We start from the raw sequence: 52265 nt of genomic DNA on the forward strand, positions 1-52265 counted from the left end.
GACATTGTTCCATTGTGTCCTAGCCTCCAGGGCCTCCCTCCTCCCTATGACTTCCTCTCACATCTTGATCCATGGCCCTCATCATGTCTCCTTTCAGCCTTCTCTTCTGAAGTCTAAACATGCCCAGCTCTCTTTAAGCCGCTCCTCATAGGGCTTGTTCTCCAGATCCGTGACCATTTGAGTCACCCTCCTCTGGACACATTCCAGCTTGTCAACATCTCTCTTGAATTGTGGTGCCCAGAATTGGACACAATATTCCAGGTGTGGTCTAACCAAAGCGGAATCGAGCATGGGGAGCAGGACTTCCCTGGATCTAGACACTATGCTCCTCTTGATGCAGGCCAACATCCCATTGGCTTTTTTTGCCACTACATCACATTGTTGGCTCATAAGGCATTGAAGGCATTGTTCCATTGCATCCTAGTCTCTGTTGTTCATTCTTTCATTCGTCTCCGACTCTTCGTGACCTCATGGACCAGCCCACGCCAGAGCTCCCTGTCGGCCGTCACCACCCCCAGCTCCCTCAAGGTCAGTCCAGTCACTTCAAGGTCTCTAGGGCAGTAGAAAACAAGCTTGCTCCCTCCTCCCTATGACTTCGCCTCATATCCAGCCTCTGTTTCAAAGCCTCCACCACACTCCGGGGCAGAGAGTTCCACTGCTGAACAACTCTCAGAGTCAGGAAGTTCTTCCTCATGTTCAGGTGGAATCTCCTTTCCTCTATTTTGAAGCCATTGTTCCATTGTGTCCTAGTCTCCAGGGAAACAGAAAACAAGCTTGCTCCCTCCTCCCTATGACTTCCCCTCACATATTTATACATGGCCCTCATCATGTCTCCTCTCAGCCTTCTCTTCTTCAGGCATTTTGGGTGAACTGCCTAATAATTTCACAAACCCCGATGACATCTAGGCATTTGATAATGCAACAATGTTAACAGTTCTAATCACAGAGGAGGAGGGTTTTTGGTGGGAGGATTCCACCAAATGATTTTAGTCGCTCTCCTCTGGACACATTCCAGCTTTGTCAACATCTCCCTTCAATTGTGGTGTCCAGAATTGGATGCAGTGTGATTCCAGGCAGAATAGAGCATGACTTCCCTGGTTCTGGACACTCGACTCCTATTGACGCAGGCCAAAATCTGTCTTCTCCTGCACAGAAACCCTGAGGGCACCTAGACGGTCCTAACAATGGGTTGTTGTAGATTTTTTCGGCCTCTATGGCCATGTTCTAGAGGCATTCTCTCCTGACATTTCGCCTGCATCTATGGCAAGCATCCTCAGAGGTAGTGAGGACTGTTGGAACTAGGAAAATTGGGTTTATATATCTGTGGAAAGACCAGAGTGGGACAAAGAACTCTTGTCTGCTGGAGCTGGGTGTGAATGTCTCAACTGACCACCTTGATTAGCATTTGATGGCCTGGCAGTGCCTGGAGCAATCTTTTGTTGAGAGGTGATTAATGTTCCTGATTGTTTCCTCTCTGTTGTTTTGCTGTTTTAATTTTAGAGTTTTTTTAATACTGGTAGCCAGATTTTGTTCATTTCCATGGTTTCCTCCATTCTGTTGAAATTGTCCACATACTTGTGGAATTCAATGGTTTCTCTGTGTAGCCTGACATGGTGGTTGTGAGAGTGGTCCTCACAATATTGCTGGACATAGGAGATTGGCTTTACATAATGTGATAGGCTTTATGGCTCCTAAACTATAGAATTAATGCAGTTTGAACTACCTTGGCTTTTTAAGTTGGCTTTTAAGATAATTTCAGGGGGTCCTGGGGTAATAATAATAATAATAATAATAATGAACAACTTTGGGTTGCTGTGAGTTTTCCAGGCTGCCTAGCCATGTTCCAGAAGCATTCTCTCCTGACCTTTCGCCCAGTTCTACGGCAGGCATCCTCAAAAGTTGTGAGGTCTGTCGGAAACTACAACTCCCATCATTCCATAGCTTTGAGCCAAGGCAGTTCCAAATGGGATCATAGAAGACCTAGAGCATGAAAGGACCCACAAAAGCCACCTTTCTGCCAGGCAGGAAGATACCATCTGATCCCTCCTAGCAGATGGCCATCCAGCCTCTGCTTAAAAACCTCCAGAGGGCAATCCAACACACTCCCAGGCAACAGCATATTCTAGCATGCATACATACATACAGTGGGGGGGGGGGAGTATTTAGTTAGATAGGAATTGTACAAGTTCTCCCACTTAAAAAGATGAGATATTGTCTCTCATAGTTGAGGTCTACCTAAGATGTCAATCACAGGCCTCTCTCATATTTTTAAGTGGGAGAACTTGTACAATTCCTATCTGACTAAATACTTTTTCCCCCACTGTACACACACACACATATCTAAAAGGTAAAGGTTTCCCTTTGCTGTTAAGTCCAGTCATGTCCGACTCTAGGGGTTGGTGTTCATCTCCATTTCTAAGTCGAAGAGCCAGCATTGTCCACAGTCACCTCCAAGGTCATGTGGCCAGCATGACTATCTGGAGGTCCTGTTACCTTCCCGCAGAAGTGGCATCTATTGATCTACTCACATCTGCATGTATACGAACCCACACAATATCTTTGTTCATCTGGAGAGGCCCTGCTCTTGATCCCGCCAGCATCGCAGGCGCGATTGGTGGGGATGAGAGGGCCTTTTCGGTGGTGGCCCCTCGACTCTGGAACTCACTCCCTAAGGACATCAGACAGGCCCCAACTCTGGCAGTTTTCAGGAGGAGTTTGAAGACGTGGTTGTTCCAGTGTGCCTTCCCGGATTAATGATCCCATAGCACTTTGTCCCGCTAAAGCACTTTACATTTTTTAGGTCTGCCCATATGTCTCTCCACAAACACCACTATCACCTGTTCGTCCATGTTCAGCACTATTTACAATTTTAATTTTACATTTGGCCTTCCCATAGTTTTAATTGTATGTTGTCTTATTGATAATGTTATATGTTTATGTTTTATTTTAATTGCTTATATTGTTGTGATTATTGCTTGTATTGTGTGTTCGGGCTCGGCCTCATGTAAGCTGCACTGAGTCCCTTGGGGAGATGGTAGTGTTGTTAAATAAAGTGTTGATATTATTATTATGTTTTCATACTGCTAGGTTGGCAGAAGCTGGGGCAACAGTGGGAGCTCACCCGCTCCCTGGATTCGGACCGTCGGCCTTTTGGTCAGCAAGTTCCACAACTCAGTGGTTTAACCAAAACCTTTGGATGGCATAGGGAAGGGTTTACATGCCTGTGGTGTTTGTTTTGCTATCTGTGCCCTTCAGCTTTCACTGCCTGAACATCAAACAAAAAGTGGGTGCTAGAAACAATATCATACAAAAGCTGACTGGCACAACCTGGAGATCACAGCCAGACACAGTGAAGACATCTCCCCTTTGCTACTCTGCTGCTGAGTACGCATGCCCAGAGTGGAACACATCTCACCACGCTAAAACAGTAGATGTGGCTCTTAATGAGACATGCCGCATTATCACGGGATGTCTGCGCCCTCCACCACTGGAGAAATTACACTGTCTAGCCCAGGGGTCCTCAACCTGGGGTCCCCAGATGTTTTTGGCCTACAACTCCCAGAAATCCCTGCCAGTTTACCAGCTGTTAGGATTTCTGGGAGTTGAAGGCCAAAAACATCTGAGGACCCCAGGTTGAGAATCACTGGTCTAGCTGGTATCGCACCACCTGACATCCGCCGGGAAGTAGCAGCCAATAGTGAAAGGACAAGACAGAGACATCTCCAGCTCATCCCGTTTGGATATCAGCCAGCACGTCAACGACTTAAATCAAGACATAGTTTTCTAAGATCTACAGAGGCACTCTCTGGAACACCTCAGCAAGCTAGAGTCCAAAAGTGGCAGGCTCAAACCCAGAACCTCAACCAATGGCTGATACCAAATGAGAGACTCCCCCCTGGGCACACAGAGGACTGAGCGACTTGGAAGGCGCTGAACAGAGTGCGCTCTGTCACCACGAGATGCAGAGCCAACCTCAAGAAATGGGGCTACAAAGTGGAATCCATGACATGCGAGTGCGGAGAAGAGCAAACCACTGACCACCTGCTGCAATGCAACCTGAGCCCTGCCACATGCACAATGGAGGACCTTCTTGCGGCAACACCAGAGGCAGGCTCGTAGCCAGGATTTCGATTCGGGGGGGGGGGGGGGGGGCTGAGTTTGTTTCGGGGGGGGGGGGGGCTGAGTCTGAAAGAGGGTCTACGCTAGCAAACCTTTTGTATCGTTACCCCAATACCCCCATGCATATGGGATATATTGAGTATGGTGATCAGATCATGATATGAATAAACATAACAGTTTAAATAATGCACCAGTAAGTCCTTTTCGCGAACCACCATGAGAATTTCGGAGGGGGCTGAAGCCCCTCAAGCCCCCCCCCCCCCCCCGGCTACATGCCTGACCAGAGGCACTCCAAGTGGCCAGATACTGGTCAAAGGATATTTAATCAACTACCAAGCTTGCAAACTTTGTGTTTTGTCTGTTTGTTTGTTTTGTTAAAAATGTAATACAACTGTCTGCTTGCTCCTGACACAATAATAAATACCTCCAAGGTTATGTGGCCAGCATGACTGCATGGAGCGCCGTTACCTTCCCACCAGAGCGGTCCCTATTGATCTACTCACATTTGCGTGTTTTCGAACTGCTAGGTTGGCAAAAGCTAGAGCTAACAGTGGGAGCTCATGCTGCTCCTCGGATTCGAACCTGCAACCCTTTGATCATCAAGTTCAGCAGCTCAACGGTTTAACCCACTGCATCTACAAACATTTGTAGATGTTTGTAACTCTGGGACTGCCTGCAATGTGACCTCCCTCCCCAATTTTAGGACAATGCATGCCGAAGGTCAAATGAAATAAAACTCTCCCACACATTAATTCTTGTCTGGAATGTTTCTCCCCCCATTCAAAACATTTTTAATTTGTAATCATCACGTAGCATCTGCCAACAACACACACACTCACAAAAGTATCACAGAAGGGAAAAGAAAAGGCATGGTGTTGGAAATGTCCGTCTGGAATTGTTATATTTTTAAGGGCAGGGAAAGGCTTCGTACCCCCATCCGCTTCAAGGGCCACTTTCGGAAACGAGGGCCCTTGGCACACAAAAAAACCCACAAACAAAACCCTTCTCCATCTTCAGGGTTTCGACTACAAGGCCAACGCTCACATTCTCTATGTTACGGAACTGGTATGGATCAGGACACACTCAAAGGGATGCGGCACCTTTGCCGAATGAAACAAGAGGCAACTAGGGAAAAAGGGGGGAAAAAACAACCGACACGAGTCAAAAGGACACACAAGTGGCTTCCGCATCTTCTCTCTCCGGCTGGCCCCACATTCTCCCGGGTGGCGTCGGGACGCAGCCGGGCTTCGCAGCAGCAACCAGGACAAGTCCCACAACGGAGCCGGCAGCCGCCTTCTCCTCCGCTTCCGTTTCCGCCCGTCCTTCCTGTCACATCTCATCGTCCAGGCCGTAATCCTCTTCCGGGAAGTCCCCCACCACCACGTGCTGTGGCTTCACAAAGGCCCCGTATTTTGGCTGGCACTCAAAGTACCGCTTTCCACCGACGCTGCCAAGAGGAAGGGAAATTGCAGTGAAACTCTCACACCATCAGGTTTCTGCAATATCTTTTGTGTTGAAAGGCACTTTTTCTCATTTTAAGATCTATTGCATTACGTTTAACTTTGCATAAAAGTATCATTTTCTCCATCTTTCTATATATATAAAAATGCTCTGCATAATGAGTACCTTAAAAACAAAAGAACCAATGAACGAAATCACACCAAATTTGGCAACAAAACATCTCACTACGCCATCACTCAAAAAATTATGATCTTGTCATTTGGGAATTGTAGTTGTTGGGATTTATAGTTCACCTACAATCAAAGAGCATTCTGAACTCCAACAATGATGGAATTGAACCAACCTTGGCACACAGGACTCCCATGACCAACAAAAATACTAGCAGCGTTTGGTGGGCATTGACCTTGAGTTTGGGAGTTGTAGTTCACCTACATCCAGAGGGCACTGTGGACTCAAATAATGATGGATCTGGACCAAACTTGGCACGAATATTATATATGCCCAAATATGAACACAGATGGGGTTTGGGGGAAATAGACCTTGGCATTTGGGAGCTGTAGTTACTGGGATTTATAGTTCACCTCCAATCAAATACCATTCTGAATGAACACCACGAATTACAGAATTGGGGCAAACTTCCCACACTGAACCCTCATGACCAACAGAAAACACTTAAGGCCATCCAATCTAACTCCCTTCACCAGGGCAAGAAAACGTAATCAAAGCCTTCCTGACAGAGAGCCATCCAGCCATAGATATAGATATATATGATTCACACACACACAGATAAAGTATCATAGATTTGAAAGGGACCCCTCAAGAAGGGCAATGATATGTTGCATGTTCCAGAGTAGGCAAACCAGACAATCTCTACGTCAACACTGTCAAAGAAACAGCAAGAAATACTGTTTACCCACAAGCAGAAAGACATTACATATATTAGAAACAAGCACTTTCTAATTACTTTATTTTCCAGATCACCAGACTGGGCCACAGCAACGCGTGGCAGGGGACCACTAGTATCTATATATGTTTAAGTCAAAAGTATGTTTGTTTGTAACACACCTAAGCTGTTGCAAGGTGAAATGGCTTTGTTATTATTATTTTTGTGTCTGGAGCGACTTGAGAAACTGCAAGTTGCGCCTGGAGTGAGAGAATTGGCCATCTGCAAGGATGCTGGATGCTTGACCATCCCTATGTGAGGCTTCCCTCGTGTCCCTGCATGAGGAGCTGGAGCTGACAGATGGAGCGATAAGCGCCCTCCCCAAATTCGAACCTCTGACCTGTTGGTCTTCAGTCCTGCTGGCACAAGGGTTTAACCCACTGCACCACCGGGGCCCCTAATGGCTTTGTAATGTCACTGGATTGGGTGTTGCTAGGTTAAGTTGGGGGTCCTTCCAGACAGGTCCCATACTCCAGGATATGACCACAGATTTTCTGTTTATCCCAGATTATCCGGCAGCAAGGACTCATATAATCCAGTTTAATGCAGAAAACCTGGGATCAGATCCTGGGATATAGGGCCTGTCTGGAAGGTCCCTCATATAGAAAGGTGATATGTATGGAAGTGAAGGGGAAAGAAAGAGAGGGAGAGAGGGGGAGAAAAAGAAGGGATAGAAAAGTGACACGTGTGTGTGAGGAGAAGGGAGGAAAGGAAGGAAGGAAGGGGAAGGAAAAAGGTGATGTGTGTATGAGGGGAAGAGAGGAAAGAAAGAAAGGAAGGAAGGAAGGAAGGAAGGAAGGAAGGAAGGAAGGAAGGAAAAAAAGGTGATGTGTGTATGAGGGGAAGAGAGGAAAGGAAAGGAGGGAGGGAAAAGAAAGGTGATGTGTTTATGAGGGGAAAATAGGAAAGGAAGAAAGACAGACAGAAAGAAAAGGAAGGTGACGTGGATGAGGGGAAGGGAGGAGACAGACAGGGAAGGAAGGAAGGAAGAGGAAGGAAAAAAGGTGATGTGTGTATGAGGGGAAGAGAGGAAAGGAAGGAAGGAAGGAAGGAAGGAAGGAAGGAAGGAAGGGAAAAGAAAGGTGATGTGTTTATGAGGGACAGACAGACAGAAAGAAAGAAAGAAAGGAAAGGTGACATGTATATGAGGGGAAGGGAGGAGAGAGAGAGACAGAGAAGAAAGAAAGAAAGAAAGAAAGAAAGAAAGAAAGAGGAAGGAAGGAAGGAAAGGAAAGGAAAAGAAAGGTGATGAGTGTATGAGGGGGAGAGAGGAAAGAAAGAAAGACAGAAAGACAGACAGAAAGAAAGAAAGAAAGAAAGAAAGGGAAGGTGACATGTGTATGAGGGGAAGGAAGGAGAGAGAGAGACAGAGAAGAAAGAAAAAGAAAAAGAAAAAGAAAGAAAGAGGAAGGAAGGAAGAAGGGAAAAGAAAGGTGATGAGTGTATGGGGGGAGAGAGGAAAGCAAGAAAGAAAGAAAGAAAGAAAGAAAAAGAAAGGGAAGGTGACGTGTATGAGGGGAAGGAAGGAGAGAGACAGACAGACAGAGAAGGAAGGAAGGAAGGAAAGGAAAAGAAAGGCGGTGAGTGTATGAGGGGAAGAGAGGAAATAAAGAAAGAAAAAGAAAGAAAGAGGGAGGAAGGAAGGAAGAAAGGAAAGGAAAAGAAGGGTGATGAGTGTATGAGGGGAAGAGAGGAAAGAAAGAAAGAAAGAAAGAAAGAAAGAAAGGTGATGTGCATATGAGAGGAAGAGAGGAAACAAACAAACAAACAAACAAATAAAGATGACCTGTATATGAGGGGAAGGGAGGGAAAGGAAGGAGGGAGCGTGACCTGTGTATGAGGGAAACAACAACAACACAACTTTATTCAAATCCCGCCCCATCTCCCTGTGAGAAATATGGAGCACGAAAGAAGAAAAGAGCCACAAGGACAGCCATATTACCATGGAAACATTGTGAGGTAGACCCTCTCAGACCTTGAGAAGGGAAAAAGAGGAGGGGGAGAAAATAAAAAAAAGTAGGGAAAGGAAGGGAGAAGGAAGGGAAGGGGGGAAGAAGAAAAATGAGGAAAGGAAAGAAGAGAAAGAAAAGGGGGAAAGGTATGAGGGGAGGTAAACAGAAAAAAGGAGCCCCCGGTGGCGGTGGGTTAAACCCCTGTGCCGCAGACCAACAGGTTGCATGTTCGAATCTGGGGAGAGCATGGATGAGCTCCCACTATCAGCTCCAGCTCCTCATGTGGGGACATGAGAGAAGCCTCCCACAAAGACAATAAAACATCAAAAACATCCAGGCGTCCCCTGGTCAATTTCCTCACACCAGAAGCGACTTGCAGTTTCTCAAGTTGCTCCTGACACGACAAAAAAAAAAAAACCCAGAAAAAAGAGATGAAAGTTGGGGGGGGGGGGGGGTCAGTGGCCCTTGCGATACCCAAGCAAAGCCAGGTATATACTCCAGTTTAAAATCTAATACAAAGTAATGTATACAGAATTTGATAGATTAATAGTAGCTACAGTGTGTGCTTTAAAAGTGGTGGGAGAAAGAAAATCATTTTTGTCTTCCCTCATCCTCCATTGCGCCAAGCAGACTAAGGCCCATGTACACATTAAGAAAAAAACACTCTCTAAATACCAATAATGCCAGTGAAGATAATGCCATAGCAAATTATATTGGAAGTATTTATGCTTTTATCTGCATGCGCTAGCATGGAATGAATCCAGAATTTTTTAATGTAGTGACTTTGCGTGATTCGCTTTCATCAGCTGTGGACTCATTTTTGTCCCTGTATCTAAACCCTTCAAAACCTGGGCCACCATTTAAAAGGCCGTGTTTTGTTTATCTCAAGCTTGCAACAGAGTGGACTGGGGGAGACAGAAAGCGTTGCCACTTGAAGGGAAAAGCCTTACCTGCCGTCATGCTTCCCCAAAGGCTCGTCATACTTGATGCCGATCCAGTAACCAGGTTTGAACTCAGTTAAACCTATGGAGAGAATAAAAGGGAGGGAGATATAAAGGTGCACCAGACTAATGGTTTCCAGATTTTGTTCCTCCAGAACAGGCATGGGCAAACTTCAGCCCTCCCGGTGTTTTGGACTTCAACTCTCCAACACACCTGGAAGAAGGACGAAGTTTGCCCATGTCAGGATTAAGCCCAATGAATTAATGGTAAAATCTGGTAATGAATGTTGCCAAAATGGGGCTTAGAAACGTCAACAACCCTTCTTTCCCTTGAAGCAACTGCCTCATCGGAGGCAGGCATTCTTTATTTTGTTTTCATGCATTTTGTTGTACTATTCATGCCGTGAGACACCTGAATCCGCTGGAGAGAGGGCCGGGTTATAAATACTTTATTATTATTATTATTATTATTATTGAGAAACAACAAGATGAGTCCACAGCTGGCAAGATCACTCTGCTGGCTGTTGTATTGGATCACACATCGGACACTTCCCAAGTGTCTAGGACTTTGTGATGTATCAGCGAATAATGCGTGCAGATCCCAGTAAGGTGGCCTTCTGCAGCTGGCCGATGGTAATTTTGTCAGCACCGATTGGGTTTAAGTACAGGCCAAGGTCTTTAGGCACTGCACCCAATGTGCCGATCACTACTAGGTCCACCTTGAATGGCTTGTGCCAGAGTCTTTGCAGTCTGATCTTTAAATCCTTATATCATGTTAGCTTTTCCTGTTGTTTATCTGCAATCCTGCTGTCACCTGGGATTGTGACATCAACGATCCATACTTTGTTTTTTAACACGATCGTGAGGTCAGGAGTGTTATGCTCTAGAACTCTGTCTGTCTGAATTTGGAAGTCCCAGAGGAGTTTGGCATGTTCATTCTCTGTAACTTTTTCCGGCTTGTGATCCCACCAGTTCTTTGTCACAGGCAGATGGTGTTTGTGGCACAAGTTCCAATTCCAGAGCAACGGTATTATGCCTCTGCTTGTAGTCTGTCTGCGTGATCTTCTTGCAGCAGCTGAGGATGGGATCTATTGTTTCATCTGCTTCCTTGCAGAGTCTACATTTGGGATCTGTTGTCGACTTTTCAATTCTGGCTTTGATGGCTTGTTCTTGGGCTGCCAGAATCAGGCCCTCCGTCTCATTATTATTATTATTATTATTATTATTATTATTTTCTCTTTACTCACCAACATACATCACGGTCCCCCGTTTGTTGGGCTGCCCTGATGACCGCACCTCACACCTCGCCCCCACGGATATCGCCTCCGCCAAGGCCTTCTCCTCCGCCAGCTTCTGCTCTTGCTCAGCCTCCTTCTTCAGCATCTCTTCCCGATTGTACTGCCCCAGCTTGCTGCGTTTCATGAAGGAGCGAGCAGTGTCTGTGGGAAAAGAAATAAGGTTGGTCCTGACTTTCATTATGAAGTATGTGTCTGCAGATGCTTTCTTACAAACCCATTCTTTGCAAAGTATTTTAAAGATAACTCAATACAGCACACAGTCTACAGCAACCATAGAAATAAGCCATCTCATTCTTTCTATGAAGGGATAATCAATGTCTCAGACCTTCCTGGGAAATCACACGATTTATATCCTCAGGAGGCTATTTCTGAAATAACGTTGCAACCACATTTCCATGCCAATAATCCCCATCTGTCCTCACCTGTTCTTTTGTCATAATCGGCATCGGCCAGCTCAAACTTCTCCACCCTTGACAAGTCTTCATATTCCCCAATGTTCGCACCACTCCTGTCGATAACCTACAAATCCAAACAGAATAGTTACCTCACATTACTGGCATATAATTTTTAAGAAGGTATTAGTTAGCCTGTTGTCACACTCCTGGCAAAAGATCCCTTCTTTCCATGGTTACTTTAGTAACAATAAATACAAGTATGGTCCTCTGTTTGGCTTTTTCTAAAAGGATGTATTTATATACATTTTTTTACCCATCCCATATCTCTGCTGGTTTCTAGAGCTGCCAGCCAGTATTCCAAGAAACTCCTCAGCCCTAGAAGTTAATGTTGTTCTGCTACTCCCCTAGAGAAAAGCAGCACTCACGTGAATCCTGCACCCGTCATCAACGGGGTAAGACCCCAGCAAGGCCTCGTCGCTGTCCAGTTTCATCACAAACTTGTCGTCTGCAGTGTAAAGCTCGAGGTCCATGCATGATGCCGGGCTGCCCACAACCAGTTCCAACTTACACTGTTGGGAAAGATGGAGTCTGTTATTTATTTATTTATTTACGACATTTATATGTGGCCCTTCTCACCCCAAAGGGGACTCAGAGTGGCTTACAACTTAAAGATCTTCCGGGGAGGCCCTCCTTTCACTCCCACCACCGTCACAAGCACGGTTGGTGGGGACAAGAGAGAGGGCCCTCTCGGTGGTGGCCCCCCGCCTCTGGAACACCCTTTCTGGAGAAATAAGACAGGCCCCATCCCTCCCCTCCTTTTGTAAGAGCCTGAAGACCTGGTGGTTTAAACAAACCTTTGAGAACGACTAGTTCTAGCTCTGCCCCAGATACTGTTGAAATTGGCCATATCTTTTTCTACCAATTACCTAGCCCGCTTTCTTCTATTAGGCCCTGGAAATGTACAGCCATAAACTCTTGCATGTCTTCAAACTGCTAGGTTGGTAGAAGCTGGGGCTCACGCTGCTCCCCATATTCGAACCTGCGACCTTTTGGTCAACAAGTTCAGCAGCTCAGTGCTTTTAACCCACGGCACCATTTTGGGCTATCTACTCTTTTATCTGAGACTAGCCGTCCCATGCCACGTGTTGCTGTGGCCCAGTCTGTGTGTTTTATGTGTGTATATTTTGTGTATATATGTGTTTCTTTGTGTATAAATGTGTGTGTGTGTGTGTGTGTGGGTTTGCAAATGTGTTGTATTTTTTCGTTTTTGGCTTTTTGTGTTTTTCAGTGTTTTTATGAGTGGCGGTCACTTATTGTATTGTGTCAATTCGTCCAGTGGTTTTTGAGTTATGTTAATCCCACAAACGAACATTACACTTTTATTTATATCCTAGCCATTCCCTGCCATGGGTTGCTGTGGCCCTGTGTATATGAGTTTTGTGTGTGTATGTATGTGTATATATGTGGTTTTGCACATATGTTGTAATGTAATTTTTTTTTTTGCTTTTTAAGTCTCTTCTGCTATGTTTTTTAGTGTTTTCATGAGTGATGGTCACTCATTGGCCTGATAGGTGTCTTGTGTCCTGCTTCTTGGCAAGGGGTTGGACTGGATGGCCCATGAGGTCTCTTCCAACTATTTGATTCTATGATTCTATGTGTCGAAATTTGGTGTCAATTCGTTCAGTGGTTTTTGAGTTATGTTAATCCCACAAACGAACATTACATTTTTATTTATATAGATGTACTGTACTGTACTGCCTGCAACAATAAAAGCAATCCTTTAACCTTTTTAATCCTTGCCAGAGCATCCTGCGTATTTTCTCTCCTGTTTCCTATCATAAGCACATATATAGCACTGGCATTGCTGCACTCTGTTATCAAATATTCCTACACCAAATGCCTTAAATCCAATGTGGCTGTGTAATGTGGTGCTTCCACTATAGTTGCCAACCTACGTGGCAACTGAACCCAAAGGTGGGTGCATCCGCTGCTATTGTGTACCTTCACACTGTTATAGAGACCATACCAGGGATTGTTTTGGCAAGATTTGCTCAGAGTGGATTTTGCCTTTGCCTTCCTCTGAGGCTGACAAAAGCATGATTTGCACCAAGGTCACTTAGTGGGTTTCCATCGCTCAGTGGGTATTCAAACCCAGTCCAGTATTCAATGGCTACAACAAGCTATTGTCTAATTTAGACATGAGGGCCAACTTTGGCTCTCCTGGTGTTTTGGACTTCAACTCCCACAATTCCTAACGGCCTACTGGCTGTTAGGAATTGTGGGAGTTGAAGTCCAAAATACCAGGAGAGCCAAAGTTGGCCCATTCCTGTTGTAGTTGTTGCTGCCACACTGGATGGGATAGCATTGGTCCAGCTATGCCATAATATGCTTGACAAAATGGCTCTGTAGGGGACTCAGTCCCCAAATTGTTGGCTGGAGCTCTGCATCGCGACAGCAACCAGCCAATCACTTCTGTGATGCAGTCTGTAAAGCTCACAGATGTTCAAAAGAGGTTATGCGGGACCAATAACGAAGGTGAAAGAGGTACATGAGCCAGGCGAGTGTTGTCAGCAAACCTCCAAATGTCATGCTAGTTTCACGCTGCCAGTATTGCAGAGAGGGGGGTGGTGAAGTGCTGAAACAAAAGCCAGCCTTTGGCACAGGGCCACATGCTGCATTTGCAACCGGGAGGAGGAGGAGAGGGGGCCGCAGAGCATCAGGGCCGCTTGGCTGGCGCACCTAGCCAAGCACTGTCCACCAGCTGCCAAGCCGCAGTTAATCCCAGTTTGGATGTGTGTGGAAGACAAAAGGATCTGCTGTTGACAGAGTGCTGGCTGATGGATGGGCAGCTCAAAATGGAGATTTTCCCAGACCGAACGATGCACTGTCAAGCATTTGATGAAAATGTATTATAAACAGACAAGGTGGGAAGACAGAGAAACAAGTTTGGAACTTGAAGCAAGCAGGGGATGGGTGGTTGGATGGCGCCAAAGAGCAGCTTTGTATGTGAAAGGAGATATCGAATCAAAGGACGCCACAAAGAGGGGAACTGTGTGTGTGCTGCATCCATGCAAAAATATGCATGACGCAGAGCATGGCATCCAGTTCAAAATCAAGCTGGGAAAGACAAACCCTGGCTGTCTAGCAGTACCCAAAAGCAAAATGTTCCTACACGGAATTTCATTATTTCCCCCACCACATTAGTGGCATGGAAATCTATCCGCACAGACATTCAGAAAGCAAAAGAAGCCAATGCTCTGCAATATCAAAGATGCTGCAGTCAATGGGCACACAAAACACATTGTTTGCAGTTTGGTCCTTGCTGCAAAGCAGCAAAGGGCCATACCAGTATCCGCAGGGCATACATTTACTTTCTCCATTAGAGGACACTCCCTTAGGATCCTGAAAGGGCCACAAAACACTACAGCAATCAATTTGTATATCCTTGGTACCTCAAGCTCAAACAATCTCTGGGTGGAATGAACGATGCATGTCTCTAAACTTAGGAAATTTAATTTATAACAATAACAACAAATTAATACAACCAGAAAATAAACAACAAACAAAAAAGAACCGCCAACTAAGCATCACAACTTTTGACCTGAAGTCGAAAATCTGAACCACACTTTACATCACTGCAATCTATAAGAAAAAGAAAGGAAACAATACTTATGGCCTTTTAGTTGCAATAAAACAAGTTAGGATACAGGGGCCAAAACTTCATTTTTGTTGGCTGGTTATAACCCCATTCTGACAACACAAGTTGCCCTTTATTTGTTTAAAGCTGCTAAAAGGAGGTCGGAGTACATAGATCAGATTGGGGTGCAGTGTAGGGGAGACGAGGATAGTTGATGCATATATCTATGGCTACCTGTATATTTGTATTTTATTTTAAGAGGGCTAGATGCATGTTGTGTCTGCACTGTTTGTTTTTGATAAGGCCAATTGGCTAATCAATAAAAATTGCTGTGATTGTTGTTGTGACTTTAAATTCAGCTCTGTCCATAAAATGAGCATACTATATTAAAGAGAAGAAATCCCAAATGTCCACTGAGGAGAAGGTGGGCTGCATAAAGCTTCAGTTAGTTATTGATAAAACAAAGAGACCAAACTGCAGAAACATGGCTTTTTAAAATTCCCTTCTAGTCATTCCCCTGCATCCATTTTTTCTACAAGGAACAGAAAGCAAGCTCTTTCAATGTTTTCCATATCCTTGTGTATTTCCAACCATGCAGGTGCTCTTATGCACATGCTCTCTGTGCATAATATTTACATCAAACCCTTCAAAGATGATTAATATTAACAATGCAGATCTCAGTCTCCTCCAAATCAGTAAGTCACTGGGATCATTGCAATGTTACAGTCCATTGGGCACCAGCCCATCCCTGAAGTGAATACTTATTTGGTGATTCTGTAGTCACAGCTATATATGAAGCATCGAAAGGAAGAAATAACGGGTGCCATCAATGAGGTGTGAACAGTTAAATCAATTGTAAAATACACCAACCAAGCCTCTAGACATGTGGTTCCCCAGATGTTTTGGCCTTCAACTCCCAGAAATCCTAACAGCTGGTAAACTGGATGGGATTTCTGGGAGTTGTAGGCCAAAACACCTGGGGTCCCACAGGTTGCGAACCAATGTTGCAAAGACATGTATCAGTCCTCAATGCAGGCAGACAACAACCAGGGGCATCCTAACAAATGTCAGGGACTCTCATTCATGAGGACTCTCTTTCAAAATGGGGCAATACTGCAGCTGTGGAAAGTTTCCCAAGATATTTCGCCTTCCCTGCCAAAGACAGTAGATGCTGCACCAAATTATAACTACCATTGAGCCATCGCAGTGAATGTGGTGTCAAACTGCATCAATCCTACAGTGTAGACACACCAGGTTTATCAGGAAGAGGACCAAGGTTGAGAGAAAGCTTTTGGTCCAGGTCTGACCACTCTCTTGCATTGCAATCCAAACCCACCAAAAGTAGGAGGAAGCCATATCTCCCCCTACAAGGGAAGAGGAAAGATTCAAACCCAGTCTTGGAAATGGAACTTTGATTTACTTCTGTCACAATTTACGATCTATAAACTGGAAAGGGGAGAAGTCATGGTTATGGATGAGAGGAAGGCAATTTATTTTTAAAAGCATGGTTCCCCTTTACTTTGATATAACTTTAATTTGAGGAGAAGGGGATGAGAATGGGGAAGCAAATTTACTTTTAAAAAGGGGGATCCTTTTTACTTAGTTATGACACCTAGTTTTGGGGGGTTGAGGATATGAGTGTAGAAGTCAATTACAAAATGGGAGTACCTTTTTATTCATAACTTATTATTGCTAATTTTGAGGGGGGAAAGGGGTCTGGAAAAGGGGACGATTGAATAAGGGAATATGATAGAAGAAGCAGTCTTTTTTTTAAAGGACCCCTTAATTATAAACCACAACCCCAGATTTTTTCAGTGAAGAGGGTTTGAGTGAGGAAGGCAAATCATTTTTAATTAGTAAAGTTCTACTTACTTCATAAATTACACCTAATTTGGGGGCAAAGGAAGCAAGTGTGAGTTGAAAAGGTAATTTTCTTTTTATACATTTGAAAGAAAAGAGTTCTTAAGAGTGAGCCAATGGGGTGCTGTAAGGGACTTGATTATTTTAATAGTTTATAAATGTATTTTAAAGGATTTTAATTGAATTATAACATTTATATGTTGTGGGTTTTAAATAGAACAGTTTTTCTAATGTTGTGAGCCGCTTTATGTCTCAATTGAGATAGTAATATTATTAATAGTAATAGCAATAGGAATAATAGGGGTGTCCCTTATAAATAATAGTAGCAACAGCAATAAGAGTGCCCCCTTCATAAATAAAAATAATAGCAATAGTGATAGTGATAGTAATACACCCCCCTTTATAAATAATAATGGTAATAATCATAATAGTGATAGGAATAATAGGTCCCCCTTTGTAAATAATAATAGCCTGTTTTATTATTAATAATAATAACAACAGAGTCCTCCTTTATAAATGATAGGCCCCTGCTTTATAAATAAATAATAGTAATAAAAAGGACCCCTTTAGAAATAATAACAATAAAAGAGGTCCCCTTTATAAATAAGAAGTAATAATAATAATAATAATAATAAGGGCCTCTTTCTAAATAGCAATAACAGTGGTCTCCCTTTATAAATGATAATAGGTCCCCTCTTATTATTATAATTAATAATAATAATAATCACGGGCACCCTTTACAAATAATAATAATGCCCCCTCTATTATTATTATTATTATGAAGAAGGAGGAGGAGGAGGATCACTTTTATAAATAAATAATATCCCCTTTATCAATAATAAGCATAATAGGATAATAATAATAGGTAATAATAATAATAATAATAATAGGTAAAGATAAAAGTTTCCCCTGACTTTAAGTCCAGTCATGTACGACTCTGGGGGTTGGTGTTCATCTCAATTTCTAAGCCAAAGAGCCAGCGGTGTCTATAGACACATACAAGGTCATGTGGCCAGGATGCAGTGCTGTTACCTTTCTGCTGAAGCGGTACCTATTGATCTATTCACATTTGCATGTTTTCAAACTGCTAGGTTGGCAGAAGTGGGAGCTCACCTCACTGCCCGGATTCAAACTGCCAACCTTTTGGTCAGCAAGTTCTGCAGTTCAGCGGTTTAACCTGCTGCACCATCAGTGGGCTCAATAATAATAAGAGGCACCCTTTATAAATAATACAGGAAAAAGCTTAAGACCTGGCTGTGGGAATAAGCGTTCAAAACGGAAATAGTGCAATAAGGATAATGGACTAATGGAATTTACAACTGGACAGGACTTGGACTACAATCTGGATTACGTTATTTTAATCGATGTTTTAATAATTAATATTTAATTGTATGGTTTATATTGGCATCAAATCGCTGCCTGTTGTAAGGCTGCCCTGAGTCCCCTTTTAGGGTGAGAAGGGGGGACACAAATATGTCAAATAACAGTAATAATGATAAGGCCCCCCTTTATGAACAATAATAGTAATTGTCATTAAAAGGACCCCCCTTATAAATAATAGCCTCCCTTGATAAATAATAATAGGTCCCCCTTTATACATAAAGAGTAATAAGAGCGGTCCCTTTATAAATAATAATAATAATAATAATAATAATAATAATAATATGTATTGGCATTGAATTGCTGCCTGCTGTAAGGCCGCCCTGACTCCCCTATTAGAATGAGATGGGTGGGATACAAATATGTGAAATAATAATAATAAGGTCCCCCTTTATGAACACTAATTGTCATTAAAAGGACCCCTTTATAAATAATAATAATAATAATAATAATAGGGGCCCTTTTATATACAATAATAGTAGTAGTAATAAAAAGGACCTTTATAAATAATAGTCATAAAAAGAACCCAAAGGATTGCTTTGATACATAATAATATTACAATAATATAATAATAGTAATAAGGTAAAATATTTATTAAAATAATATAATATTTATATTATATAAAATAATATATTATTATTATAGTTATAGTAATAAGGTAACAACAAGGGTCCCCTTGATACATAATAAAATAATAATAATAATAGGAATAAGGTATAATATTTATTAAAATAATATATTTATATTATATATAAATAACAATAGTAATAATATATTAATATTATAGTAATAGTAATAATAAGGTAACAAGGACTCCTTTGATACATAATAATAATATTACAATAATATAATAATAGTAATAAGGTAAAATATTTATTAAAATAATATAATATTTATATTATATAAAAATAACAATAGTAATATATTATTATTATAGTTATAGTAATAATAACGTAACAACAGGGGTTCCCTTGCTACATAATAACAATAATAATAGTAATAGTAATAAGGTATCCTTGATGCATAATAGTAATAAGGTATAATATTTATTAAAATAATATATTTATATTATATATAAATAACAATAGTAATAATATATTATTATAGTTATAGTAATAATAAGGTAACAACAGGGGTCGCCTTGATACATAATAATAATAATAATAATAATAATAGTAATAAGGTATAATATTTATTAAAATAATATATTTATATTATATATAAATAGCAATAGTATATTATAATTATTATAATTATATTTATAGTAATAATAAGGTAACAACAGGGGTCCCCTTGATACATAACAATAATAATAATAACAATAATAATAATGATAATAATGGGTTCCTGTCCCTTTAAATCTGGGCCTAGTCCTTCTTCCGGCCTTGCTCACCTTGAACTCGGCGAGGGTGAGGCCTCGGGCGTAGCGCTTCAGGCTCCGGAAGGAGTTGAGGTTGCTGCTGATGGAGACCGAGACCACGGCGGGCGTCCCCGTCACGCTCATCCCGGCGCCGCTCGGAAGAACGCCTCGCAGCCGCCGCTCCTCGCCTCAGACTGACCCTCGCCAGCCGCTCCCGGCGCCCAGCCAATCCGCAGCCGGGCGCGAGGGGCTCCACCAATCGCCGCCCGCGCCGCCCAACTTTTGCCCCGCCTTTTTTACCCTCCGAGCCAATCAGCATCCGAAGCCCCGCCTGAGGAAAAATCCCCTCAGCGCTTTAATACTATTTACCTCACTCTCTCTTCGACGTTTTCCCCTCCCCTCCCCCTTTGCTCCCGCCCCTTTCGACGTTTGGACCAATCCACAGCCGGGCGCGAAGGGTTTGACCAATAGCTGCTCACATCGAGCGATACTTGCCCCGCCTCCGTTACCTTTCTAGCCAATCAGCACCAAAGAAAACCCCCTCAGCGCTTAATATATTTTCCTCAGTCGCTCGCTCGCGCTTCCCACCCCCTATTAATGCTTAGCCAATCCGCAGAGAGGCGCGAGGAGGCTCAGCCAATCCGCAGCCCGCGCCGGGCAAAATTTGCCCCGCCTCCAATACTTGCCTATCCAATCAGCACCCTCCAGAAACTCCACATTCCCCTCAGTATCTCTTCATTTCTTTGCACCTTAGTCCCGCCCTCTTCTCGAATCATATTGGAAACCCCCAAGGACGTTGGCCAATAGAATGCGAGGAAAAAGCTCTCTCGACCAATGAGATGACGAGAAATAGAAAAAAAGATGGAGGCTGAAGGCAGGGTAAGTGAGGGCAAAGTTACATGCAGGGAAGGCTGCCCTCACTTAGGGCTATCCATTGGAATGAATAGGAAGATGCTCTAATTAAGGCTGAAAGAAGAAAAATAGCAATATTAATAATAATAATGGTGATTAGGATAATGATGCTTTTGTGCAGGATTGCAAAGTGATGTAGTTTTGGGAAATATATATATATATGTATATATTATGATTATTATTATTATAGCAATTATATATATAATAGTATATATAATATTACAGATATAGATAATGATTATATATTATAGCAATGATTATTACTATAATATATTATTATATTATATATATATTATATAATAACATATATAATGGTTATATATTATTATAGCAATTATATATATTATATATATATAATATTACAGATAGATAATGTTTATATATTATAGCAATGATTATTACTATAATATATTATTATATATGTTACTAGCCGTACCCTGCCATGCGCTACTGTGGCCCAGTCTGTGTATATGTGTTTTGTGTTGAAAGGGTCTTTGAGCGAAATTTGCAAATACTAAGTAAGGGGCTTTGAATCAAATTAACAGCAAAAGAGAGATATACCCTTTCTCTGTAGAAAAAGAGCAGCACGGAAGAAACAAGATGTGACATATAGAGGTACTTTTCTTATACAGGATGCTTGTGGTTAACTTCAAAGGTTGTTTTTTTGAAGCGCAGAGTCTGCATGTACAAGAAGGTACTTTCCATCAAAAGGTCAAGAGAGGGGGCTGGAAAGAGGGTGCTTTCCATGACAAAAAAATGTTCTTGTTTACTTGAGGTTATATATTTGGTGGTCAAAAGCCAAGGGGGCACGGCAGTCACTTGAAGAGTAGCATCTGTGCATGCTACCTGGCTGTCTGTCTTCTTCATGAAGAAACTAAAATAAACCTTGTTTTTTGATCTTTTTTGGGACTGTCTCCTTCCTTTCATGCTCCCGCGACGTGGACCTAAAAAGACCCAATTTAGGGTCCCTAACATAGTGTGTATATTTGTGCATATGTGTGCTTACATATATATGTGTGGTTTTGTGCATGCATTGTAATATAATTTTTTTGGGGTTTTTAAGTCTCTTCTGCTGTGTTTTCCAGTGTTTTTATGAGTGATGGTCACTCGTTAGCCCGATAGTTTTATTGTGTCCAAATTTGGTGTCAATTCGCCCAGTGGTTTTTGAGTTATGCTAGTCCCAAAAACGAACATTATACAGATTGCTATTGTTCAGAAAACCATCTGTTTCTGTTTTATTGACTATTCCAAAGCCTTTGACAATGTGGATCATAATAAATGGTGGGAAGTCCTTGGTGGTATTGCTAGGGACCCCCAATTCAGGGTCCCTGCATTGGGCCCGCTCGCAGGAGGCAGAAAGACAAACATCCAGTCTCAGGAGAAGGACAATAGCAAGGTTTATTTTCATCATGATCATGATGAGACGGGCCAGCCATACCAAACACACAGGTCTTGGTACTTTCAAGAGGCTACCGCACCCAGTGTCTCTTCAGACTAACATTATATAGACAAGACTCTTTGGCACTGCAACAAAAGTTATCCAATTACAAACTACCACCTAGGATTAATTCTTTATTTAGCACATTGACCAACTGACTTCTTGTAAATCACATGATTTCTTGACAATAGAAAGTACAAGACCCAAATAGTTCTTTCCCCCCATGTGTGGCAATAAACACGTTGTCAGCTTTTTAACCTTCTGCCTGAACTGTCCTGTGAAAGTTGTTGATTGCACATGTTTTTTAGGTGCTAACCACAAATGTTCCAGATAAGACAAACCCTTAGTGGAAGCTAATTTTTAAATACACATGGGGTATGTTTTTAACTTTGATTTCTCTAGTTTCATGATGATTGCCCTATTAGTATTTATGGGGATACCAAGCCACCTTGCCTGTCTCCTGAGGAATCTGTATCACGACCAAGTAGCAACAGTAAGAACTGACCATGGAAAAACAGACTGGTTCAAGATTGGGAAAGGCATACGGCAGGGCTGTCTACTCTCACCCAACCTTTCAGCTTGTATGCAAGCACATCATGTGAAGTGCAGGGCTTGATGAATGCAAGACCGGAGTCAAAATAGCTGGAAGAAACATTCACAACCTTAAATATGCAGATGATACCACTTTGATGCCTGAAAGCGAGGAGGAGCTGAGGAGCCTTCCAACCAAGGGGAAAGGAGAAAGGGCAAAATCTGGGTTGCAATGAAACTCAGATTCTGGCAACCAGACTGATTGACAACTGGCAAATAGAGGGAGAAAATGTGGAGGCAGCAACAGACTTTGTATTTCTAGGCATGAAGATGACTGCAGATGCAGACTGCAGCCAGGAAATCAGAAGATGTTTCCTTCTCAGGAGGAGAGCAATGATCAATCTCGATCAAAGAGTGAAGAGTAGACACATCATACTAGCAACGAAGGTCCGCATAATTAAAGCAATGGTATTCCCTGTAGTAACCTATGGATTCGGGAGATGGACCATAAGGAAGGCTGAGCAAAGGAAGAGAGATGCTTTTGGACTGTGGTGTTGGAGGAAAATTCTGAGAGTGCCTTGGACCGCGAGAAGATCTATACTTCAGGAAATAAAGAGTGACTGCTCATTGGAGGGAAGGATAGTAGAGGCCAAGACGAAGTACTTTGGCCACATCATGAGGAGACAAGAAAGCTTGGAGAAGACAGTGATGCTGGGGAAAATGGAAGGAAAAAGGAAGAGGGGTCAACCAAGGGCAAGATGGATGGATGGCATCCTTGAAATGATTGGCTTGACCTTGAAGGAGCTGGGGGTGGTGACGGTCGACAGGGAGCTCTGGCCTGGGCTGATCCAGGAGGTCACAAAGAGTCGGAAGCGACTGAACAAATAAACAACAACAAATTATTGCTAATATTATTTTACTGACACAAAAACACAGTATGTCAAAGCAAACGAGATATATATGCTGAATTTCGTATTATTATTATTATTATTAGTCTCCAAGACCTGCATCCCTCTCCAAAGAGGCATCCTCAATGCAAGGAACTATCATGATGATGATGATGATGATGATGATGAGTCCCCAAGACCTGTATCCCAAACCATGTAGACGTACCCTATAAGTAACTCAGAATACACATTGACATCAGGCCATCTCTTTGTAAAAACCACCTTCGGTCCCTCCAACTTGTCCTTTCCGTTTAAGTCCATTGAAATAAAGCTGCAACTGGCGACGTTTCCATCCTTTATTGCCGTCTTCTGGCCTCATAAGGCTTTGTATTTCCGCTTCACCCGAGCAAAAGGGCCCAGCTCCTCCTGGAAGACAAAGTCCCAAAGGACCCGGACCCACGAGTTGTGGAAGGGGAGGTTCTCGTAATATTCGGGGGCGATTTTCTTCACCTGGAAAAGGGAGACAAGACGTAGGAAAATTAGGGTTTCTGGCAGATATTCACTATAGCAATAACAACAACAACAACAATAAAGGAGGGCCTGATTCTGGCAGCCCAAGAACAAGCCATTCGAACCAATGCCATCAAAGCCAGGATTGAAAAGTCAACAACAGATTCCAAATGTAGGCTCTGCAAGGAAGTAGATAAAACAATAGATCCCATCCTCAGCTGTTGCAAGAAGATCATGGACAGACTACAAGCAGAGGCACAACACCGTTGCTCAGATGATTAACTGGAACTTGTGCCACAAACACCATCTGCCTGCGACAAAAAACTAGTGGGATCACCAAGCCGGAAAAAGTTACAGATAATGAACACGCCAAACTCCTCTGGGACATCTGGATTCAGACAGACAGAGTTTTGGAGCATAATACTCCTGACCTCACAATCGTGTTAAAAAACAAAGTATGGATCGTCGATGTCGCAATCTCAGGTGACAGCAGGATTGAAGAGAAACAACTGGAAAAGCTGACATGATATGAGGATTTAAAGATCGAACTGCAAAGACTCTGGCACAAACCAGTCAAGGGGGTCCCAGTGGTGATGGGCACACTGGGTGCAGTGCCTAAAGACCTTGGCCTGCACTTAAACACAATTGGTACTGACAAGGTTACCATCTGCCAGCTGCAAAAGGCCACCCTACTGGGATCTGCACACATTATTTTCTGATACATCACATAGTCCTAGACACTTGGGAAGTGTCCAACGTGTGACCCAATAAAGGACTCTTGTCCGCTGGAGCTAGGTGTGAATGTTTCAACTGACCACCTTGATTAGCATAAAATGGCCTGACAGTGCCTGGACAAGAGTCCTTTGTCCCACCCTGGTCATTCCACAGATATATAAACCCCTTTTCCTAGTTCCAACAGACCTCACTACCTCTGAGGATGCTTGCCATAGATGCAGGCGAAACGTCAGGAGAGAATGCCTCTAGAACATGGCCATATAGCCCGAAAAAAACCTACAATGACCCTTGCAAGGAATAAATTGTGTTTTTGCAAGAAGGACATTTTGCAGCATATTTTGCGATTGTTTTGCAAGGGATATCTCATAGAGTTTCAAGCAGTTCATAGTTCCAACAGACCTCACTACCTCTGAGGATGCTTGCCATAGATGCAGGCGAAACGTCAGGAGAGAATGCCTCTAGAACATGGCCATATGGCCCGAAAAAACCTACAACAACCCTTGCAAGGAATATATTGTGTTTTTGCAAGAAGGACATTTTGCAGCATATTTTGCTATCGTTTTGCAAACAATATCTCATAGAATCTCAACCAATTCAGCGTAGTTTCTGGCTCGAAGACAACGTTTCTGCAGAAGAACAACTCCTTTCAAAGTAAGGACCGCACAATTAAACAGGAAATAGCACTTTCGAATGAGTAACTAATGTTTCACATTATGTCACATAGTGTAATAGGTCTGGGTAATTAATGGGGCCTTACTGACCTGCGGCAACCTGCTCCCGGGAATGCTGGGGAAGTCGTGGTGCTCCATGTGGTAGCCCACGTTGAAGGTGATCCAGTTCAGCGGCCCGTAGTAGGAGGCGGTGTCGTAGCCCTGGGCATACATGTAGTGCTCGGCGATGAAGTGCCCCGAGAGGGGATGCAGCCCCATGGCCAGGATGGAGCCGGCCACCATGTAGACCACGGCCTTGGCCCCGCAGAGCCAGTAGACCAAGAGGTCATAGGCCAGCTGGACACCAATGTTGAGGACCTCCATGGTGGAGAAGGGCTTGGGGTTGACACAGAGCGGCCGCAGGACATAGAAGGCCGGCTGCAGCACCAGCCACAGCAGCTTGCGGCCGGGCGAGTGGAAGAAGCGCCCTTCGAAGGAGGTGGGCACATCCACGTCCAGCCCGTCCCCGGCTAGGAAGCGGTGGTGGTCGACGTGATACTTCTTGAAGGATGTGGCGTAAGGCACGCCTATGGGCAGGTTGGCGAACATGCCGAAGAAGCGGTTCCAGCGGGTCGTGCGGTGGCCGAACGCCACGTTGTGGGAGATGTCGTGGATGGCCAAGGTCATGGAGTGGTTGACGCATCCTCCGAATGCATACGCGCAGAAGAAGACCCACTTCCATGGCAGGTCCTTCACCAGGTAGGAGGCCACCATCTGGGACAGCACCATCAGGGTCACCACCCACTTCAGGCGTGGATCAGGGCCCATCAGCTTCTTGATCTCAGGGTATTTGGCTAAGGAGGAAGCCAAGAGAGGTCGGTTAGTGGAGAACATGAGGTTCACTGTTGATATGCAATGTGTTTGAATAGAGCCTGGACTCTATCACATTACCCTGCTATTGCGATTTTATCCCAGTGGAGCACGTAAGATTGACGGTTAATGTGCAATGTGTTTGAATAGAGTCTGGACCCTATCACATTACACTGCTATTGCACATTATCTCAATGGAGTACATGATGGTTGGTGTGAAATGTTTTTGAGCAGAGTCTGGACCCAATCACATTACACTCTTATTGCGCTATTATCCCGTTGGAGCACATGAGATTGCCGGTTGATGTGCAATGTATTTGAATAGAGTCTGGAACCTAACATATTACATTACTATTGTACAATTATCTCAATGGAGCACATGAGGTTGGTGGTTGGTGTGCAATGTATTTGAATAGAGTCTGGACCCTCTCACATTACTGTGCTATTGCGATATTATCTCAATGGAGCAAATACGGTTGACGGTTGATGTGCAATGTATTTGAATAGAGTCTGGAACCTATCATATTACACTGCTATTGCACAATTATCCCAATGGAGCACATGAGGTTGGTGGTTGGTGTGCAATGTATTTGAACAGCGTCTGGACTCGATCATAGTGCACTGCTATTGCGTTATTATACCAGTGGAGCACATGAGGTTGATGGTTGATGTGTAATGTATTTGAACAGAGTCTGGACCCCATCACATTACAGTCTTATTGCGCTATTATCCCATTGGAGCACATGAGGTTGACGGTTGATGTGCAATGTATTTGAATAGAGTCTGGAACCTATCATATTACACTGCTATTGTACAATTATCTCAATGGAGCACAGGAGGTTGGTGGTTGGTGTGCAATGTGTTTGAACAGAGTCTGGACCCAATCACATTACCTTGCTATTGCGCTATTATCCCGTTGGAGCACATGAGGTTGACGGTTGATGTGTAATGTATTTGAACAGAGTCTGGAACCTATCATATTACACTGCTATTGTACAATTATCTCAATGGAGAACAGGAGGTTGGTGGCTGGTGTGCAATGTATTTGAACGGAGTCTGGACCCAATCACATTACACTGTTATTGCGCTATTATCCCGTTGGAGCACATGAGGTTGACGGTTGATGTGCAATATATTTGAATATAGAGTCTGTAACCTATCATATTACACTGCTATTGTACAATTATCCCAATGGAGCACATGAGGTTGATGGTTAATGTGCAATGTATTTGTATAGAGTCTGGACCCTATCACATTACACTGCTGGCTGTTGTATTGGATCACAGGTCGGACACTTCCCAAGCGTTTAGGACCATGTGATGTATAGGTGAATAATGTGTGCAGATCCCAGTAGGGTGGCCTTTTGCAGCTGACAGATGGTAATTTGGTCAGTGCTGATTGTTTTTAAGTCCAGGCCAAGGTCTTTAGCCACTGCACCCAGTGTATTATTATTATTATTTTATTTTATTTTATTTTTTACTGACACAAAACCACAGTATGTCACAGCAAATGAGATAGATATGCTGGATTTTGTATGGTTAATATGCAATGTATTGTGATGTATAGGTAAATAATGCATGCAGATCCCAGTAAGGTGGCCTTTTGCAGCTGACGGATGGTAATTTTGTCTGTGCTGATTGGTTTTAAGTGCAGGCCAAGGTCTTTAGGCACTGCACCCAGTGTATTATTATTATTATTATTATTATTATTATTTTACTGACACAAAACCATGGTATGTCACAGCAAATGAGATATATATGCTGGATTTTGTATCACATAATAATAATAATAATAATAATAATAATAATAATAATTGTGATTTTGTGATACGAAATCCAGCATATAGATCTCGTTTGCTGTGACATACTGTGCTTTTGTGTCAGTAACATAATAATAATAGTTGTTGTTATTATTATTATTATATTATTATAATATATTATAATATAATATAATATTATTAATAATAATAATTGTGATTTTGTGATACGAAATCCAGCATATAGATCTCGTTTGCTGTGACATACTGTGCTTTTGTGTCAGTAACATAATAATAATAGTTGTTGTTATTATTATTATTATTATATTATTATAATATATTATAATATAATATAATATTATTAATAATAATAATTGTGATTTTGTGATACGAAATCCAGCATATAGATCTCGTTTGCTGTGACATACTGTGCTTTTGTGTCAGTAACATAATAATAATAGTTGTTGTTATTATTATTATTATATTATTATAATATATTATAATATAATATAATATTATTAATAATAATAATTGTGATTTTGTGATACGAAATCCAGCATATAGATCTCGTTTGCTGTGACATACTGTGCTTTTGTGTCAGTAACATAATAATAATAGTTGTTGTTATTATTATTATTATTATATTATTATAATATATTATAATATAATATAATATTATTAATAATAATAATTGTGATTTTGTGATACGAAATCCAGCATATAGATCTCGTTTGCTGTGACATACTGTGCTTTTGTGTCAGTAACATAATAATAATAGTTGTTGTTATTATTATTATTATATTATTATAATATATTATAATATAATATAATATTATTAATAATAATAATTGTGATTTTGTGATACGAAATCCAGCATATAGATCTCATTTGCTGTAACATACTGTGCTTTTGTGTCAGTAACATAATAATAATAATAATAATAATAATAATAATAATAATAGTTGTTATTATTATTATTATTATTATTATTATTATTATTATTATGGATTGGATTTGCTTGCATACTTACCTGGCAGAGGCGACAGATAATGCTAAGGACTCCTAGGACTCCTTAGCATTGAGCCTTGACATTTAAAGTGACGTCAAACTGCATTCATTCCCCTGTGTAGACAACACGGATGAGCGAAAGTGAAGCAACCAGGAAGCAGAGGCCCATTCTGTGCAGCTTTTCCTCCTCCCAAGGCAGAAATGCAAAGTTGCTGGGCAGCATCCCTGCCTTCAGGCCATTCTGCAAAATTGCAGATTCCCCAGCCTTTTTCGGACCTTTCCTTTGCATGAGCATGGGTTCACCCCACCATGCCTGAGCCTTGGAGACATAAGGAAAAATGCCAATGCCAATGTTCTTGTTTAGGATATCTCTGTTAGGAAATAGTCCTCACCGATATGGAAAGTAGCTCTCGCTGCCAAACCGCGATGTTCCCAATCACAAAGCAATTAAGTCATTAGGCTTGGAAGACATCAAATGCTGACATGCGGCACGCACCGCTTTCGGGAACGGCCCAGGATAATAAATAGATATACACACCCTCCAGCGCCCAAAACTATCTTCCAGGAATGGAACCGGAAAGACGGGAACAATGAGCAATGGGCTCAAATGGCAGGAAAAGAGACACGAACATTCATGTATTTATTTATTTATTTATTTGCGACATTTATATGCCGCCCTTCTCACCCCGAAGGGGACTCAGAGCGGCTTACAAGTAATATGTAAATACAATATATTAAATTATTAGCATAGTACAATATCAGCATTGAGTTGCCATGCAGCTGTAAAGTCAACCAGGGAGAGTATCTGCATAGAAGGAGCCTGGCTGTTGTTGCCTGGGGGCACCCTCTTCTAGGCCGGTGTTAACTGGACCCTGATTGTTTGCGGTCCAGAGTTCCCCTCTTTCTGAGAGGTGTACACGGTTTACTGTGAGCAAGCTTGATTAGCATTGAGTAGCCTTGCAGCTGCAAAGTCAACCTGTGAGGGTATCTGCATAGAAGGAGCCTGGCTGTTGTTGCCTGGGGGCACCCTCTTCTAGGGAGGTGTTAACTGGACCCTGATTGTTTGCGGTCCTGAGTTCCCCTCTTTCTGAGAGGTGTACACTGTTTACTATGAGCAAGCTTGATTAGCATTGAGTAGCCTTGCAGCTGCAAAGTCAACCTGTGAGGGTATCTGCATAGAAGGAGCCTGGCTGTTGTTGCCTGGGGGCACCCTCTTCTAGGGAGGTGTTAACTGGACCCTGATTGTTTGCAGTCCAGAGTTCCCCTCTTTCTGAGAGGTGTACACTGTTTACTGTGAGCAAGCTTGATTAGCATTGAGTAGCCTTGCAGCTGCAAAGTCAACCTGTGAGGGTATCTGCATAGAAGGAGCCTGGCTGTTGTTGCCTGGGGGCACCCTCTTCTAGGGAGGTGTTAACTGGACCCTGATTGTTTGCAGTCCAGAGTTCCCCTCTTTCTGAGAGGTGTACACTGTTTACTGTGAGCAAGCTTGATTAGCATTGAGTAGCCTTGCAGCTGCAAAGTCAACCCGTGAGGGTATCTGCATAGAGAATCCTGGGAGTCCTTAGCATTACCTGTTTCCCCTGCCAGGTAAGTATGCAAGCAAATCCAATCAATAATAATAGTAATAATAATAACAACAACTATTATTATTTTACTGACACAAAAGCACAGTATGTTACAGCAAACGAGATCAATATGCTGGATTTCGTATCACAAAATCACTTTATTATTATATTATTATAATATAATAATGATAATAATAATAACAACAACAACAATTATTATTATTATTATTTTACTGACACAAAAGCACAGTATGTTACAGCAAATGAGATCTATATGCTGGATTTCGTATCACAAAATCACTATTATTATTATTATTATTAGTACAACAACAACATTATTATTATTTTACTGACACAAAAGCGCAGTATGTCACAGCAAACGAGATCTATATGGTGGATTTCGTATCACAAAATCACTATTATTATTATTATTATTATTATTATATAATATATTATAATATAATAATAATAATAATAATAATAACAACTATTATTATTATTTTACTGACACAAAAACACAGTATGTTACAGCAAACGTGATCTATATGCTGGATTTCATATTATTATTATTATTATTATTATTTTGTGATATGAAATCCAGCACATAGATCTCATTTGCTGTAACATACTGTGCTTTTGTGTCAGTAAAATAATAATAATAATAATAATAATAATAATAATAATAATAATAATGCCACCACTGGGTGCAGTGGCTAAAGACCTTGGCCTGCACTTAAAAACAATCAGCGCTGACAAAATTACCAGCTGCCAGCTGCAAAAGGCCACCCTACTGGGATCTGCATGCATTATTCACCTATGCATCACATCGTCCTAGACACTTGGGAAGTGTTCGACGTGTGATCCAATACAACAGCCAGCAGAGTGACCTTGTTTGCTGTGTACTAATCTTGTTGTGTTTCAAATAACAACAACAACAACAACAACAACACTTGTATATGGGGTGCAGTGCCTAAAGACCTTGGCCTGGACTTAAAAACAATCAGCGCTGACAAAGTTACCATCTGTTAGCTGCTCTTGTTGTGTTTAAAATAACAACAACAACAATACTGGTATACTGGGTGCGGTGCCTAAAGACCTTGGTCTGGACTTAAAAACAATCAGCGCTGACAAAGTTACCATCTGTTAGCTGCTCTTGTTGTGTTTCAAATAACAACAACAACAACAACAATACTGGTATACTGGGTGCAGTGGCTAAAGACCTTGGCCTGGACTTAAAAACAATCAGCGCTGACAAAGTTACCATCTGTTAGCTGCTCTTGTTGTGTTTCAAATAACAACAACAACAACAATACTGGTATACTGGGTGCGGTGCCTAAAGACCTTGGCCTGGACTTAAAAACAATCAGCGCTGACAAAGTTACCATCTGTTAGCTGCTCTTGTTGTGTTTCAAACAACAACAACAACAACAACAATACTGGTATACTGGGTGGAGTGCCTAAAGACCTAGGCCTGGACTTAAAAACAATCAGCGCTGACAAAGTTACCATCTGTTAGCTGTTCTTGTTGTGTTTCAAACAACAACAACAACAATACTGGTATACTGGGTGGAGTGCCTAAAGACCTTGGCCTGGACTTAAAAACAAAATTACCATCTGCCAGCTGCAGAAAGCCGTCTTACTGGGATCTGCACGCATTATTCGCTGATACATCACACAGTCCTAGACACTTGGGAAGTGTTCGACGTGTGATCCAATACAACAGCCAGCAGAGTGTCTGCTGTGGACTCATCTTGTTGTGTTTCAAATGATGATGATGATGATGATCCAGCCACAACAAGAAGAAGTCTGGAGTACATTGATCTGCACGATATGGGTCTGCATTGACCATATAATGCAGTTTGAACTGCATTATATGGCAGTATACATACAGCCACAGTAATAATAAGTCTGAACTACATTGAACTGCATTGTATGGGTCTACACTGACCATATAATGCAGTTCAAACTGCACTATATGGCAGTATTGAGTCTCCTTTGGGAGACGTAAAGAGGGGTATAATAATAATAATAATAATAATAATAATAATAATAATCTATATAAATAAAAATGTAATGTTCGCTTGTGGGATTAACAGAACTCAAAAACCACTGGACGAATTGACACCACATTTGGACACAAGACACCCAAAACCCCAATGTATGTCCTTCACTCAAAAAATTGATTTTGTCATTTGGGAGTTGTAGTTGCTGGGATTTATAGTTCACTTATAATCAAAGAGCATTCTGAACTCCACCAGCGATGGATTTGAACCAAACTTGGCTCCCATGACCAATGGAAAACACTGGAAGGGTTTGGTGGGCACTGACCTTGAGCTTGGGAGTTGTAGTTCACCTACATCTAGAGAGCACTGTGGACTCAAACAATGGTGGATGATCTGGACCAAACTTGGCATGAATACTCCATATGCCCAAATGTGAACAATGCTGGAGTTTGGGGAAAACAGACCTTGAGATTTGGGTAGTTGCTGGGATGTATAGTTCACCTACAATCAAAGAGCATTCTGAACTCCATGAATGACAGAATTGAACCAAAGTTAGCACACAGAACTCCCATGACCAACAGAAAATACTGGAAGGGTTTGATGGGCATTGACCTTGAGCTTGGGATTTGTAGTTCACCTACATCTAGAGAGTACTGTGGACTCAAACAATGGTGGATCTGGACCAAACTTGGCACGAATACTCAATTTGCTCAAATGTGAACAGTGGTGGAGTTTGGGGGAAATAGAATCTTGACATTTGGGAGTTGTAGTTGCTGGGATTTATAGTTCACTTATAATCAAAGAGCATTCTGAACTCCACCAGCGATGGATTTGAACCAAACTTGGCTCCCATGACCAATGGAAAACACTGGAAGGGTTTGGTGGGCATTGACCTTGAGCTTGGGAGTTGTAGTTCACCTACATCTAGAGAGCACTGTGGACTCAAACAATGGTGGATCTGGACCAAACTTGGCATGGATACTCAGTATGCCCAAATGTGAACACAGGTGGAGTCTGGGGAAAATAGAATCTTGACATTTGGGAGTTGTAGTTGCTGGGATTTATAGTTCACTTATAATCAAAGAGCATTCTGAACTCCACCAACAATAGAATTGGACCTAACTTCCCACATAGAAACCCCATGTGGGCCACAGCAACGCGTGGCAGGGGACGGCTAGTAATAATAATAATATAGATCCAGCCACAGCATCAACAAGTCTGAACTACATTGATCTGCACTGTATGGGTCTGCATTTATTATATAATGTAGTTCAAACTGCAGGTTTGTGTTTTTTGTTTTGGTCATGTCAGGAGCGACTTGAGAAACTGCAAGTCGCGTCTAGTGTAAGAGAATTAGCCGTCTGCAAGGATGTTTCCCAGGGGACGCCCGGATGATTTCTGATGTTTTATCATCCTTGTGGGAGGCTTCTCTCATGTCCCCACACGAGGAGCTGGAGCTGACAGAGGGAGCTCACCCATGCTATAGGCCAGTATAGATACAGCCACAGTAATAACAAGTCTGAACTACATTGTATGGGTCTGCACTGAACATATAATGCAGTTCAAGCTGCATTATATGGCACTCTAGATCCAGTTTGTGTGTCACTTTCGACTTACGGCAACCCAACTGCAGGGTCATCCAGAACATTGAGCGATGGCATATGAAAGTGTTGTCAAACTGCATTAATTCAATAGTGTAGATGGAACCAGGGAGCCCTTAAGAGAAGGGAAGCGGTTGCAGCACTCACCCAGGATCTCCTTCCTTCGCTGAGTGTGGGGCTGGTCGGTGTAGACCCACTCGAAGTCATCTCTGCTCCCTGCACTCCCCATTAGTAGGAACCCTAGTCCGTGCTCTTCTCTGCCTCTCCTCTGCTGTGGACCTCTTGTCACTCGTCTCTTTTGGAGAGCTGCGCCTTCATGCCGTCCCCAAAGGCACCACCGGCTCAACCAGTTTGTCTTCCTTGCAGCTGGGGACCAAATTGCCAGTGGGGCGTGCAAAGGATAGCCGCCGGGTAGCATTGCTGGGAACCATGTACCTGCCTTGAGTCACAGGTAGCAGGACTCAAGAACTCGTGGGCATTGCACTGTGTTGTTGTTGCATTGGGCATTGCACTAGGTCACACAATTTTTGTGATCTGCTGCCTTTCAAAGCCATCTTCTATGTGCTGAGTCAGGTTCAGCACTTGCGATGTGCAGCTTTTGCCTTTCCTGAAGCCAGCTTGCTGTGGGATCAGACAGGGGTCTATTTTTTTCCATAATTCTATGCAAAATAAGTCTCTCCAGAACTTTGTAGAGGTGGCACAACAGGGAGATTGGTCTGTAGCTTTTTGGGTCGTTACGGTCTTTGCCTGGCTTCAAGATGGCGATGACTCTTGCTTTCCTCCAGATTTTGGGGATCTGACAGGATGCAGTGCAGTTGTTCATCAGCTCCAGCAGCCAGCGCCTTGCTTTTGGGCCAAAGTTCTTGATTTGTTCCATCCACAGATCATCCAAACCAGCTGCTTCCATTTACGATAAATATAAAATACACAATTTTTGTTCCTGGGCTGTTTATTTTATTCATTGTGTCATCAGCAACCAAAAACAAAGAAACAAACAAACAGACAAAACACAAAGTTTGCAAGCTTGGTAGCTGATTAAATGTCCTTTGACCAGTATCTGACCACTTGGAGTACCTCTGCTGTTGCCGCAAGGAGGTCCTCCCTTGTGCATGTGGCAGGGCTCAGGGTGCATTGCAGCAGGTGGTCAGTGGTTTGCTCTTCTCCACACTCGCATGTCGTGGACTCCACTTTGTGGCCCCATTTCTGAAGGTTGGCTCTGCATCTCGTGGTGCCAGAGCGCAGTCTGTTCACCGCCTTCCAAGTCACCCCGTCTTCTGTACGTCCAGGAGGGAGTCTCTCATTTGGTATCAGGTTCTGGGTTGGAGCCTGCCACTTTTGGACTCCCGCTTGCTGGGGTGTTCCAGTGAGTGTCTCTGTAGATCTTAGGAAGCTATTTCTTGATTTAAGTCATTGACGTGCTGGCTGATACCCAAACAAGGGGTGTCTCTGCCTTGGTCTTTTCACAATTGGCTGCCACTTCCCGGCGGATGTCAGGTGGTGCAATACTGGCTAGACAGTGTAGTTTCTCCAGTGGTGTAGGGCACAGACACCCTGTGATAATGCGGCATGTCTCATTAAGAGCCACATCTACTGTTTTAGTGTGGTGAGATGTGTTCCACACTGGGCATGCATACTCAACACCAGAATAGCATAGCGCAAGGGCAGATGTCTTCACTGTGTCTGGTTGTGATCCCCAGGTTGTGCCAGTCAGCTTTCGTATGATATTGTTTCTAGCACCCACTTTTTGCTTGATGTTCAGGCAGTGCTTCTTGTAGGTCAGAGCACGGTCCAGAGTGACTCCCAGGTATTTGGGTGTGTTGCACTGCTCCAGTGGGATTCCTTCCCAGGTAATAATCCTCAGAGCTCGGGATGCTTGTCTGTTCTTAAGGTGAAAGGCACATGTCTGTGTTTTAGATGGATTAGGGATCAGCTGGTTTTCCCTGTAATAGGCAGTGAGAGCACCTAGAGCTTCGGAGAGCTTCTGTTCAACCATCTCAAAGCTCCCTGCTTGAGCGGTGATGGCACGATCATCAGCATAGATGAAGCTCTCTGTCCCTTCTGGCAGTGGCTGGTCATTTGTGTAGATGTTGAACATGGATGGAGCAAGCACGCTCCCCTGAGGCAGGCCGTTCTTCTGTTTCCGCCATCTGCTTCTCTGGCCCTTGAACTCAACAAAAAAGCTCCTGTTTTGTAGCAGGTTTCCTATGAGGCGGGTGAGGTGGTCGTCCTTTGTGATATTATACGTTTTTCTCAGGAGGAGGCGGTGGTTCACAGTATCGTAAGTGGCTGAGGGCGAAAAGGAAGGGGCCTGAGGCTGTTAGGAATGGTGGGAGTTAGAGTCCAAAACACCTCAAGGGCCCAAATTTGTCCACACCTGATCTAGATGCACCTCTACATTGACCCGTTTGATTGCAAAAGGGGCTCAAGTTGGGAAGGCTTTTGCAAGAGATCCTCAGCCATTTCCGGAGCTGTCATAAGAACCAATTCTACCGGCTAGACAGCTTTAGCCGGACCGGTCAGTTGGAAACAAAAATGTGTAGATCTCTGACCGGTACAGATCCTTACGAAAGATGCCCTCTTCCACTTTGATTGCAGTTGATTCCTGCCACTGATAACAGCCTTGTGCCAAAGTTTTTAAAAGTTGAGTTTACGAAGCAAACCCTTACTTACCCTCCTGGTTCAAATTAACACCAAGTAGTTATAGTTAGTTCTCGTTCTGGAATAAGCAAAAGTAACACACTGGGTAAAGGTAAAGGTTTTCCCCTGACATTAAGTCCAGTCATGTCCGACTCTGGGGGTTGGTGCTCATCTCCATTTCTAAGCCGAAGAGCCGGCATTGTCCGTAGACTCCTCCAAGGTCATGACTGCATGGAGCGCCGTTACCTTCCCACTGGAGCGGTACCTATTGATCTACTCACACTTGCATGTTTTCGAACTGCTAGGTTGGCAGAAGCTGGGGCTGACAGCAGAAGCTCATGCCGCTCCCTGGATTCGTACCTGCAACGTTTCGGTCAGCAAGCTCAGCAGTTCAGCAGTTTAACTCACTGATTCTATATTATTATTATTATTTGAACCTGTGACCTTTCAGTCAGCAAGCTCAGCAGCTCAGCAGTTTAACCCACTGATTCTATATTATTCTAATTATTATTATTATTATTATTATTATTATTATTTGAACCTGTGACCTTTCGGTCAGCAAGCTCAGCAGCTCAGCAGTTTAACCCACTGATTCTATATTATTCTAATTATTATTATTATTATTATTATTATTATTATTATTTGAACCTGTGACCTTTCAGTCAGCAAGCTCAGCAGCTCAGCAGTTTAACCCACTGATTCTATATTATTCTAATTATTATTATTATTATTATTATTATTATTATTATTTGAACCTGTGACCTTTCGGTCAGCAAGCTCAGCAGCTCAGCAGTTTAACCCACTGATTCTATATTATTATATATTATTATTACTATTATTATTATTTGAACCTGTGACCTTTCGGTCAGCAAGCTCAGCGGTTTAACCCACTGATTCTATATTATTATTATTATTATTATTATTACTATTATTATTATTTGAACCTGTGACCTTTCGGTCAGCAAGCTCAGCAGCTCAGCGGTTTAACCCACTGATTCTATATTATTATTATTATTATTATTATTACTATTATTATTATTTGAACCTGTGACCTTTCGGTCAGCAAGCTCAGCAGCTCAGCGGTTTAACCCACTGATTCTATATTATTATAATTTATTATTATTATTATTATTATTATTATTATTATTATTTGAACCATTGACCTTTCGGTCAGCGAGCTCAGCAGCTCAGCGGTTTAACCCACTGATTCTATATTATTATTATTATTATTTGAACCTGTGACCTTTTGGTCAGCAAGTTCAGCAGCTCAGCGGTTTAACCGACTGTGCCACTATTTTTCCAATTCTCACCATAATGTGCCATCAAGTTGCTTGTTGACCTATGGTAACCCCATGAATTTCTTAAGTTAAGCAAGGAATATTCAGAGGTGGTTTTACCAGTTCCTTCCTCTGAAATCTCTATATAAAGTCAAAGTATGTGTGTGTATACACACACACATACACACACACACACACACATGTATACATATATACACACACATTATGTGTATTTGTGGTATTTCTAGAATCGTAGAATAGAGTTGGAAGAGACCTCGTGGGCCATCCAGTCCAACCCCATTCGGCCAAGAAGCAGGAAAATCGCATTCAAAGCATCCTCGACAGATGGCCATCCAGCCTTCTATAATGTTTATGTGTCTTAATTATTCTGTAACCCACCACAAGAAGAGGAGGGTAAGAAATAATAATAATAATAATCAAAGCCAGAATTTAGAAGTCGACAACAGATCCCAAATGTAGACTCTGCAAGGAAGCAGATGAAACAATAGATCACATCCTCTGCTGCAAGAAGATTGCGCAGACAGACTCCAAGCAGAGGCACAACACCGTTGCTCAGATGATTCATTGGAACTTGTGCCACAAATCCCATCTGCCTACGACAAAAAACTAGTGGGATCACAAGCCGGAAAAAGTTACAGCTAATGAACACGCCAAACTCCTCTGGGACAGCTGGATTCAGACAGAGTTTTGGAGCATAATACTCCTGACCTCACAATCATGTTAAAAAACAAAGTATGGATCGTCAATATTGCAATCCCAGATGACAGAAGGATTGGAGAGAGACAACTGGAAAAGCTGGCACGATACGAGGATTTAAAAATCGAACTGCAAAGACTCTGGCACAAACCAATCAAGGTGGTCCCAGTGGTGATCGGCACACTGGGTGCAGTGCCTGAAGACCTTGGCCTGCACTTAAACACAATCGGCGCTGACAAGGTTACCATCTGCCAGCTGCAAAAGGCCACCCTACTGGGATCTGCACGCATTATTCGCCAATACATCACACAGTCCTAGACACTTAGGCGATCCCTCGTTGTCTGAGTAGGATAATCCTCCAGGGTGGGTCCGTAGGTGACTATGAAGCCCTATTCTTGACCTGCATCTTCACCCACAGTGAGGGCATTGGTTTCCAGATGGAAGGCGGTCCCAGGCAGGGTTGACTTGATGCGCCTTCCTCTTGGCACGTTTCTCTCTTTCACCCTCCATCGTACCTCTTCAAATTCCGCAGCACTGCTGGTCACAGCTGACCTCCAGCTGGAGCGCTCAAGGGTCAGGGCTTCCCAGTTCTCAGTGTCTATGCCAGAGATTTTAAGGTTGGCTTTGAGCCCATCTTTCAATCTCTTTTCCTGTCCTCCAACATTCTGTTTTCCGTTCTTGAGTTCGGAGCAGAGCAACTGCTTTAGGAGACGGTGGTCAAGCATCTGGACAACGTGGTTGGTCCAGCAGAGTTGATGGTAGAGGACCATCGCTTCAATGCTGGTGGTCTTTGCTTCTTCCAGAACGCTGATGTTTGTCCGCCTGTCTTCCCAAGAGATTTGCAGGATATTTCGGAGAAAGCGCTGATGGAATCGTTTCAGGAGTTGCATGTGATGTCTGTAGACAGTCCACGTTTTGCAGGTGTATAGCAGAATTGGGAGGACAATAGCTTTATAAACAAGCCCTTGGTCTCCCTACGGATGTCCCGGTCCTCAAACACTCTCTGCTTCATTCGCCTCACCTTGCCTTAAGGAGTATAAGATAAGACCAAAAATATATATGCATAGGGAATGAATTGGAATATATACATACACACACATATCCACAAGATATATAAATATGTGGATATTAATTGTTACTTAAGAAGTTTAAGATAATACTAAAAAGATATATGCATAGGGAATGAATTGGTATATAAATATACACACACACATCCATAAGATATATTAATATGTGGATATTAATTGGTGCTTAACAAGTTTAAGATAACACTAAAAAGATATATGCATGGGGAATGAATGTATATAAGATGTATATAATATAATATATAAAATATATTATATAAGATTTATATATTAATGTACATAAGATGTATATAATATATAATGTATATTATATAAGATGTACATAAGATGTACATAGGATGTATATTATATAAGATGTATATATATTAATGTATATAAGATGTATATTATATAAGATGTATATATATTAATGTATATGATGTATATAACACAATCTATAATGTATATTATATAAGATGTGTATATAGTAATGTATATAAGATTTATATAATATAATATATAATGTATATAATATAAGATGTACATAAGATGTATATAATATAAGATGTTTTAATATGTATATAATATATATTAATGTATATAAGATGAATATAATATAATATAATATAATATATAATGTATATAAGATGTATATACTTACTTTACTTACTTTACTTACTTACATAAGATGTATATAAGATGTTTTAATATGTATATAATATATATTATTGTATATAAGATGTATATAATATATAATGTATATTATATAAGATGTATATAAGATGTTTTAATATGTATATATATTAATGTACATAAGATGTATATAATATATAATGTATATTATAGAAGATGTACATAAGATAAGATGTATATTATATAAGATGTATATATATGAATGTATATAAGATGTATATAATATAATATATAATGTATATTATATAAGATGTATATAAGGTAAGATGTATATAATATAAGATGTTTTAATATGTATATAATATATATTAATGTATACAAGATGTATATAATATAATATATATTGTATATTATATAAGATGAATGTAATATAATATATTAATGTATATAATATAAGATGTATTAATATGAACATATTAATATTAATAGGATTAATAGGAAAATAGCATAACACATGGAACTACAACTGGGTAAAATATACAGTTTGGGGATAATGGGAGCTGCAATCCAAAAAAAGTCCACTTTCCCATAAGAAAAAACCATAATCAATGCAGCAAAGCAGAAACCAGCATTGTAGTCCTGTGAGCTGACGTCACTCAGGGGTATATTGGCCCTTGGCGGCTTCCGTGGCTGGATTCTAACCAACCACTCTTTGCGCCTGCGCATTGTGAATTGTGAAGTCGAACCCAAGCCCGGAAGGGAACCCTTTTCGTTTCGCGCCTGCGCATTTCCGTTCAACAGCCAGCATGGAGACAGAAGGGACTTATGAGCCTGGCTTTGTAGGGATTCGCTTCTGCCAGGAATGGTGAGACTGCTTGGGGATGATGGGAGCTGGAGTCCCATCATCCCCAACTGTTTTGGAGTTAGTGATCCCCATAGTTTGGGGAAATATCCTGATTTGGGCGTCTGCACTGGAAAATTAACGCAGTTTTAAACCGCTTTAGTTGCCAGGGCTCAGGGCAGTGGGATGATGGGGTTTGCAGTCCATATTGGAAGACCTTGTGAAGCTCCAAACCTCAGGATCTTATTGCACTGAGCTGTATCACTTAAAGCGGGTTCAAACCGGGTTAACTCTACAGTGTAGATACAACCCTATGCAAACTCATTTTTTTCTCATTTTTCCTTTATTTTTTTTGAACAGCAACAACATGTTATACCCCAAGGAAGACAAAGAGAACCGGATCCTTCTCTATGCGGTGAGTGCAAAATCTTACAGATCAGGCCTGGGCCAACTTGGGCCCTCCAGGTGTTTTGGACTACAACTCCCACAATTCCTAACAGCCTACCGGCTGTTAGGAATTGTGGGAGTTGTAGTCCAAAACACCTGGAGGGCCCAAGTTGGCCCAGGCCTGATCTGAACCATTATATGTCATTTCCAAATCGGTTCTATCATATCAATAACAACAACAATAGTAATCAATATAGGAAGGTAATGATCTTGGTCAAATGTTGAAGAGAGGAAGTAGATGTTTACCTTCCAAATGTCAGGATTGTTGAAAGTATGCATGTATGTTTTTTCAGTGTGATTAATATGTAATTCAAGATGGATTAAAATATGTATTCGAGATGGATTCACTTATGTTCAAATGTATGCTGGAATTGTTGTTGTAAGAGACAGAGAGGCAGAGAAGAAAAGACCTTGGCAGAAGTAAGATTACAAGTTCTCTCTGTCTGGGAAGAATTAGGGAGTTGCCGGCTTACAGCCAAAGTGAAACTGATAAGCAGATGTTCTGAATACTGTTTTTGTGCTGTGCTTTGTAGTTCATGATGTAGCCCGCTGAGAAGTAGACGTGTATTGAGATGTACTAAGTAAACTTGGAAGTTATTTCTGAAACTGGAAGACTGCAGTGTCCTGTTTTGTGTCTGTGTGATCTAGTAACCTCAACTCCGCTGTGTGTAGACCCCAGGGTCTTCACTCTGACACCGAAGAAGGTCCAGATTATACTTAAGTGGTCCAGCAGGACAATGGAGGCTGCGGGGTGTCAATATAACAACAACAACATGATAATAATGATAACTATAGGAAGGTAATGATCTTGATCATCTGTGGAAGAAGGTCCAACATTATAATTAAGTGGTTCTGATAAAGTCCAGCAGGGGATTGGAGTCTGCGGAGTGTCAATATAACAACAACAACAACAGGAAGGTAATGATATTGGTAATATGTCAAGTGGAGAAGTAGATGTTTGCCTTTGGAAGAAGGTCCAGATTATACTTAAGTGGTTCTGATGAAATCCGGCAGAAGAATGGAGACTGTGGAGTGTCAGTTAAACAACAACAACAACAATAACAGTAAGGTAATGATATTGGTAATATGTCAAGTGAAGAAGTAGATGTCTGCCTTTGGAAGAAGGTCCAGATTATACTTAAGTGGTTCTGATGAAGTCCGGCAGAAGAATGGAGACTGTGGAGTGTCAATATAACAACAACAACAACACCATAATAATAACAATAATAATAATAATAATAATAGGAAGGTAATGATCTTGATCATCTGTGGAAGAAGGTTCAATATTATATTTAAGTGGTTCAGATGAAGTCCAGCAGCAGATTAGAGTCTGCGGAGTGTCAATATAACAGCAGCAGCAGCAGCAACAACAACAACAACAATAACAACATAATAATAATAATAATAATAATAATAATAGGAAGGTAATGATCTTGATCATCTGTGGAAGAAGGTCCAATATTATATTGAAGTGGTTCAGATGAAGTCCAGCAGGAGAATGGAGTCTGTGGAGTGTCAATATAACAATAACAACAACAACATACCATAATAATAATAATAATAATAATAATAATAATAATAATCAGATGGTAATGATCTTGATCATCTGTGAAAGAAGGTCCAATATTATATTAAAGTGGTTCTGATGAAGTCCAGCAGGAGAATGGAGTCTGCAGAGTGTCAAAATAACAACAACAATAGGAAGGTAATAATATTGGTGATATATCAAGTGAAGAAGTAGATGTTTGCCTTTGGAAGAAGGTCCAGTATTATATTTAAGTGGTTCTGATGAAGTCTGGCAGGAGAATGGAGGCTGCAGGGTGTCAATAACAACAACAACAACAGGAAGGTAATGATATGGGTCATCTGTTGAATTGAGGAGGTAGATGTTCACCCTTGGTCCAGATTATAATTTAAGTGGTTCTGATGAAGTCCGGCAGGAGAATGGCGTCTGCAGCATGTGAATATAACAATAACAACAACTACAACAACAACAACAGGAAGGCAATGATATTGGTGATACATCAAGTGAAGAAGTAGATGTTTGCCTTTGGAAGACAGTCCAGATTATACTTAAGTGATTCTGATGAAGTCCGGCAGGAGAATAGAAGCTGCCGGGTGTCAATAATAATAATAATAATGAGGAGGAGGAGGAGGAGGAGGAGGGTGAAGGGTGAAGGGGGTAATGATATTGGTCTTCTGTTGAATTGAGGAAGTAGATGTTCAACTTCGGTCCCAGATTATATTTAAGTGGTTCCGATGAAGTCCGCAGGAGAATGGAGGCTGCATAATAATAATAATAATCATCATCATCATCATCATTGAACTACTCTGGGAGTTCCGAATTCAGACTGACAGAGTTTTGGAGCACAAGCCTCCTGGCCTCATGATCGTGGGGAAAAAACCAAAGTGTGGATCGCCAATGTTGCAATCCTAGATGACAGCAGAGTGGACGAGAAGCAACTGGAAAAGCGTATACAATTTGAGAATTTAAAGATCGAACTGCAAAGACTCTGACACAAGCCAATAGAGGTGTTCCCAATGGTGATGGGCACACTGGGTGCAGTGCCTAAAGACTTTGGCCTGCACTTAAAAACAATCAGGGCTGACAAAATTACTCCCTGTCGGCTACAAAAGGTCATCCTACTCAGATCTGCATGCATAATTTGCCAAACATCACTCAGTCCTAGAAACCTGGGAAGTATCCGACGTGTGATCGAATACAAAAACCAACATAGTGATGTTGTTTGCTGTGAACGAATCTTCATGTGTTTCAAATAATAATAATAGGAAGGTAATTATCTTGGTGTTTGCCTTTGGAAGAAGGTCTATATTATATTTAAGTGGCTCTCATGAAGTCCAGCAGGAGAATGGAGGGTGCAGGGTGTCAATAATAACAATAACAACAACAATAGGAAGGGAGTGATCTTGGCCATCTGTTGAAGAGACGAAGCAGATGTTCGCCTTTGGAAGAAGGTCCATATTATATTTAAGTGGTTCTGATGAAGCCCAGCAGGAGAATAGAGGCTTCAGGGATGTCAATAACAACCACAGCAACAACAACAACAATTATTATTATTATTATTATTATTATTTACTCATCTTCTTCTTTCCCTCCTCTTCTATATGCCAAAGTGCCGGAACTGTGACTACCAACAAGAAGCGGACAATAGTTGCATCTACGTCAATAAGATCACCCATGAAGTCGAGTGAGTATCCTCCTCTAAAGGGAATTTGGGGTATTTTAGTGCCAAAAGATATGAACTCCAGGATGGAAAGGGTTATGATTGTATATAGAAGCCTGTTGTTGAGATCCTACATCCATGATGGTGAACCTATGACACGGGTGTCAGTACTGACACGCGTAGCCATTTCTACTGACACGTGCCCGCCGGATATTATTTGTTTATTTATTTTATGCCATTTAAAAAAATAAATAGGAAAGAAATTATTATTTTGCAATGTTACCTAAATATTAAGGAGTTTCATATTTAAACTGAATGATAAATACTATTACTTTGCTATATTATTCAAATATTAAAATGCATTAAATTAAATGTCAAATTTAAAAATATTTAATTATTAATATTTAGGTAACATTGCAAAATAATATTGGTTTATTTAATTATTACGTAAATGAATATTATTTTGCATTGTTTCCTAAATATTAAGGAGTTACATATTTAAGTTAAATTAAATGATAAATAATACTTTGCTATATTACTCAAATATTTCAGAATGCCTTAAATGAAATGGTAAATTGAATTTTAATTTGACATTTAATTTAATGCATTTTAAATATTTTTAATATATGCCTTAATATATATATATTTATATATATATGCCTTAAATGAAATGGTAAATTAAATATCAAAATATTATTTTGCAATGTTACTTTATTGTTATTGCATTATTATTATTATTATTATTATTATTATTAGAAATACATTTAAATTAAATTAAAAATAAATAATATTTTGTTGGGTTTTTTAAAATTATATTTTTATTAAACACTCCAAAAAGGATATTATTTACATAAAGAGAGGTAGAACAACACGATAAGAGAGAAAGTGGGAATTACAATTATATATATTTTGTTATTTAAACTAAATATTGTGAAATTATGGTTTTTTTCTTGAAGTGACATACCACCTGAATTATGCTCAGTTTTTTGGCGAATTTTGACACACCACGCTCAAAAGGTTGCCCATCACTGTCCTACATCATGCTTGTATAGTATATATCTGCGTTCACATACTTGTAATTTAGAATCCTAGAGTTGGAAGAGACCCCAAGGACCATCCAGCCCAACCCCATCTGCCATAAAGGAAGACACAATTATTTTATTATGTGTATTATGTGTATTTATACCCTGCAAGGAGATGCAAGTCCCTGTTGAATCCTAGCGTTGGGAGAGTCCCCAAGGGCTGTGAAGTCCCTTCTGCCACAATTAAAACCCTCCCAACAGATGGACCTCCAGCTTCTGTTTATAAACTCTACTAGACTCCTGAGCAGAAACATATTTTGCCATCAAACCACTCCAATCATCATGAGAGAAGCCTCCCAACAAGGATGATAAAAACATCAATTCAGCCGGGTGTCTCCTGGGCATCGTCCTTGCAGGCGGCCAATTCTCTCACACCAGAAACAACTTGCAGTTTCTCAAGTCGCTCCTGACACGACTAATAATAATAATAATCATGAAGTAGAGGCTGGATGGCCATCTGTCAGGGGCGCTTTGAATGTTTTTTTCCTGCTTTTTCTTCCAGGTTGGACTGGATGGCCCACAAGGTCCTTCCAACCCTATGATTGTATGTTCTTCCTAATGTTTAGGAGGAATCTCTTCTCCTGCAATCTGGACGCATCCAGAGTAGTGGAAAACAAGCTTGCACACTCCTTAATGGGACATCCTTCCATATATGGAAACATGGTGATCATGTCCCTCCTCCACTGCTATATAATCCAGATTATCTGCCTTAAACAGGATTATCTGAGTCTATACTGCCATATAATGCAGTTCAAAGCAGATAATCTGGATTTCATATGGCAATGTAGGGCCTGGGACTCACCTTCACGAACTCAGCAAGACAAAGGTTCGGGGCAATCTTTATAAACGCGAAAATATTCATTTCAGTGAATTAACCCAGATCATCGCCGACGTTTCTCAAGACCCGACTCTGCCGCGAACAGAAGACCATCCCTGTCAGAAGTGAGTATATTTGAATTGGATTATATGGCAGTAGGAAATGTAAAGGTTTTCCCTTGACATTAAGTCCAGTCGTGTCCGACTCTGGGGTTGGTGCTCATCTCCATTTCTAAGCTGAAGAGCCGGTGTTGTCCGTAGACCCCCCCAAGGTCATGTGGCCGGCATGACTGCATAGAGCACCGTTATCTTCCCACCGAGGCGGTACCTATTGATCTACTCACATTTGCTTGTTTTTGAACTGCTAGGTTGGCAGAAGCTGGGAGCTCACTCTGCTCCCCGGATTCGAACCGCCGACCTTTCAGTCGGCAAGTTCAGCAGCTTGGCACTTTAACCTACTGTGCCACCGGGGGCTCCTTATATGGCAGTGTAGACTCATATAATCTAGTTCGAAGCACATAATAATGGATTATCTGATTTGATAATCTGGATTATATGGCAGTGTAGAATGGGACCTTGTGTCCACAGTGATGTACACATAAAGATGGTGAGACTGAAAGAAAACCCTCCATTAAAGATCTCAAAGTTCGGGAAAGCTTCCATATTTATTTATTGTTTACTAGCTGTCCCCTGCCACACGTTGCTGTGGCCCAGTCTGTGTATATGTGTTTTGTGTGTGTATATATTTGTGTATTTGTGTGTGTGTGTGTGTATGTGGTTCCATCTTGTCTCCTGCACTGTGCTTATAATATAATATAATATAATATAATATAATATAATATAATATAATATAATATATTGTATATACATATAATATTGATAATATTATAGTAGTATACAATATACTACTACTACTACTAATAATAATAATAATAATAATAATAATATGCCATTGTAATTATATATTTTATATTAAATGTAATATTACTAATAATATTACAGTATAACATTATAGTACGGTGTAATATATAATATTAATATTGTGCTATGATAATAATATAATATATTGTATTTACTTTTTACTTGTAAGCCGCTCTGAGTCCCCTTCAGGGTGAGAAGGGCGGCATAAAATGTCGTAAATAAATAAAAAAAATTTGCGCATGCGTTGTAATGTAATTTTTTTGGCTTTTCAAATCTCTTCTGCTGTGTTTTTTCAGTGTTTTTATGAGTGATGGACACTTCTTAGCCTGTTAGGTGTATTGTGTCCAAATTTGGTGTCAATCTGTTTAGTGGTTTTTGAGTTATGTTAATCCCACAAATGAACATTACATTTTTATTATATAGAATAGCTGTACCCGCCACTCATTGCTGTGGCCAACTTTCCCTTCCTCTTTCTCTCCTTCCTTCCTTCCCTCCCTCTTTTCTTCCTTCCCTCTTTTTCTTTCCCTTCTTTTTTCTTCCTTTTCTACCTGTTTCTTTCCTTGCTTCCTTTGCTCTTTGGTTCCATCCTTCCTTGTTTCCTTCCTTCCTTCCTTCCTTCCTTCCTTCCTTCTCTCTCTCGTTCCTTCCCTCCCTCTTTCCTTCTTTCACTTTTTATTTCCTTCTCTCCTTCCTTCCTTCTCTACCTTTCTTTTCCTTCCTTCTCTCCATTCCATCTTCTTTCCCTCTTTCTCTCCCTCCTTCTCTCTTTCATTCCTTCTCTCCTTCCTTCCTTCCTTCCCTCTCTCTTTCCTTCCTTCTTTCACTTTTTATTTCCTTCTCTCTTTCCTTCCCTACCTTTCTTTTCCTTCCTCCTCTCCATTCCACCTTCTTTCCCTCTTTCTCTCCCTCCTTCTCTCCTTCCTTCCTTCCTTTTCTGGTTTGCTTGTTTTAACCAGAGCTGCCTTTCCTCCCCTTCTTTCCAGATGCGGCCACAAGGAAGCGGTGTTTTTCCAGTCGCACAGCGCAAGGGCTGAGGTGAGATGAGTTTCTTGTGATGGCTGATGTCCAGCCGAAAGGTTACGAGAATCGCTCATCCAGTGGCATTATATTAAATATTATCCATAGAAATAACGCTATGTAACAAGATTTTTATTCCTGAGTTATACCTGTCATTTCCTAACTGGTTCTATCATAAAAACATGGGGAAAGTTTATTAAACCGCATAAACTTTGTTTTTGCGGGAGGGACATCATCCCGCAGCACGTTTTGCTCTAGTTTTTCAATGAATGTCTCATCAAGTCTCAACCAATTCAAAAATATACAACCATCAAAAGGGAATGGCCAGTCCACCCATCTATCCACCCACACATCTCTCTCTCTCTCTCCCCCTCCCTCCCTCCATCCATATATTATCTATCTATTCATACAGCCATACTTATAAATCTATCTGTACACCATCAATCTATCTTTTGAACTATATACTACTTATCCATTCACCCTTCTATCTTTCCATCTATCCATCCACCCACACATCCATCCATCCATCTATCTGTCTGTCCATCCATCCACCCACCCCTTCTATCCATCCACACATTTGTCTGTCTATCTATCCATCCATCCGCCCATCTATCCATCCATCATTCCATCCACCCACCCATCTGTCCATCCACCCATCTATCCATCCACCCATCTATCCATCCATTCATCCATCCATCCATCATTCCATCCATCCATCATTCCATCCACCCATCCATCTGTCCACCCACCCACCCATCCATCTGTCCACCCACCCACCCATCCATAATTCCATCCATCTGTCCATCCACACATCTGTCTGTCTATCTATCCATCCATCCGCCCATCTATCCATCCATCATTCCATCCACACACCCATCTGTCCATCCACCCATCTATCCATCCACCCATCTATCCATCCATTCATCCATCCATCCATCATTCCATCCATCCATCATTCCATCCACCCATCCATCTGTCCACCCACCCACCCATCCATCTGTCCACCCACCCACCCATCCATAATTCCATCCATCTGTCCATCCACACATCTGTCTGTCTATCTATCCATCCATCCGCCCATCTATCCATCCATCATTCCATCCACCCACCCATCTGTCCACCCACCCACCCATCCATAATTCCATCCATCTGTCCATCCACACATCTGTCTGTCTATCTATCCATCCATCCGCCCATCTATCCATCCATCATTCCATCCACCCACCCATCTGTCCATCCACCCATCTATCCATCCATTCATCCATCCATCCATCATTCCATCCATCCATCATTCCATCCACCCATCCATCTGTCCACACACCCACCCATCCATAATTCCATCCATCTATCCATCCACACATCTGTCTGTCTATCTATCCATCCATCCGCCCATCTATCCATCCATCATTCCATCCACCCACCCATCTGTCCATCCACCCATCTATCCATCCATTCATCCATCCATCCATCATTCCATCCATCCATCATTCCATCCACCCATCCATCTGTCCACCCACCCACCCATCCATAATTCCATCCATCTGTCCATCCACACATCTGTCTGTCTATCTATCCATCCATCCGCCCATCTATCCATCCATCATTCCATCCATCATTCCATCCACCCATCCATCTGTCCATCCACCCATCTAGCCATCCATTCATCCATCCATCCATCATTCCATCCATCCATCATTCCATCCACCCATCCATCTGTCCACCCACCCACCCATCCATAATTCCATCCATCTGTCCATCCACCCATCTATCCATCCACACATCTGTCTGTCTATCTATCCATCCATCCGCCCATCTATCCATCCATCATTCCATCCATCATTCCATCCACCCATCCATCTGTCCATCCACCCATCTATCCATCCATCCATCCATTCATCCATCCATCCATCATTCCATCCATCCATCATTCCATCCACCCATCCATCTGTCCACCCACCCACCCATCCATAATTCCATCCATCTGTCCATCCACCCATCTATACATCCACACATCTATTTGTCTGTCTGTCTGTCCGTCCGTCCGTCCATCTATCTAATCTATCCATCCACCCATCCATCCTCCCATCTATCTGCCCACACATCCATCTATCTATCTATCCATCTATCTATCCATCCATCCATCCATCCATCCATCCATCCATATATTATCTATCTATTCATACAGCCATATTTATCATTCTATCTGTATACCATCAATCTATCTTTTGAACTATATACTACTTATCCATTCGCCCTTCTATCATCCATCTGTCCATCCACCTATCTATCTACCCACACATCTGTCTGTCTGTCTATCTATCTATCTATCTATCTATCTATCTATCTATCCATCCATCCATCCATCCATCCACCTATCTATAGATTATCTATATTATCCATCTATCCATACATACACCAACAATTAATCTTTATCTATCCACCCACCCACCAGTCTATCTATTTTTCTGTCTGTCCATCCGTCCGTCCATCCATCCACCCATCTATGTCTGTCTGTCTGTTTACCCATCTTTCCACCCATAGACCTTTAAATAGAATCAAAAGTTGACGCTGTTAAATAAAACAGCTAAAACCAATTAAAAGCTATTTGTCTAGCTAAAACAGATACAGTGGTTTAATCCCTATTACATTGAGGACTGGTTTAGCATTCATCCCATTGTCCATACTCTCTACACTCCAGCCTTAGGCTGTGCTGACTGGGGATGATGGGAGCTGTAGTCCAAACCTTGCAGAATCTCTCTGGTTCCAGGCTTTGCAGGATAGGCATGGGCAAACTTGGGCTCTCCAGGTGTTTTGGACTACAACTCCCACAATTCCTAACAGCCGGTAGGCTGTTAGGAATTGTGGGAGTTGTAGTCCAAAACACCTGGAGGGTTCAAATTTGCCCATGCCTGTTTGATTGCCTATTTTGTTTTATTAATGCAATTTGCTGGCCAACTTGCTTCTTATCATCCAATTAACTGACTTCAGGCACAGTTGTTTCTACTTCAGTAGCGGCTCTAATCTTTATTTACATTTCATTCATTGCAATAACATTTACTCGTCAGCACGGTCAGATGCAAGGGAGAAGAGCCAAGAGACAGAACAAGTGGCATAATTTATTATTATTATTATTATATACATTTTTTATGGTTTCCAGGATGCCATGCGGCTGTATTATGTCTGCACCGCTCCGCACTGCGGTCACCGTTGGACGGAGTAAAACATTCCTGTCTTGGAAGCAGAACGATCCTTTTATCTACTCCCTTTTCTCTCCTTACTCCTCTTTCTCGGACTTACTGCCCACTTTGTTGTTTTACCCTAAGAATAAAAATGCTTTATTTTCTTTATCAAAGCTTGGTTTGATGTTGACTCTAAGCTGGAAGGGATCCAGAGGAGGGCTGGATGGCTGTCTGTCGGGGGTGCTTTGATTGTGCTTTTCCTTCATTACATTAGGCGGTTCATGTGGTCTCTTCCAACTCTTTTGATTCTAAAAGGTAAAAGTTGTTCCCTGACATTAAGTCCATTCGTGTCTGACTCTGGGGGTTGGTGCTCATCTCCATTTCTAAGCCGAAGAGCCGGCATTGTCCGTAGACACCTCCAAGGTCATGTGGCTGGCATGTCTGCATGGAGCGCCCTTACCTTCCCGCTGGAGCGGTACCTATTGATTTACTCACATTTGCATGTTTTTAACTGCTAGGTTGGCAGAAGCTGAGGCTGACAGCAGAAGCTCACGCTGCTCCTTGAATTCATACCTGTAACCTTTTGGTCAACAAGCTCAGCAGCTCAGCGGTTTAACCCACTGATTCTATATTATTA

General features: G+C 41.6%; 3 protein-coding genes across 3 annotated transcripts; 1 reads left to right on the top strand and 2 right to left on the bottom strand.

Annotated features, from left to right (window-relative positions):
• Window positions 1–4871: 4871 nt before the first annotated feature.
• Window positions 4872–19556, bottom strand: LOC132781569 (tubulin-folding cofactor B). The gene is made up of 6 exons (XM_060785828.2): window positions 19380–19556; window positions 11535–11678; window positions 11137–11233; window positions 10664–10855; window positions 9426–9498; window positions 4872–5566 (listed from the first exon to the last, which is right to left on the bottom strand). Exons 1-6 carry the CDS (start codon window positions 19488–19490, stop codon window positions 5449–5451), a joined length of 735 nt encoding a protein of 244 aa, XP_060641811.2. The 5' UTR covers window positions 19491–19556; the 3' UTR covers window positions 4872–5448.
• Window positions 19557–23172: 3616 nt separating this feature from the next.
• LOC137095379 (sphingolipid delta(4)-desaturase/C4-monooxygenase DES2-like) lies at window positions 23173–34041 on the bottom strand. The gene is made up of 3 exons (XM_067461980.1): window positions 33960–34041; window positions 25121–25863; window positions 23173–23624 (listed from the first exon to the last, which is right to left on the bottom strand). The coding sequence occupies exons 1-3, from the start codon at window positions 34039–34041 to the stop codon at window positions 23490–23492; spliced, it is 960 nt and encodes a 319-aa protein (XP_067318081.1). The 3' UTR covers window positions 23173–23489.
• Window positions 34042–40898: 6857 nt separating this feature from the next.
• POLR2I (RNA polymerase II subunit I) lies at window positions 40899–51801 on the top strand. Its single transcript, XM_067462082.1, has 6 exons — window positions 40899–41005; window positions 41342–41396; window positions 44564–44637; window positions 46563–46637; window positions 48416–48467; window positions 51607–51801. The coding sequence occupies exons 1-6, from the start codon at window positions 40947–40949 to the stop codon at window positions 51667–51669; spliced, it is 378 nt and encodes a 125-aa protein (XP_067318183.1). The 5' UTR covers window positions 40899–40946; the 3' UTR covers window positions 51670–51801.
• The last annotated feature ends 464 nt before the right edge of the window (window positions 51802–52265 follow it).

Source organism: Anolis sagrei, chromosome Y (assembly GCF_037176765.1).
Source record: "Anolis sagrei isolate rAnoSag1 chromosome Y, rAnoSag1.mat, whole genome shotgun sequence".
Taxonomy (NCBI): Eukaryota; Metazoa; Chordata; class Lepidosauria; order Squamata; family Dactyloidae; genus Anolis; species Anolis sagrei.

Coding starts and splice junctions, on each gene's coding strand:
- LOC132781569 (XM_060785828.2), bottom strand. CDS start 19,490: ATGAGCGTGACGGGGACGCCCGCCGTGGTCTCGGTCTCCATCAGCAGC. Junction 11,234..11,534: donor ATGACGGGTGCAGGATTCAC/GTGAGTGCTGCT, acceptor TTGGATTTGTAG/GTTATCGACAGGAGTGGTGC. Junction 5,567..9,425: donor TTGGGGAAGCATGACGGCAG/GTAAGGCTTTTC, acceptor TCCTCTTGGCAG/CGTCGGTGGAAAGCGGTACT.
- LOC137095379 (XM_067461980.1), bottom strand. CDS start 34,041: ATGGGGAGTGCAGGGAGCAGAGATGACTTCGAGTGGGTCTACACCGAC. Junction 25,864..33,959: donor GCGAAGGAAGGAGATCCTGG/GTGAGTGCTGCA, acceptor CTTCCTCCTTAG/CCAAATACCCTGAGATCAAG. Junction 23,625..25,120: donor CCGGGAGCAGGTTGCCGCAG/GTCAGTAAGGCC, acceptor TCCCTTTTCCAG/GTGAAGAAAATCGCCCCCGA.
- POLR2I (XM_067462082.1), top strand. CDS start 40,947: ATGGAGACAGAAGGGACTTATGAGCCTGGCTTTGTAGGGATTCGCTTC. Junction 41,397..44,563: donor ACCGGATCCTTCTCTATGCG/GTGAGTGCAAAA, acceptor TATATGCCAAAG/TGCCGGAACTGTGACTACCA. Junction 46,638..48,415: donor GAAGACCATCCCTGTCAGAA/GTGAGTATATTT, acceptor CCTTCTTTCCAG/ATGCGGCCACAAGGAAGCGG.